The 59369-nt window shown below is 37.6% G+C and overlaps 3 protein-coding genes across 3 annotated transcripts; 2 read left to right on the forward strand and 1 right to left on the reverse strand.

The window, feature by feature from the left end:
• Positions 1-2606: 2606 nt before the first annotated feature.
• Positions 2607-11953, reverse strand: mocs3 (molybdenum cofactor synthesis 3). The gene is made up of 13 exons (XM_032548106.1): positions 11726-11953; positions 10552-10684; positions 10374-10466; positions 10100-10220; positions 9362-9436; positions 7589-7706; positions 7382-7490; positions 7218-7280; positions 6585-6748; positions 4679-4726; positions 3446-3542; positions 3246-3353; positions 2607-2812 (listed from the first exon to the last, which is right to left on the reverse strand). Exons 1-13 carry the CDS (start codon positions 11816-11818, stop codon positions 2655-2657), a joined length of 1380 nt encoding a protein of 459 aa, XP_032403997.1. The 5' UTR covers positions 11819-11953; the 3' UTR covers positions 2607-2654.
• Positions 11954-12334: 381 nt separating this feature from the next.
• qpct (glutaminyl-peptide cyclotransferase) lies at positions 12335-19763 on the forward strand. Its single transcript, XM_032546721.1, has 7 exons — positions 12335-12513; positions 15280-15426; positions 15777-16058; positions 16377-16544; positions 17557-17656; positions 18323-18439; positions 18546-19763. Exons 1-7 carry the CDS (start codon positions 12382-12384, stop codon positions 18725-18727), a joined length of 1128 nt encoding a protein of 375 aa, XP_032402612.1. The 5' UTR covers positions 12335-12381; the 3' UTR covers positions 18728-19763.
• A 2085-nt stretch (positions 19764-21848) lies between these two features.
• cnksr3 (cnksr family member 3) lies at positions 21849-56077 on the forward strand. Its single transcript, XM_032546716.1, has 13 exons — positions 21849-22095; positions 38626-38789; positions 42523-42725; positions 43465-43552; positions 47473-47514; positions 48271-48390; positions 48579-48638; positions 49050-49118; positions 49857-50003; positions 51975-52099; positions 52862-53049; positions 53140-53226; positions 54381-56077. The coding sequence occupies exons 1-13, from the start codon at positions 22044-22046 to the stop codon at positions 54668-54670; spliced, it is 1635 nt and encodes a 544-aa protein (XP_032402607.1). The 5' UTR covers positions 21849-22043; the 3' UTR covers positions 54671-56077.
• The last annotated feature ends 3292 nt before the right edge of the window (positions 56078-59369 follow it).

The following is a 59369-nucleotide window of genomic DNA, read 5'->3' on the forward strand; positions in this document are numbered from 1 at the left end:
ACCGAACTACAACTGCTTCTCAAAAATTGTTTACTCAGAACAAGCCAACCTTTAAATTCTCTTTCACCGTTTTAGGAATTAAAGTTTGAGCTACCTAAATTATCCCGAAACATCTAAGTAGCTGTTTTAACATTTAATAGCACCTGAGTAAGAAAGTTGAAGACAATCATAATTCAGTTTCTTCTAATCACCTTCCACACTCAATATTTCATATGTCAAACATAATTTTTGCTTTAATCCTTCAAGACTACTGGGTATTAGTATTCATTCCTATGAATCCTTTCACATTTTGCCAAGTTGCAAACGGAAGCTTGAATTATATAGTGTATTTTATGTATTTGGATTGAATGTGGAGGGTCAATTGAAAGTAGTAGATAATTGATGTGGAAGGAAAATGATACATGGTTTAAAAATTTTCAAAAATGTGGCATGCATTTGTATTTAGCCTGCTTTAATACCACAGAATAAAATCTAACTCAACAAACTGCTTCATTTGTAAGACAATTTAAAGCCATGAATCATTTCCATTCCACTTCACAGTTATTTACCATTTCTGTTGGCCTATTAATTAAATCCCAGTAAAATACAAATATTATACACTTGACGTAAACACTTATAGAAGGAACATTTTCTTGTGTGGAGTTAATATGTGGATTCTTTAAATATTCCAGAAATTATTTGTTGTGTCATACTAAAGTAAAGTTTTTGCTAAAAAATTGGATAATTGGTAAGATGACTGTGGGCATTTGGCATTTCAGTGACTGTTGTCTAAATATCCCTGACATTTTCTGTACTTAAAATTATTTCATAAGTATGCGGGACATTTTCTTTTTCACTAACTTCAATGAAATTTATGACTACAAACAATAATCCTTTTTAGGCAAGAATATACATATGGATATCTTTGACATCCTTCATCCCAGAGAATAACATTTCAGATAATTGAAAAGTTGACTTTAGATAGCATAAATTGTCTTCTAGATTGCTGAAATGTTCATTTTGATAAAAAATTATAGAAGTCCATATATATACAGTATATATACAGGGGTTGGACAATGAAACTGGAACACCTCTCATTTTAGTGTGGGAGGTTTCATGGCTAAATTGGACCAGCCTGGTGGCCAATCTTCATTAATTGCACATTGAACCAATAAGAGCAGAGTGTGAAGGTCCAATTAGCAGGGTAAGAGCCCAGTTTTGCTCAAAATATTGCAATGCACACAACATTATGGGTGACATACCAGAGTTCAAAAGAGGACAAATTGTTGGTGCACGTCTTGCTGGCACATCTGTGACCAAGACAGCAAGTCTTTGTGATGTATCAAGAGCCACGGTATCCAGGGTAATATCAGCATACCACCAAGAAGGACGAACCACATCCAACAGGATTAACTGTGGACGCAAGAGGAAGCTGTCTGAAAGGGATGTTCAGGTGCTAACCCGGATTGTATCCAAAAAACATAAAACTACGGCTGCCCAAATCACGGCAGAATTAAATGTGCACCTCAACTCCTGTTTCCACCAAAACGGGAGCTCCACAGGGTCAATATACATGGCCGGGCTGCTATAGCCAAACCTTTGGTCACTCGTGCCAATGCCAAACGTCGGTTTCAATGGTGCAAGGAGCGCAAATCTTGGGCTGTGGACAATGTGAAACATGTATTGTTTTCTGATGAGTCCACCTTTACTGTTTTCCCCACATCCGGGAGAGTTACGGCGTGGAGGAGCCCCAAAGAAGCGTACCACCCAGACAGTTGCATGCCCAGAGTGAAGCATGGGGGTGGATCAGTGATGGTTTGGGCTGCCATATCATGGCATTCACTTGGCCCCATACTTGTGCTAGATGGGCGCGTCACTGCCAAGGACTACCGAACCATTCTGGTTCAAACATTGTATCCTGAAGGAGGTGCCGTGTATCAGGATGACAATGCACCAATACACACAGCAAGACTGGTGAAAGATTGGTTTGATGAACATGAAAGTGAAGTTGAACATCTCCCATGGCCTGCACAGTCACCAGATCTAAATATTATTGAGCCACTTTGGGGTGTTTTGGAGGAGCGAGTCAGGAAACATTTTCCTCCACCAGCATCACGTCGTGACCTGGCCACTATCCTGCAAGAAGAATGGCTTAAAATCCCTCTGACCACTGTGCAGGACTTGTATATGTCATTCCCAAGACGAATTGACGCTGTATTGGCCGCAAAAGGAGGCCCTACACCATACTAATAAGTTATTGTGGTCTAAAACCAGGTGTTTCAGTTTCATTGTCCAACCCCTGTATATATATATATACAGATATATATATATATATATATATATATCTGTATATATATATGGCTGAGTTTAATCACATTATATGATAAATTTGCTTCCCACAGTTAAGAATTATGTTAAAACCTGGCTTTAAAATAAAAGGAAGAGAAACTTGATTTTGCAATTACAACGCCTGCGAGTAATCCAGCTGCCTACTCACAGTCTATTACAAAACAAAACAAAATATGGGAACTTGCCTATCATAGCACTCCATGTGAAAGATTGTGAAATAGAGTGATGACATTGGAGACATTTGTAAAACAGACAGCATATGAATAAAAACAGTCAACAGGAGGAAAACATAAAAGTTTATTACAAGCAAATAATATTAGATTGCATCAATACTGTGGAAATCTTGTGTCGATCTTCGTTGCCCAGGCCATAAGTCCTCCACAGATATCTTTAACCGTGATACTGTCCAGTTCTGATCCACTCATTTTCTCCAGTACCTGCACTGCTTTCTGGGAGTCATTACCAAGCTTACAGATGACATAAACTAGAAGAAACCACAGAGCAAAAATCAATGAGCTGGCAGCCTTTGCTTAGGCTCAATATGTTTTCAAGCTGCATTTCCTGAATGTTGACATGCTGCAAGGAAGAAAGACTAAGAGTTTCTATAGACTGAATTTTGTAAAATGATATGAATAGTTCAGCACTAAAACTCACAAAAATCAGAAAGCTAAATTTATCTTCCTTAATAAGAATCGCCCCAAAATAACATTGTGAATATTAATTTCTCTGAAGCTGAGCAACGACTCAGGTTGACTGTACTTGTTTTGGAAAGGTCACCTAGCAACTCCATTACAACCCGACCAACCTAAGCCTCCGTTCCTGCAGCATGAGACCACAGCAGGTCATGAATATGAGAAAGTGGCTCGACGAGCCTGTTTGTTTTTAACCACAGATGCAGATCATAAGCGGTGCTGTACCTGGCGGCTGGCAGTCACCTGCCATCTGCTGCTTCAGTTGGACGATTCTTTGCTGAAGTAACTGGATATCTTCACTCTTTCTCTGCTCTAAGCTGGAGAGGGGGATATCTGGTAGCAATTAAGGAGAAGAATTGTACAGAAACAGTAAGCAGGAAGATTTTTTTCAAATGGTGTGCTTCCACTACAAGACAAAAGGATACTGAGAGAGAAGGGCAAGTGGCATATATCCACTTCCACAAGAGGGCGAACGTCAAGCAAGATATGAAGTCCCAAATTATCCACTACCGATTTATATTCCTGGAATTATAGTCAAACATTTAGAAAGGCACATACAGGAGTGAGGCTGACTTGTAGAGCCAAGTCATCTGCTGGTGTTGGTCCACTGTGTTTGATCAAGTCCAAAGTCAGTGCAGCCCTCTACCAGGAAATTTAAATAGCTTCATGCTTCCTTCTGCTGACAAGTTTTATGGGGAGGCTGAGTTCATTTTCCACCAAGACTAGGCATTTGTCCAAACTGACTAAAGTACAAATACCTGCTTTAATGGCCATGGTATCACTGTGCTGGATCTAAGCAAACCCATCTGACCTAAACCCAATAGAGAGTCTGAGGGGTATTATCAAGTGGAAGACAGAGCAACCTGGGCTTCCTTAACAGATCCACAAGCTGACAGCTTTCATGTCTCACCACCAATTTATGCAAAAAGAGCCTCCACCAAGTACTGAATACATTCACTGTATAGTACACAGGCATACTTTTTCAGAGGGCCAGAATATCTGTATTAGAAAGGCTTTTTTTCAGTCTTATGTAATCTGATTTTCACTTGTTAAAATTAATTACTAAATTAATACACTTTTAAATAATATTCTGATTACTGAGAAGCATCTTAACACTAACAAATGCTTTAATAGAACAGAGTGGTGGCTCTTATATTTCAAAGTAAAATATGTAGATTTGTATCTTAAGTTAAAGAGGGAAACCAAAATGACTCAGTAAATGTTAAAAGTTGCCTGGATTTGCAATTTTGAAGTCAAATGAGCAGCTTAACAGCTTTGGTTTAAATCACAGGAAGCAAAACTGTTTCTAAATAGAGTCCCTTGCATAATTACAGTTGAACCCCAATCAATTATGATCCCCATCTCTGGGCTTAATGACTCAGCGGGTTTCAAAGCACCAAATCTGCTGAAATATAAACAGATGCAATCCGCTACCACTTCTCTCAGTGCCAAGGAGAAAACGTTGTTCTTTCTCGTAGAAAATCTACAGGCACATTTTCACTCATTTCCCATTTGAGGCTGGGTCAGACCTGAGATGTAATCTGCTTATGAATGCACATAAAAACTGAGAAAATTGTGAGTAATCACAGAATAAATGGCACTAAATACAGGGAGTCACGCAATGACCTAACTGTTCCGAAATATGTGCAATACTTTACCTGCACTGTGATCCTCTGATCTTTGGACAGGAGGTTAAGTTTGCGACACTGAAAAGAGAACAAGATATCAACCACATTTAACTCTAGGGGTAATAATGTGAAGAACATGACAAATGTATCTATGGCGTTACTACAATTTTTTCATTTTAAAAATTACATTTTCCAGATTAAAATTTCTTAACCTCTGTATTGCGTTTTAGAATGTTCTGGGCATTTCAGAATAAAATGTTTTAAAAACTGAGTTTATTCTTCATATTTTTCCACAAATCAAGAAACAATATAATGCTGAACTTCTGAGGAGGTTTGATAAAAGGATACATTTTTATGCTTTTCGGCATCAGGACCAACTAGATCATCTCTTTTTCAAAATCTATAGATCATAATTTTTACAACTTTTCCTTTTGAATGAAATAAAAACTAAAAGAAGAAAGAAAGGTGCAAAAGGCAGTTAAGAAAAAAGCACATAGTTACTAAGAATGGCATTATGTTTGCAATGGCAATCGAGTATTACACTGTACCACAATGGCCACCCAAGAGGTAGCAATCGCAAAGTCTCCAACTTCAATATAAGCTATTCAGAGTAACGATGGTGGTTTGTCCAGATAAACATAATTTTCACTCGAGTTTTAAATAGCATTGTTACTTTGATGAGCTTTGGCTTTAGCATCCCTTTTTGTCCAAACAACAGTCAACATAGTAATTAAAAAGCCATGCAGTGAAGTCTCACTTTTCTCCACATATTCAGTTTTGGTTTGAGGGCTGAATTGCTCTGTAGTGATGACAAAACAATCCGACACCATCTGTCACACCATTTCAACTCTATAAGACCAACTACTAAGGAAGTCAACTACAGTTAGCTTTCTCCAAAATCATGTTGTTTAACCCTAAAAAGTCACCTTAAGCTATTATGTGTATCAATGATCAGCCAATACTTACATTTGAAACCGATCTTATCTGCTGATCTTATCTACCTCCACATGTGCGGTTAACAATAGTGACCCCTGTTGCCAACTTAGTGCTTTTGTCGTAACATTTAGCACTATACATAAATAAATGTAGAAAATACACTCAAACATTCGTTCCCAAGAAGCTAGTCATCAGGACTAAGCATGCCGGAAGAATGCTTGGAAAGAGTCGTTTTTAATCTACAGATATGAGTGAATGTTTTATACTTAAAGAGGACATAAAAAATAAAGACTGAAGCTAAAATAAAACATTTTATTAGAAGGTAAACTTTATGCTCACAAACAACACTTTGGGAAGTCTGGCGGTTTACTCCCTGCTTGAGTTATCTTTTGTAGCCAAGGCATAACCTGTGTTTTGTCATCTTCCATCTGGTTTGAATTGGTTCTTCCATTAAATCCTAGATTTCAACAAATTTATAACCCTGGAAATAAAAGTATTTCCAACAGAGAGATTGTTCACACCCACCTTTCCCTCACAGAGGTTCTGTGTAGAAAACATGTCACATGCTTTTGAAGTCTCGTTAACAAGCAATAACATTCATTTGACAACTTCCAATAAAAATGAATATTTTTGTCAATAAATATGCTTTTGTGCATTGGAACAGCTCAGTCAGGTACACCTCAGTATCATCCATATATAAAAGTGTTATGATTTTTAAAGTGAACCTCAAAAGGCTCATTGTGCATATAAATCAATATTTTAAATGAGTAATTAAAAAAACACACACACAACTGTGACTTATCTTTCATCTTTTGGAATTTTATGGCACCTATTTATGATAATATATGTCCTTCAGTCTTTTAGATAAAGGATTATGTAAAATAATTTTGAAACTTCAGTTAATCATCTTTATACCACACTTATGTAGATTTGGAAAATGACAATCCATACTTTTCATGATTGCATAGGAACGCTGTGATAAGCTCCTTTAATGACCAACCTTATCTGTGGCGGCAGACCCACAGAAAGCCTCATAGTCAATCAGCTGCGTCACACTGGGGCTTTCTCCACACACCGCGCAGTCAGCCTGCTTAGGCCGCAGCCTAATGGGCCTGAACCTAAAACCCTGAGCGTCAAACATCAGCAGCTGCTGACCGCAGGAAGCTGGCACACCCAGTCAAGGGAAAGGTTACTTTTTGAAAAAGATTCAGAGAATTGCCTAACACGTCTCCCACTGGTGTTGTAAGAGTATAGCAACATTCAGGCAGTATTGGTGGGAAAAAAGCGCAACACTTTCCTGAATGACGCATCATAGCCAGGTGTCAGCATGCAACTGACAATGCAACACAAAGGGCAGGATAGAGCAAGCCTGCGAGTCGGGATAAATCCCTGCAGTTTAACAAGACAATGGCAAATAAATAGAAAGCAGAGCTCAGAAAATGTAGACATAATATTTCTGTTTTTGTTTGCTTATCAGACAAGCACAAGGCATTATTACAATAGAATCTTTCTGAGAATTTTATTGTTGGCATATCCCAATGACAAGGCAAAATACTTTGAAACAAAGAAACAAAAAGGCAAAGGAGAGTTCTGCAAGTGAAGTGGGACAAAGTAGTGGAAAGATAAAGGATACAAGCTTGCCCAGAGGCAATTTTGAGGACCTCTAAGGCTTGGAAGCAGCCCATTATACCTGGAACTGGAATAAATAAGAAAAAAAAGTTCAAATAAGAGTTATTTACATTCACAAACTTAATTGCTTCAGATAAAAGTAAGAAAGTAAGAGGAAAAAAAACTCACCTACTCCCAACACCCCTCCATCTGAACAGTTGGTTACCGTCTCTGGAGGTGGGGGAAGTGGATATAAACATCTGTAGCAGGGGCCTCCGCAGTAGTTATACACAGTCAACTGCTTACACACACACACACAGAGACACACACAATTATGCAATAGATCTCATTAAACTGGGTGTAGTGAGGGGGAACAAGAATATCCCCACAGCCTACCTGTCCCTCCATTCGCAAAGCACTCGCCGACACCAAAGGTTTGCCGCTGAGCACGCAGGCGTCATTTACCAGATAACGTGTGGGAACGTTGTCTGAACAGTCAGCCACAATGTCATACATGAGGCATGAGGAGTCAAGTATTAACCAAAATCACTTAAGTTTTATTAGGATAACAAAATACTTTTTGTGCAACACAACTAATCATAAACTTGATTAAGACTTTACAGATGAGTTGGATTATATTTCTCATCCCAGGGTTACATACAGTCCTCAAGGCCACATATGCAATTAATTTTAAGGGTCTTCATGATTTAGTTCAACCTTTATTATACACTGTGTATCCAAAAAAGTTGGCAGCTGGATTTAACCAAGCAAACAGATAAGAGCCTCACATTGATTAATTACTGAATAGATTATGTCATAGTTATATAAGCTTGACTGATGCAGTGTGTAGTTTCTCATTTCTTAAACAACCTTGTCAGAAGACACATCCTGTAGTCGTTTATCTGTCAAATAAAAACATCTACAGAGATTGTGGAACCTACACAAATTGATTTAAGAGCTGACCAACGCATTATTAAAACTTTCAGTATAAAGGGCAACCATCAAATTTGAGCGAAAAACGTGGTTGGATAATTTTTTTTTTTTTTTTTGAAAGAATGTAATTGCTAATCACTTAAACCTTTGGTGAAACACAGTTATGTTCAAAGGGTGAACATAACAGCAGCTCCACAAGGGAATTTGAGGATTGGGACTGAACAGCAGCATAGCTTTACAAAAACCTCTGATTAGGGTGATTAATGGCAAAAAATGTTGCAACATGCAAGATCTGCTGAGAGCAGATTTACACTGTTCCAAAGTGGTGGCTTCATCAGGGTAAGAAAAGTGGTACATCAAGTGATGCACCAATCATCCCTAGTGGCTAGGCAGCTGAGTACCTAAATATATTGAATGCCCAGGTAATTCCATCTGTGAATTTTTCTTTCAATATTATAATGACTAAATGTAGGCCTCTGGAGTCACACAAACTTCAACCTAGATGAAAATTTATGCAACTTTGTCAAAACCAGATTAACTCTACTAGTTCGGCCAAGAGGAGTGGTCAAGTGATTTGACATAATTATGGTAGAAGCTTGACATATGCTAAGAGATATGATAAAATATCTAACCAAATATTGGCAGAAGTATCTGAATATGCATGGGTCTGTATGAACAATTTAGATCCATACATTGTCTATACTATTTGTCCTCACTCATCTCCAATAGACATTGAACAGATCGATACACAGAGATAAATTAGACAAACAGTACAAACAACAATAAGAGCTGAGACACACTCATATCCCAGCACAATTTAGAGCAACAGTCATGTTTTTGGACAGTAGGAGGAAGTCAGAGTTCCCAGAGAGGACCCATATATGCATGGCGAGAACATGCAAACTCCATGCAGTTATACCCCAAGCCAGGATTAGAACCCTTTAAATTCTTTTTGGAAAGCAAAAATGCAACCAACTTTTGCAGCCAGTGGTGCAGCCAAAGTTTCGACCCAATATGTAGAAAATACACAATAAATTTAAACTTGTAGATTCCTGTTGTTGCTTGATATAACTCACTGAAGTATGCAGTATAATCATTCCAGTCTGGAAAAACAGCGACTCAGATACAACATGAAAAACCTAATATTATAACAACATTCTTGACAGGAACTGCAAGTAAGATTTATACTGACAGTATCTTAGCTTTTGACAGGTAATAGATGTAGCCTGAGGATACTGTTGAATGAGTTGCAAGGCGTTCTCTGGTGAGAGCTGCAGATGGTAGGGAATACACTCCACGGTAGAGTTCAACCTGTAGAGACACATACAGACAAAGGATTTTAAGATTCTCATCTTTCTTACAGAAATTGGAAATATATTTTAAGCAGCATACATATCCTTCAGCTTACTTAAAGTTCAAGAACAAATCCATGCTGGGAGTTTAGCTTAAACCAATACTGAATCGACAGAACAGCAAAAAACAAACACATCAAAAACATGTTTGTGCTTCTTAATTTAATAAGTAAGATAGTGAATAAACTTTGAAACAAAAACTATACTCCAATATATTCCAATTTTACCTTTTGGTTATCTATCTAACTTCTATAATATGCAGAGCATAAATGTAGAAGTAGCTTTAATGAGTGCACAGGTTAATGTCGCCCTCATGTGGCTGAGTTGATATGACTTCTGCGAAGCCCACAATAAGCCCACTGTTGGGCTAGAAAGGCCCACAAACAAGCTTCTGAAATAACATGTTTACAAAATATTTGTGGAGTGAGGAGAAAAGTAGGGCTAGATATAACTTGTGGTGAGACTATAAAGCGCCAGCATACTTTGCACAGAAACCAGAGGGTGAAAAATGACACAAACAGACACAAATTACTAAATTTTCTTAGCATTTACCAACCATAACACATGAAGACTGATTTAACAAAGAAGAACTTGAAAAAACTTATAGTCATTTAAGTCTTACCTTTTAACTGCCCTAGCAGCAGACAAAGCCTTAGCCTGGCCCTGATTCTCCTCTCCATGAAGAACCTGCCTGTGGAGGTTGCTGAGCTCCACCTCATCATAGTCCAGCAGACCAAGACGCCCTGGGAGGGACAGTTTGTCATTATCGTCTGAAATGTGTTACAAACTAACTTGCAGCACAATATCAATTTTTTTTAAACTTATTGTCAACCCAAGATACAATACTTTCCAAACTTCTACTGTAGCTCCATCATAATCTGCATTGATCTACCCACCAACACCTGCTGCTGCAAGATACTGGGCGAGTGGGCAGCCTAGTCCACCACAGCCCACAATCAGCACAGATGCTCCAGATAAGTTCAGCTGGCCTGAAAAGAATGAAGAATCTCTCAGCTCAAATAATCCTATCATAAATTTTATATGTCCGAACCTCCCTGTTGTCTGTATGGGTACCTTTTACACCAAGCTCGGGCAGGAGAAGCTGTCTGCTGTAGCGCATGATGTCCTCATTGCTGAGTGCTGGTTTGGCTGTTAGGGGATTGAGCGGTGTCACTTTGTCCTGGAGCTCCAGCACTGAGGCGTTGCTCTGTTAGCACACATGCAGGGTTTTATTATATGGTTCTCACTGTCATGTTCTACTATAGAAAGGCCTGCATATCCATCCCAAGGCAATGTGTTGTACATTATAAATGTGTTTTCCTAGAGGAATGGATGAAATCAGCTTCTGGTATGTTCATTTGTATTTTAAGTAACTTTTACACAAGAATTGATCAATGAAATTAGCAGATTAACTATTGGCAAAGGTAAATTTTTTATTCAGTCTACTTAAAATCAACATAGTCAATGAAGACATATTTATTGAAAGTCCATAACCATAACAAACACAAGCTATTTACAGTAAAGGAAATTAAATAAGAAGAAATATATTTTCACATCTGGAAAGAGGTTGGTGCCTATCTCTAGCAGCCACTGGGCGAGAGGAAGGGTACACCATGCATAAGTTGCTAGTCAATCACAAGGCAACACATAGACACACACAGGATAAACAACCATGCACACACACACATTCACACCAAAGGACAATTAATGGAGAGACAAATTAACTTAACAGTCATGTTTTCGGACTGTGGGAGGAAGCCAGAGTACCCGGAGAGAACCCACGCATGGACAGGAAGAACATGCAAAATCCATGCAGAAATACTCCAGCCCAACTTCCAAATATATAACTGTAATTGTGACTTTGCATTAAGAGCAACTTCCAACCTAACTTTTATTGAGTTCCATGGGTTCAATCTTTAGATTAGATAATGACCTGCAAGGGGTCAAGTTACTACTTTCTTGCAAGAAATGTTGGTATCTTTTGAAAGACACATTGATATAAATTAGGCTTAATGCAGAGTAAATCAGCATCAACAGTAAAAAATAGCTGCATTGTTTAAGCTCATTGATCTTTTAATTGTCAGAATGTGGCCAAAGAAATGCACAGAAATGCACTACTACTTAACACTTACACGGAGTATGCATATTGGAATATGTTATGTTAAAACAACACATTAATGTCAATCGATTATAACAGCGTTTCACCAACGTCAAACAAAATCTTATATTTGTTCTAATACTTCAATACCTTTTCAAGCAGAGCCAGTTTATTCTTGAGATGAGCGATCTCTTTTTCTTTCTCCTCAAGCTGCGCCTTCAAGCTGCACACTTCCTGAGCCATTTCTTCAGAGAGGCATAAAAAAGCACGTTTGGATACAATCTAAAACCACGTCGAGTTGTCTGCTAAATGAACGGACCCCCAACAGAGGTTGGCATATGAGGAGCACGATGAAAACTTCCGGGTTTGACCACGTGGAAATGAGACCACGTGGTGAGTGACGTAAATATATATTTTTTTTACCTTTCTATTTTTTTGTTTGTTTTTTCTTTCTTTCTTTTTTCTTTCTATTCTTTTTTTTCTAAAATGCTATTTTAATAGTGATATATAGATTTTTTTAAAAAGCCGTGTATGTAATAGTTTGTACAGAAATAAAAATAAGCAAAAATAAAATGAAAAAGAGATCTAAGATCCGCAGGCATTACTAAAATATCTATTTTGGTATTTTATTTCATACTTTAAGTTTCAAAACCGTATTAAAGGCTCTTTGTGTTGACCACGGTTGCACACAAATGTTTTTGTGTGTGCGTGTGGACCTCGGTGACGCGCCGTGAAGCTGGGAGCCACAGGCACTCCCCTCCCGCCTTTCACATGATCTGAAAGCTCCCTCTGAGATAGAGACAGGAATGTGGAAAGGAGCGACAACATCGATGGCTGAACGAAGCCAAAGGATTTCCATAATGCGTTCGTTTTATGCTGCATTAATCGGGCTGGTATTCATCCTTCATACTCATGGAGTCCCTTGGACAGAGGAAAAGGTAAATCAATTAAAGATGATTAATTCACGTATGCTGTCTTAGGTTACACGGTGTCTGTCTGAGGAATTCTCTTAGTTTTTTACACGATCAGAAATTAATTTCACAATCTAAATCGTGTTTTAATTAGGCTGATTCTCATATTATTTGGTTCCTTTCCACTTAAAAGCCTCTGTTCTCTGTAGAAAAACATCTTTACGACTGTTTATTATGTTTTGTTGTGGCCATGTTTAAAATCAATGCAGTTTATCTGCATTATTTTAGGTGCTATTATTACCAATCACATTTCCTAGAACTAGTGTCAGGATTTCATGAGAAAATGATAAATTTGGTGCTGCTTCGTCAGTGTTCATTCACCTTCCTTTTAAGGTCCACCTGGATACGGCTGGTGTTCATGTTCACAATCTGTGTTCATCTCTTCTCCCCTTTAACTAGTTGCTATGGCAGCACAGTCATCCTCTTTGATCCCCCAAGTGGTCTTTGAATATATAGACCTTAAATAGACCTTACTTTTTAACCCTCTTTGAGCTCACTGGTGTCCAGACTTATATTCAGCCACAGTGGCCACATAATTACATCTTATGTTCAACTGTGTTGCAATTACAGGATGGATGTATGAGTCAGCCAGAGTCGTCCAAATAAAGCTCCAAACTGGTTTTGCAGGTCATTGTTTATGCGGAAGAAAATGTGCCCAAATGCCTCTTTCACTAAGAAATGACTGAATGCTCATTTGACTTACACAGAGTATTTACTCTAACATCTTGAACAATTCTTGGAGAAGTGGATAGTCTGCTCTTATTACAGTTTTTTTGCTATCAAAAAAATCATAGGCAAATCACAGGCTTGTTTTTCAGGCTGTTTGTAATAAGTTATCACTTTTTAATTCTAAGTCAAATTGCATCAGAGTGTGCTATTTTTGATAACTGCACAGTATTATATGTTGCTATTTTGCCTTTACTGAATAGTAATTCAGTAAAGGCAATTAGTAATTCATATTGTTTATATATTGTTAATATTGTTTTTATATATTTGCATACCTATATCTTTGTGTGAACATATGCCTTGATTGCCTGTCACTTTGCTGCTATACCTAAATTTTCATTGTGGGGCAATAATGAATATTTTACTCTATTCTGAATTGTTTACTTATGCATGATGCATGGTCAATTCAATACCACTGAATTAACTGTGTTTTTGTAAATAAATATAACATAGGAATCTAAAATGGTCAAAAGTTTTGAAGTACAGCTTTAGGTTCTGTTTCTAAAGATTTTCTAACCTAAAAAACATCTAGAATATAGGGAAGAAGGCAGCAGTATATTGTAGAGTCAGTGGATTGGGGAGCATGGCCTCAGCTGCCTACTGACGGCTTTTCAATTCTTACTTCAATTGGTGGTTTGTTTCCAGGACAACCATGGTTCTCAGGTGAACTTTGGGACCAAAGAGTCATAGGACTGAAGGATCAATATGTTTATTTTTTCTGTAAAATAAAAAAAAAAAACAATGTAAAGACAGCTGCGGTAACTCCACTGAATTCTTATAAACAGGAAAACATAAATATTTTTCAATATGCCTGGTGTCTGGATTTAACCTTTACTAAATAAAACTTTGTGTGTATGTGTATGTTCAAAGCCAATAATAATCAATATCTCTTAACACAGTTGTAACTTGCTCCATGAGATGTGTTCAACCAATCATTGAGAAAACAATGAGTTTGACAATATGTACAATACAATGAAATGTAGTTTTGCCATGCTTTATCATGTTTATGAAAGGTTTGAAAAGGACCTTGAAGCACAGAAACTGAATGTGTAAAAAGTAGAATAGTATAGTATAAAGTAAGAAACAAGATAAATTTATGGTACACAGGGAAACAAGGAGTAACCAGGACAACAACTGTAGAAGACAGATCATGTTGTGGAAGGGAATACAGAAACATTAAAACCAGAGAGCTGTGTATAGACTGAGGAAGAGTGGAGAAACCATTGGATGCAGGTGAGGAAATCAGATGATGGGGAAAAACTGAGGAAGGGAACAAACTGACAGGGTCAGGGAAGCTGAATAATAAATACAGAGGAGCTAATTGGTTAAATATTAATATTAGAGGGGAATACATATAATGATAAAATGAAAAAATATATCTAAAAAATTAAAATGTACTTACTCAACAATATTAAATAAACATATACCGTTTTTAGAAATAATTTTGATAAGCTTAGTTAAATCAACTATGCAAATTAATCAGTACAATTCCAAATGCTCATAATATCCATCCATCCATCCATACATACATCCATACATACATACATACATACATACATACATACATACATACATACATACATACATACATACATACATACATACATACATACATACATACATACATACATACATACATACATAGTGTATTTTGAATGACAAATATTTATCTTTATCTTTTACTCAGATGATGATTATGTACATGAGAAACCCCGCTCAGTTTTATGAGTTGGTCTAAACAGCAGTTGCTGTTGTGAGACACAGAGATCAGCAGTTGTGTGACTGATGTGTCATTCTTGTTGTTTCCCAACTTATCATCACAAAAAAAAAAATACTTCATGTCATAATAAGTCGTCTGCTATGTATAACAGTGATTATAACAACAGTTCATTTTGATAATGTTTTGAAATTGCACCGTATGATTACAATGGAGCAGGTTGTCCCTAAACTTTTTTTCATGTTTCTTAATATTAATTGAATCCCTCCTTTGTCTGTATTCTTCTGCAGCTCAGGCACAGAGCGCTTAAACTAAGTGAGGAGGAGATCCGTACTGCCCTCTCTCACACCGATCTGGCACAGATGTGGCAGAGGGATCTCAGGCCATTGCTGGTTACCCGGTACCCGGGCTCTGCTGGCAGCCAGGCAGTTCAGGACGTAAGTTTATTAAGCTTATTAACGTCTGCATGATGTTTTTAAGTTTTATTTTAAGTATGTTTATTACCTGTTTAAAGGGTATTATTTTCAATAAGTACTTTTAATCTGACAAACAAGCCTCATTGGAATGCATATTACAGTTTATTAAATATGACTTTATATGTGTTCTATCCATAAAATGCATGAAAATTAAGAACTCTCAATATTTTGAATATATACCAGCAGCACATTAAACAATATGTTTAATGTGAAAAATACAATGAAAAATTAAAACAATTTCAATGTTTTTATGCAGGTTTGGTGTAAATTCAAGTTACCTGAGTTTTTACAAACACTTTGTGTTTTGACAGCATATAAAAACAACCCTCGGTTCCCTCGGAGCAGGCTGGGAAGTTACGGAGGACAGTTTTGAGTCACAAACGCCATACGGACCGCTGCCCTTCACCAACCTGGTTGCCACACTGAACCCATCGGCTAAGCGCCACCTGGTTCTTGCCTGTCACTACGACTCCAAGTACTACCCCCCTGAGGGGCACGGGAGGGAGTTTCAAGGCGCCACAGACTCAGCTGTCCCATGCGCCATGATGTTGGAGCTGGCACGAGCCCTGGATGAAGAACTGAAGACTCAGAAGGTAACAAACCTGAATGTGAATTGCACCTCCACCAAATTAATTTAAAATATTAGATTTTGCATTGTTGGTAATGTTGAGATTTCAGTTGTGTTTGGTGAATAACTAACAAGTAGTAGTGAATGCTCATTTACTGAATACAAATACCTCAATTGCAATGCAACACGCTCATAATCAATGTAGTAGGCAATAAAATGTGTGATTATTTTATTATGCTTAATGGAGAGAGTATTGATGTAATCTTAGAACCTGTAGATGGCAGTAAATCTTTAAAAATAGTAATAATGTAACACGAGTTTCTTTTCTTATACCCCCATGTAGAGCTCCAACTCCAATCTGACCTTGCAGTTGATCTTCTTTGATGGTGAGGAGGCTCTTTTCCAGTGGACCTCCACGGACTCGCTGTACGGCTCTCGCCACCTGGCAGAGAAGATGGAGAGCACCCCGCATCCCGAAGGAGCCAGAGACACCAACCAACTGCATGGCATAGTAAAGAGCAGTTCATTCTCCTCAATTCAGTCTACATGGGATTAGAATAACTATCCTTTCATAAGTCAGTTATGACACCTTGATGGTTTTCAATAGTCGATAGTGGGTTTTTTAAAATTTACTTTTCAAAAAGTTGTTAAATTCTTGAATCAGTTGAACAACTGCTACGACAGACTGGCGACCTGTCCAGGGTGTACCCCGCCTCTCGCCCGAAACGTTCGCTGGAGATAGGCACCAGCATCCCTCCCGACTCCACTAGGGACAAGGGTGTACAGAAAATGGATGGATAGATGGATAGACAGTTGAACAACTGAGTCATGTATTAACTTTGAAATATATTAAAAATATCAATAATATTGTCTGATATTAAAGTTTTCTGAAATATTCAAGTGTGTAAAAGAAAAAAATCATGCATGATTTCATATATAACAATCAATAGACTAGGATATTTGCATTTCTGTCTGTCTGTTTGTCAATTGTTTGGTGACGTTTTTACTTACACTGGCTGGCCAGTAGGTGGCATGTGCTTCACATGCACTTCATCTTCACAACAGAGAGTGAGAGAGTTGACTTCCTGTCCATTTTAGGGATCACAATTATTCTTTCGTTATTAAACTTCTACACGTACAATCTTCTGAGTTCTAAGCAATAATAATCTTAAATAAAAAAAAAACACATTTGTTGTGTTTTAATTTTTCTACGTTTTAGGTATGGAACAATAGCAAAAAATAATATCAAGAAATGAAGACATTCCACAGTACGTTTTACTGAAGCTGTGGTGTCTGTGTGCATAAATGGGAGTTTGGTGTGACTTGTGGTTAATTGTGTCATGTCTGGGAGTTGGACAATGGATCACATGATGTCACACTTGAAAACACACGTATGGGATGCGATTATCGTAAAATCGGCTCTGTGTCAACGAGTTTATCTTTCGAATGTGCGACAAGAGTTTCACGTGAGAAAATCTGACTTGTCTGTATCGTTTACCTCTCCCTTTTCTTCCCCCCTACAGGACCTGTTGGTGCTGCTAGACCTTATTGGGGCCCCTCATCCCATCTTCGGAAACCAGTTCCCCAGCACCACCTCCTGGCTCACCAGACTGCAGGACATTGGTAAATAATCATTATAAATGAGTGTGGATTAAAAAAAAACGCTCTTCCCTTGTTTTACTCATGTCTGAAGACTGTCACCAAGAGTTTGCAAGAGTAAGACAGAATTGAACAAGCTAAAGTTTTGTTTTTTTAGTAAAGTAGAATAACTAGATTATATCTTTGCATTTAACCCTGATGTGTAAGCAGCCTGTTGAACCTGTTCAGGTGCATAGCAAAGATGTCAACACAAATGAACTTTGGTAGATAAAAAACAGTGACTTGCAGAATCATCTGAAAAATCTCAAACAAATGAGGATCTGGGGTTTCTCCTTGAACGCAGTGTATGATGATGATAAAAGATGCACTACGGTGCATATTTTATGCACTCAGTAGCGAGGACGTCTTGTGGCTTCATTTTTTTTCCAACAATGAATTTTTCTCTTCAAAATAAGGCCAGATTTGTGGATTACACAACTATTAGTTAACCTGTAACTGGATTCTCCTGCGTGAGCTGTGGATCTCTGCAGCCCCTCTAAGTTTCTTTGCTCCTCCTGGTTGCCCAGCTTAGGTGGCATTAGACTGTATCCAAACACTCCTGATAAAGTAATTAATTTAAAAGATACATGAATTTTCTTCAACTAAACAGTTGAACATTTTCTGTCGTTTTCTTTCCATTTCTAAACTCAGAAAAACGTCTGCATTCTATGAACCAGCTTGTTGAGCATCCTAACAATGTGCAGTACTTCTGGCCTAATCGTCCAGTCGGCCGTATTCTTGACGATCATATACCGTTCCTAAACAGAGGTCTGTACCAGCCGCATAAGAACAACCTTGCCTTCCAATTAGTTTCTTTCTTTCCTTCTTTTTCTTATTTTTTACCTAATTCTGCCCCCCTTTCTATCTGATTTAGGTGTTCGGATCCTCCACCTCATACCCTATCCCTTCCCGTCTGTGTGGCACACATTTGACGACAACGAAGAAAACCTGGATCGCTCCACAATTCAGAACCTGAACAAGATCTTTCAGGTTTTTGTTTTGGAATACCTCAACACCAGGCCCAGCATTCCTTCGAATCCACAAAATGCCCCATGAGCCTTCCCATCAATGTATTATCGTGATGTCAAGCTCTTCACCTGAAAGTATGCACTATGTTATAAGTTGTAACTCCATGTATGCAGGAGTCACACATAGACGTTTTAATGTTTTCTTACTAAAGCAACCTATTATCTAAATGCTTAATAAAAGAGATTAAAGTTAAAATTATTGTCATTATTTTTTATGTTTTGCAACAATATAACTACAAACCTCAATGTATTTTACTGGGATACTATGTGATTGACCACCAGAGATTAGTGTATAATTCCAAAGTAGAAGGAAAAAGTTATTGTTTTGTTTTTACAAATAAAATGTTAAAAATTGTGACTTGCATTATTGTTATAACTAAATAAAATCTAAACACATGGAGAGTAAATACAAAGGGGTCTGAAAACAAAAGGAAGCAAGACTTTTTTTCTTCTTTTTTTATGAACCGAACAAAATCTGTCCTTTCAGAATTATACACTACCGTGTTTTGGTCTATCACATAAAATCCCAGAAATATATTTTTGGGGGGTTTAATGTGTCATGAATACTCTCATCCTACACATCAGATGAAAAGATTATCAGTCTTTTCTGATTCAGCTTTAAATATATGATTACCCGACAGGTCAAAGCTTGTGATAATTTTGTAATGAACATCTAAAGGCACATCCCAATTTTGATGCCAAATGCCATCCTATATACCTGGATCTGTGGTTTTTTTGGTTTGGTTTTTTTAGGAAATATTACTTGGCCACCCACACTGACATGGCCCAACTGAGTGGAATAAAGTTTTAGCAGCAGGTTATTTAACATTTTCTCACCCCCTGTAAATCTGTTCAGTGTTTAGTCAGCAAACCTGCCAAAGGCAGGAAGTTGGGCTCATTCTCACTGAAGCAACTCTTTCAAGCTCTTTACATCCTGTCGTCTCACACAGAAAAGCAGATTACTTCCTCTGCTGCTCTTTCATGTGTCTGCTTTTGTTTATATGAAATTGTTAGCCTGTTTCTATCATGTAAAGAGAACAACTAATAAATGTTTATGCAGACAACAATTGTGTCTTATGAGAGGAGAGTTAGGAGTCTATTGTAAAATGTGATCTCCTAACTCACAATTGTTCCTTTTTTTTCTATTTCATGCCTTTTCCATCATGTTGTTTTTCATATGAGACAAAGCACCATTTCCACCCATCTGCCTCACCTTAACAGCGATCCCATGATTCCTTTAATCCTATCATGAGGCCCTCCTTGGAATTCCACCCCACCTTAAGCCCCATAACTCCAGACCGCTCCTTTAGAAATTCAATGGCAGGATTTGACCCCGTCCGGTACAATCAGTAACGCCTAGCAACCACTTGAACCAAAATACTGTAAATCTTATCTAAAAGGAGATTAAAAGTGGCTTGTTTTATTTTACACTGCTCATAAAACTGTGTCTTTGCATTTGAGATTGAAGTAAAGTAGGGGTATTAAAACATTGTTGATTAAAAAAGGTCTGAATTATATTTCTTGTGAGCACCAAAAAGACAGACAACTCAAGACTTCTGTGTGTTTTCCTCTGTTCAGCGCTGCTAAGTGTTGCACATTTGACAGCAACAACAGTAGAACTGTCATCTGGAGCTGATTATAGTACAGCTGTGTGATAGTGGAAAGGAGAGGGACTTTCTCCCAGTTTCTAAGGTGTGTTTCAGCCTTTTGGAAGAGGAAGCTGAGAAAGATTTACATCTTTTAAGGAGTTTGTTCCTTTGTGGCTTTGAAAAAGGGAAATTTAAAAAGGAAATATATAAGTGGTCCTGTTTGTAGTTTGAAGCTTTGAAGAGAAGATGGATGAAGTTAAATGCAGTACAATCCCACAAGAATATCTGACAATAACTGCAGAAAATATAACGCTGTTGCAGAGGTTCTGCGTTGAACAGAAAAAAATATGGGTGAGAATGTCTAGAACAAATCTAACTGTCTCCACCTCACACTTCTTGACAGAGTCACGGCATAAACAAATGATCAGATGGACCTGTAATTTATCTTTTTGATTCAGGTACATTGGAGTAGGGCACTCTAGTGACACTCACGGACTGGAGTTGCAGACCACGTCTATAGGTTCCCAGAGCTCTTCATAGCACACCAACAAGAATGTTTTCCATAACTCAAAAGAGGTTTCGCTGCTTGAAAATTTGTATTACTCATAAAGCTTTAAAGATTTTTTTGTCATACGAAAGGAGCAACAATTACAGTCATTATAGATTGGCTTTATTTGGTTTTACCTTATTGATAAGGTTTTATTTCATTGTGGCAAAGCGAAGCGGTGTGCTACAACATCAACGCTTACCAGTAGAGGTCAGTGGTGAGTCATTTGGTCGTCTTTTTTTTCTATTTTATTTTATTTTATTTTATTTTACTATTATTGTTATTTTTTGTGAGGGGAGGAGGGTTGTATCATAACGAGAAAAATTATGATAATTTAGATTTAACTAGCTTCACTTTTGAAAATTTATTATTACTATTATATAAAAAATTGTTTATACAACACTTGTTCTCAAATCTCAGATATACTTTGTATTTTGTTTTCCCCAAAAGTAATAAAATAATCGTTTTAAAGTTTGAATAAATCAGCAACGTCACATTCTACAGAGTGCTTTCTGTAGCATTTGTTTTAGCATAAAGATTTGTTCAAAGATTTGTGCTGGTGTTCTCTGGTCTGGATATATTTTCTTTTATTGAAAGATTAGTGTTGTTTCAGTCTTCCATAGATTTAAAAAGTACTGTGATATCAAATTTTATTATAATTTGTGTCGGTGTAAAATAAAAAAAAATCATATATAAACGAATACATATAAAGGAATCTACCTTTAAATAATGACTGCTCACTACAAAGCATTTTTGTAAACAGATTGCGTATTTTTCCTTCCAGCAGTCCATGAAGGCAGCATCAGTCCCACTCTGGGCAGCGAGGAGCTGAAAAATACTAAATCAGTACAAAATATATTACATTGTGAAAAACGCTACCTCAGAAGTGTTGAACTGGTAAAGTTTTTCCTTTTTTCTTGAAAAGTCTTCTTCACATAAATTGTGTTTTTTCCTGGAGTCCCTGAAGGCACCACAAATCCCAACCCGGGCAGTGAGGCGCTGTAGGGGATGTCGGTCTTAGTCAGTCCAGCCTCCAGTCATGCGTGATTGTTCAGAGTTGTTTAGTGAGTGAACGCAGACTAAAGTCGCCGTGCTTGTGTGAAGAACATGACAGGGGAGAGTTGAAAGTTAATACTTTTTTTTTTATCGGCGCCGTCACCTTTTTGTTTTATTTTTCTTCTGTCTTTGACTTTGTTACTAAAGAAGCCATGGATCCGATAACAAAGTGGACGCCAAAACAAGTTGTCGACTGGATGAAAGGTGAGTGAAACGTTTTTAGTCAATGTTTTGTTTGTGCTTAACAGTCCTAACATCACAATTTCACAACTGTTAAAACTCGATTCTCGTTTTCTGTAGTTAGTTTCATAGAAACTGCTCCAGTGTGACAGCATACCTTCACTCAGCCGCATAACAATAGAACCACATTCCCTTCTTTACTCTCACTTAGCAAACTTAGAAAACCAGTGATGCTTGTATATATATTTTTTTCACTATGAGTGAATTTTTAAGCTGTTAGTCTGACAAAATAATTTTTTTTCCCGATGTTTAAACTGCACTTTCATAGAGAAAGAGAGAGAGCGAGCCTGCACCCTATTGTTTTGCTCAATATTTTTAATTAAGCTATACTGATGCATACTAGTAATCATTGTGCCCTTGTGGCCCTTAGCTTTCAAGTCACAGTCTAGTCCAGCCATGGTAGATTAAATGTAACTCCTTTGACCATGTAGTTTATGTTTTTCAAATATTCAAATATTTACTCTGACGTTATTCATTTACAGTGAATAACTATTAAATAGGTTGATGTGATGATTTTCAAAAGTAATTAATCTCTCTGCTTCTAAATAGAAACATTTACTGGTAGAGCTATGAAGTTGTAACATTTTCTTTTAATTAATTTTTTAAAGCCTCAAGAAAAAAAACAACAACTAAATGATCAAGTTTATTTATATTGCACATTTCAGCAACAAGACCATTCAAAATGTGTTACATGATAACATAACCACAGGATAACATGTGTTGTTGTTTTTTAAAGTTCTTCTTGTATACCATTTAACCCTCTGCTCTCTATAGCTGGATTATTTGGTCAGGCTACCAGCTCAAGTAACTAGCCTGGTTTTAAAGTAGTATCATCTTAAAAAGTGATGGTTGTTGTTCTTTGTTTCCTGGCCATAGTTTCTTCATTGGCTTCTGACTGTTTTAAACACCTCTCTGATAATGAAAATAGCCTACTTTGAGTCTGCTCCACTCAGTAACATAATCCACACTGAAGAGCGATGTCAGCCTGGTAGTGCTTTAAGTGCAGAATATTGCACTGTTTTGCTGTTCTGTTCTTTTTAGAGTAATTAAAGTCTTCAAGGCTGACCTTATCTGTTTACTTAGTTGGGCACTCTGCTCAGGTGGCTTGTCTGCAGTTGGCTCCTTAACGACCATGTAATTTGCTATCTGTAGTTTTTAAATGTTATCTTAACAAAACATGGTGAGTAGTATCTCTTTACCTGCCATGCTGTGGTCATTTTTCAGGCAGTTTACTGGCAGATTACAGCAATAAGTGAGGGAGATGAGGGCTGAGCTTCTCTATGCTCTACACAGCCAAAGGAAAACTGTAAATACTTATCATTAGCTCATTAAAGTGATTTAAACCTTAGAAACAGTATGATAAAAAGTCTTTAAAAGTCTAGTTGTTGATAATCTGCTCGAATACCTGGGACCTAAATAGGACAGACCAGCTGTTGAAATGGAACAAACACCAATGTTCCTGTTAAAATATGACAGAAACATAAAGTGTAACTAGATATTTAGAAAAATATGAACAGTAATCAATTATTTCTGATATGTCCCTTCATTATTTGCGGATAGCTCTCGAGGACCCACAGACTTGTTTAAGGCACTGAAAGGAATGCTTGCTATGTTGGTGACATCATTAATCTTTGAACCCATCTCCAGTCACAGCATAACTATGTCTAAGCGAATGTGAGGATAAGAGGAATGTAAAGCAGTGACAGGCGAACCTGTTCCAAAGACCAAAACTAATATCTTATTAATTTTCCTGATATGTTGCAAGAAAATGAAACATGAACTTAAAAACAATGATCAGTTTGGATACTAGCCTGTTTCTGTATGCGTCACTATAAACAACTTCCCATAACAAAGCTTAGGTGATTTCCCTTTTTTTTAAACTCTCATATTGTGTGACTCAGCCCTGTCTGTTTATCAGACAGAGGTATGTTCTGTCAATGGGAGTGTCAGTAGGGAGCACAGGGATTATCCAGGCATATGTGGAGAAAAAAAGCCCAGCTAGTGCACCCATTGACTGTGGATTATTTATCAATACAAACCTCCATTGCTGTCAGAGTGGTGAAAATTTGACTCAGCAGATTTTTGTGCAGCTCCTAATCGTGGGGTTTGTAGCCCCCCTACAAACACAACAGAGGGGAAGAAGCATGAGCATGAGAAAAATTCACACACCCTTTTCACATTCAAACCAGGTGATGCATAAACGGGGAATATGAGTTTGCATCTTTATCTAATTTGGGGTTTTGAGTTAAATGCTGGGTTGTCATGTTTGGACTACATCAGAAGAGTTTATTGCAGTTTTGTTTTTGCACATTAGTGGATGACAGAAGCTTTCCGAAAAAGCATTGAACTGGTGTGGTTTGAGTTGGCTAAACAACTATTTGCTTTAGTTATAGGTGTTTACTGTGGGTGTAGACTGCAATTATGCTCCAAGCAGGTGGGTCAACTTTTAATCTGCCAGAGCCACAAAACATGGAAAGCTTTTGAGTAACTTTTAATATGCAGCAATGGTTGTTGCAGTCTAAAACATTACCCAGGAACTCAGCTTTTCAGGGTTTCCTATACTTTTTGATTTATGGATGAATATGAAAAAAACAAAATAGTGTGTAAAATTATTTGTAGACTTTACTCAGTAACCCACTGTCTAAATCTTCCTTCCTTCCTTCATTCCTTATTTGTGACTGAAGTCAAATGATCATCTCAGGAAGCAACTATATGAAGACCTTTGTCCTCATTCGCCTCAGGCTGTTCTCCTCAGCAGGACTCAGCCACAGTTCTTTGTCTATTGAAGCCGTTGCTAATCACCTGCATTGTCAGAAGAGATCAAGTGATTGTCGCTTGATGCTTATTGCCAGTGAAAGGGAGTTTGATTCTTTGAATTTAGACACTTGTTTTTTTTGTTTGGTGCCTAGAAATGGCCTGTAGCAGTTGTCCTTCACCACAAGCTCTGATTTTCCAGCTGGTCCTATGGTGTCGTGTGACTGCTAAGCCATATCTCATGTGTTGGGATCACTTCCTCGAAGAGGCAACTTCACTTTTTTTTGCAATGAATACATTTATTGAGAATAGTCTCAATAAATGTATTTTAAAACCGTGCCTGCGATTTGAGTTTGGTTGGACCTGAATAACTTCCACAAATTACATCAAAACAATGACTTACAGTACATGCCCAATTTCATGAGGCAAGAAGTTTAAATCATGTGACGAAAGTACTGCTCCAAATATAGTCCTGATTCCACACAGGCAGCACTTCATCTGTGAAGAGCTGGGACGTTCATGAGAATATTTAGCTCTAACTCAGCTGAATAGTATTTCATTCACCAATCCCTCCCCTCTAGTCCATTGTGGACCTACTGGGTTTTAACAGGGCATTCCAGACATATAAACTGGTGCAACTTCTGTCAGACTGAATGGCTCCTGTCCAATTCTTAGCAAGCTGAGGCACTGAATCCCCTCCAGTGTATCATTTCTTACATGCTGCCAAGTTAAATTACAAAAACCAAGTATCAGAAAGAGTGGACATATAAATGATTGCTACTTTTGTATCAAAGATCTGTCCAAATAGAGCCCAAATAAAAATAATTACATTATATCTCCTTCATTCCTTTTCAGGAAAAATGTTTGTTCACTTGCAACTATAAAAGGAACCTTACGCATTCTTCTGTAGTGAACAATTATTATTTACATTGAGTCATCACTCTGATTGTGAGGACGTAGTCAGAGTTGCACAGCTTAAAAACAAAACAATTGCAAAGTTGACATTCTAAACTGTCCTTAGCATCTTATTTTAGCATTTGTCATGATTAGTGAGGCAAGACTTCTCAACAGTATATCCCTTGTACATGTTAGAAAACGTTTCACTTGGTGAGATTTCCAAAATAGTCATTTCATTATCCAGTGTTTTACAGGTCAGAAGGGGTTTAACTATTATAAAGAAAAATCGTAGCAACTTTATTGTAATAGGTTTGACCTTCTGTTGATTGGTCCCTGAATAAAAGCAGCAGTACAAAAGAACAACAGATATGCCTCTGTGGAAATAATTTCTTTTCTAGAAGCTTTCCACACTATTTTGTTTGTTGTCTGACTTCAATTTAAACATGTAATCAAGTTTTCTTCCCTCAGTAACAACCTCCACACAGAAGAGTGTTCCTGTAACTGTAAACTTTGGGACATTTTTTTAATCAGACAGAAGATGAGATATTGTTTCCTACCAGTCATTCACTGATCAGGGCTTGTGAAGCATAAAATTAGCCATTGCTGCTCACAACCGTTCCGGATCTTTCTGTGCATCCCTGTGTTTAAACAACAGGTGGTTTCAGACCAAATAACCTGGGTCGCCACACATCAGTACAAGGAGTGACAGCTGCACTTGTAAGTCATATTGGTGTGACCCAGCAAAACTGAATGTGATCCTCTATTGGACGGCTGTCAAACTCTTGCAACTTTTATGTGTGTCTGCTTCAACACACCTCAATCAAATCATTAATTTATTTGCAGGACTCTATTGAAGTTGACAGATGCTGAGTTGGCAATAGAGTCATGTGATTCAGATTTTCAGGACTGGGGACCCATGAAGGTTTCAGGGCATACAACCTTTAGGCCTTTAATTTGAAATCCCTGATGTTAATGCCTTCACCTCAGTTTTTCTTTCCCACAAATTTTCTTTCTTTCCTATAACTAAAAGTATTTTTCTTTTGTATAATCTCGTGGCAAATTCATCATTTCTCAAACATTTTTGTTTCCCTCCACAACAATCAATCTTAGACTTTTGTAATAGCTTGTTTCATGAGGTTATTAAATCATGTGTTGTTATTTCTAGTGGTGCACGGGTTGCAGTTTTCTGGCTGGTCACTGATCTTTAAAAAGCCTGACCTGCCGATTCTGATTTTGGCCAGTAGAATTTTTTTTTCAAATAGTTGACTCTTTCAGCCATCGCTCTTACTAAGATAATGTTGTTTTAAATCTTAATTTGAGAATATTTGAACTGGCCAATAAGTTGTTTTAAATATGTTTGTGTGTAAATACACTAATGCTGTTTAATCTTCTTATTATAGAGAACCTTATACCAATCCATGCCTATCTGCAACAATTATTGACATCATTGTTGCTACTCATCTAAATAAAATGCAGTGTCATGTCTTTGGCATTGTTGAACACATTTTAAATCCAGAAATGTTTGTCAGCCAAACTTTTGGTGTCGGGCTTTGAAGTAACGCCAAGGTGCTAAAGAGGCAGCTGGGTGGTTAGAGAAGTGATAAACATGTGCTAAATTCACTTTCCCCTTTGACCATGCATTTGTTTGGGGAAAAATAACAAGACTGTTTGAATCCCAACAAGGTGAGTGACTTCAGTGATGGATGTCGTGAGCAGCAACATCTGCAGGGATGACAGCAAGGTGTGTCGACAGGGATGACACACCTTGATCTTTATCTTGCAGAAACAGAAACTTCCTAGACAGGAGCGTGAGCAGACGTAATGCAGACGTCTCAGTTTCATGGTAGAATTTCCTGTTGCTGCTTTAGCACCTGCTGTATAAGGGAAGTATAATTCTGTGTGAGATATCAACCACGGGCACCATTAATTCATTTTAGTAGCCTGTATTCTGCGTAAACTGTGCATGCGTGGTTCAAGAGGAACAGGTGTCAAATAAATCCAGACGTACTCTTGAAAGACTGCAGAAGTTTGTTTGTCCCTGATGCCAACTTGCCTTTGAAAGGAAGTAGGAAGCTGGTGTAATTTGTTCACCTGAAACCTAGTTTGGCTTCTTTTCTTATTCACTAGTTTCAATTCATCCAGTCAAACAGCCTTTTTTTAAAAAAAAATTTTTATCAGCCATTTGTGTTGCACTGATCAGCAGACTGTAGTGTCATTTTTCCAAGGAACTGGCGTTTGGAGTTTAAAGAGAAGTGCTGTAAGAGGATTCCCTCTGGGGAGAAGTTTTGTCACTGTTGGTTCCTGTGCAGCCTGTTTCTCACATAGTCCAGATGCTCCAGAGCCTCCAGCACAGAGAGTCTTTAAGAGAAATAATCAAATATTAATCTGCATGTTCCAATTTCATATTCACACTTTTTCACATCACCTTTAAAATTGTAAATATGGCTAAATATGTTAAAGGGTAGTTTTTTTTGTTGTTCCTTTTTTCTTTTTTTTAAAAATCAGTTTGCATTTACGTCAGCTTCAAACATGTTTTGTCACAGTGTGGGAACTGGAGGCGGGGTGTCTCCCCGTATCCCTGACATTCCCAGGCTAGACCTGTTTGCTTCTCATTCAAATTTTAAATGTGCATTGCAAATCTCCCAGGTGATCACGGTTTAGTATTACAAGCTGTTTGGCCTTGGTCTGCCCTCAGAGGATTAGCCCAGGAGCTGCCTTGCTTAGGTAATGAAAGAAAAAGCTATGGTGAAATGGGTCTGCTTAAAATATAAACTGTCATTAACTATTGTACATAAACAAAGTATTTTGGTATGACCAAGTTTTAGGTTGTGGCTGTGCTTTATTAGTGGTTGCACAGTGGTTCAAATGAAAACAGAAGAAGGAAAATAGGGAAGTGTATGGATGTGCTGATATCGCTTACACACATTCATGTTCAAACACTGAAACAAAAGAATAGAGATGTAGTTATTATTATTATTTTTTTCAATTAAATCAAATCGTTACCTTCACAGAAAAAGTTTCTAAAGCAGATGCTAACTAGTGTTAAAAGTATAACAGTAAGTTGGTGGTTATTGCACCTTGGTGCTAACAAATTGCTGTCAGGACTTTGACAGACCTGACACTCTGTCAAAGTCTTCTTTTCACCAGGGTATATAATTGAATGTTATAGGCCAGGTCTGTGAGTGAGGCGACTGTGGCTCAAGGGGACGAATAGTCGTCTTGCAACCCAAAAGTTGCAGTACAGTATAAGAACTACCTTCTTTCTTATTTTATAATAATAGCTATAATAATAGCCTGAAATATTACGATATCAAATACAAACCCCTAATGTACATCTATGGTACATTAGGTAACTATACCTTTGTGTACTCTGATTGAATAGATGAAAATGGAACTAAAAATACTTTGAAGGCTAAATGGAAGTCCCAGACTGTGTTTTGTGACTGATAGTCATTATTGTTTTTCTTTAACGCAGGTCTGCGGCCCTTAAAGCTGAATGTTATTCTATTAATCCATAAAGCTAATGAATTGACATTACTGTGCCAAGCTTTGGTTTTCATTTAGTTTGTCTGAAAGACAGTTAGGGAGCCTTCAAAAAATTCCTGAAGCATATAGCAACGAAGAACTGAGGATGGCTTTTCCCTACTGTTCATTTAGCCCTAGAATTCCCATCACTATCATCATCTGCTAGGAAAAACATCCTTTTGTCTTTACTTACTTCCTTATTCCAGCCCAAGTCTAATTAAAGAATGCAATACACAGGTATACTAGAAACACCTTCTGACCACCATCTCTTAACTTGAAATCATCATTCTAGAAAAGACAAAGAATTGTAAAAATCATTGTTTTCTCTTTTCAACCCAGCTTTAAACAGAGTATACAAGCAAATATAGGTTTTGAAAGTTTTTTTCTAGAAGATTGGGTGGCTCCTCTTTGTACAAATTCCATCTTGGAGGAAGCAATCATTGGAGGGTTTGTTGAGCCTCTCTTTTGAAAGCTTTGCTGCAAACACCTGAGTAAACTATCTCACCTGTCTTTTGTCTGTTTGAATGTGCCATCTTGATATTACTTCAGGTCAACAATATACTAATCTCATACAGGTATAAAAAGTTCTCTTTTCTTGATCTGGCATGGCTGGGAGATTCCCACCAGGTGCTACAAATAAACCTCACCTGCGGACCTCACCCAACTCCAGTTGGGTGGAGTGTGTTTTAAGCGTGGTGAGTGAGGTCGGGATAGATACCCGTGTTTGTTTGTTTTCTTTGAGAATCCACTTGTGGTTTTTGAGCATTAAAACTAAATGTTGCAACATCAAAGAAAGACTGTTGAGAGAAAATGTACAGCACAGCATTAAATTGTTTGTGTGCGTCAGAGCCACCCTGTCCTGGCTTGTGGGTGACACACTGTCAGTCACTGATCTCTCTCTAACTGAGGATGACTCACCATCCCTTACCCACATCCCTCGCAGCAGGGAGAACAGGATCAGCTGCCTACAGTCCTGTAGGCAGACTCGTGATGTCTTGAATTGCATAATTCTTTCAACTGCTTCTGTTTTATATGTTGAGAAAAAGTGTGTCCCAAGAAGCTAATAGGTTAACCGAGTCTGATTTCAGGTAATTTCTCTTAAAGAGCTACAGTAAGTTAAGATACGAGAGCAAAAAAAATGTTTTTTAGTGTTCTTGCTCTGAGCGGTAACTAATTATTTATATTGGGAGCAGAGGTACTTCAGACCTAGACACAAGCCTGCTCTACTTTTTAAACGCCCCCATCTCTGTCCCATTTCCTGCTTCAACTTCTGGCTCTTCCCCCTTGGCATTGCTCTAGGCTTAATTTTGTTTGCAGATACAGCCAGTTCATGTTTATAGCCATTGTAGATGAGTGGGTTGGCCACCAGTAACAGTTTTCCACCAAAGAACCTTCCATCTGGATTTATCTGGTAGACAGAAATCTCAGATGTGTGTCTGAACAGGCCAGGGAGACAACAGACATATCCCCTGCAAAGTTAGAAGCTTGCTTCTGCTCTCTCAGTTGGGTTTTTTGAGATGTTCGTGGCCATTTGCCCTCTCGTAGATTCATGACAATTAGTGGTCCTTATTCTTCAATGGGAATCAACACTAGGAATCTAGCAAGTACTGTATTGTACTGAGTCATGTGAGGCACTGGGACAAGTCTAAGTTTAATTAAAAGCTTTTTGTCATGTCTAACATATTTGTCTGTCGGAATGTCAAATAAGGCATTGCTGTGGGAATAAACAACATAACGTTGCAAATTTGACTTTGACTCTGCTTGAAAATATTCCCATATTCAACAGCAAAACAGAGGGTGCTACTCTATTCCCTTGGAAAGGCAAATGAGTGGGGTTCATTTCCTCCCACTAAATCTTATTTGTCTTTATTGTGGTTTCCATAGGCCGCTATTATGGTGCTAGCAAACAGGTCTGTAATCAGCATGCAGGGCCACCCTGATCATACATCCATGCATGTGATGGGAAAGTACCACGCAGAGTTCCATGTTTTTGTTTTGCTTTTCCTTTTTATGTGTTTGTCTCAGTAACTGTGATTCAGAAACTGATATGAATTGTTCCCCTAAAGAAATAGTCTTTTTTTTCTTCTCCTTTCTTCTTTTTGCTTCTGTTTTAGTATAAAAAAAATTATTTTTTTAATATAGATTCTCCTCACAGTATGTTTATATGTAAGTGAAAAGTGATGTTATGTTGTCTGACTTGGCATTTTAAACAAAATGCAATCCTCAGTAATGACTGTAAGGCCACACAGACAGCTAATATTAACTTGTGACAGGGTTTTATAGCTAACAAACAGTCCTTACATTAGACACTCTATTGTAATGCACCCATTCAACACTTGGGGTAAATGTCAACAGGCTGAACCACAACAATATGAACATTAGAGGGGTCAGGAAAAGAAAATTCTGTGGTGGGTCGACGAGTAGACATTGGAACAAGAAGAGAGACGGGAGGGGCGTGTCTGCAACATTTCTGAGGTCTTTGTTGCTTTCTTTACTGTGAATTTATGCTTGTGGTGACGAGATGGAGTGTAGTAGGTAGACTGCCAGAAGAGTGAGGATTTATGTAAAGGAACCAACTGAGACTTAGAAAATCTATTTCTGCAAGCTGCTTGTCTTGTTCAGTAAATAATATATTTCCATGTTCTTTTATTTCTTTGTTTTGTATATATATATATATATATATATATATATATATATATATATATATATATATATATACATACACACACTTTTTTTTTTTACAAAAGTTGTATCTGTAATGGTTATATGTGCTTATATTTAACACTTTGAATGGAGTAGCTTGTTAACAAAAAAGCAATCTCCCTTTGGGGATCAATAAAATATTTCATTCTGATACTGATTCTAAAAACAGATTGGACAGACAAGGCTATTTTCTGACAGCAATGTGGGTTTTTAGCAATATATAATTTAAAATGGACAAGTGGGAAAAGCAGCAGAGAGCAGGAGAAATTATCGATAATTTGAAATGAATTGGTGATTCTGCACCAAAGTATTTTTGTATCTCTTCTTGCTTTAGTTGTATTGCTACATTATGTGCTTATTGCATTGTAAGGATATTCACATGTTACAGATTCAGATCAAGTAGTAGCAGATTTACCTCTTTCATTTGTCATTGTGTTCTGCAGAAGTAGATTAAGAAATCTTTTTTCAGCCAAATGAGTGGCAGTTTGCAGCAACAGGTGGAGAAGGGACAATTCTTCCTTATTGTATTCATTTTGAAAGCATTTCTATTTAAAGCTTTGGCATACCTTGACATAGGCCCAACAAGACTTGACAGGACCTTCCTTTATAATGATCAGTCTAATAGGAGTAGTTTATGATACCAACGTTGAGAACAACCTTTGACATGGCTATGTTTGCATCAGAATTTAAAGGATTTCTATTGTAAATATAGTGAGGATTTTTTTTCCCCTGTGTTTGTGGATAATTGTTTTGGAAGTTATCCACAATTACAGAATCCCTGTAATGGTTTATTTTTGTAAGATGCTGATGGTTTGTTATGTTGTTTTTAACTTGTTTGTTCAGTGTCCTTGAGTGTTTTAAAAGGGCGAAATTTAAATGAAATGTATAATTATTAATAATCTCTAAGTTGTTAGTCATATGCAACAAAGGCATTCATTTCCACTGGGCATTATTAAATCTGATGCTTTATGTGAAAGATGTTTGTAAAACCCAACAAAGACAGAAAAAAACTGGGTCAAATTTCAGCTACAAAGAAACAACCCTCACTAAGACCGTAAGCTCTTATTTTGTTTTCTCCACACCCTTAGCTTAGGGGCCAACTGTTATGGTTGCTCCGGGTTTGCAGAGACATTCATTGAAAAAGCCTGCAGCTGTTCTGCTGCTCTCCTTGTTTTTCTTCTCTGTTTTATAATGTTTGCAACCAAAAGTCAAAGACAGGCTAAGATCTCTCATAACCTAAATTGAGGCTTGCCCTTCTTTATTTTATTAGCAGTTTTTACCAATTAGCAAATGAATTAGTTTTTAGAAACTTAACAATATCCAATTACATGTGTGGCTAAATTATTGGTTGAGCCAAACACAGCTGGATAATGTCAGAGTTTCCCTGTGAAAATTTTGTACCACTGCAAACCAAAGTGGAACTCACACTTGCTGATCCGCTCAAACTGTAACAGCTTCGTAACCTTTAAACCCTCTTCGCTCATCAGTCATCGTCCATCACCATGCTTGAGACAGAGCTGCTTTTGTCCTCCATTGGAGGGGCCAGCCTCAGCTGCTTTTCCACACTCAGGAGACCTGCTCGGGACGACTAGCTACTTCTTGTCTGTAGTTTGAGATTAGGGTACATGAAGTTAGACAGTCTTTATTAACTAAAGGGAGGAATGATAAGACGAAAAATGAGTCCCGCAGGGTCATACAGTTGAGCACTCAGATAGTATCAGGCAAATTTTGTTTTGGATACAAACTACTGTGAATGTTTTGGGAACTGTATGATCGTTGACAGAGATTTCTTTGCACTCACTAACTTATCTCCAGTGTCTGTATGTCAAAGAGTTGATATAAAAAACTTCATAACATGCTACTGCAAGGGTATTTACTTGCTTTGTTGCTTGTTTGTCCTTCTGTGAAGTCATGCATTAGAGAATAGCACTGCAGTACCCGAGAGGAGCACTCTCTTTCCCTTCAATTACAGCATGCCTGGTCTGGCCAGAGACCATTGTGCCAGAGCTGGTGCAAGTTCCCACAATGGAGCTGCTGAGTGGAGAACAATGAGTCAAATTCCTGACCATTCCCCACAGGTTCGGAGGCCGGGCTTACGTAAAAAGACAGTGGAGTTACAGTGGCTTTGCTATTCTACACCCAGCAGCTTTCCCACTAGTTACCTCAGCAGGCATATTGTTTTTGTGCCTGTGTCTGTGTGAGTGCGTTACTTGGTGACTGCACCTCCCACTGGGAGCACAGGGAGGGGTTCATGGGGGAAGGCGCTTGTTTAGTTCTCTCTGTGGGATTCTTCACCCTTTTGTGTAACCAAACCTCTGAGAACGACAAGTTGACCACCAGAAGCAGGACTGAAATTCTTATTGATCTGCACATTTTTTGGGACAGACGGATGAAGTTGGTGAAGGAAGACATCTTGGCTGATTTTGAGCGTGTTTGTCATCTCATAAATACAAATTATAGATCCTGATATTTCTTCTACTGAACCTACAGGTCGCACTGCACAACAGGTGTACCATTTTTTTTAAAAAGCTCCAGGTGTTTATAAAGTGTTGAGAATAGGTCAAAACATATTATTTTGCAAGAGAAGGACAACTGTGTTTATACTGCCAAAGTCAAATGCTTAGAGGCTTACAGGTTTCACTCAATTTCCGTTGCAGAGACTTTCCAACTCTTTGCTTGCTTGAGTCTGTTTATTCATACACACACTAGAAATGCATTTATAACCTGTTCAACATGTAATCAGTGTTTACAGAAGCTGAGTTGGTGGGTGGTAAGAAGACCCCACACTCAACAGCAGGTGCCACTCTAGGAGAGCAACTGTGTGTGCAAAGAATACACTAAGTTGTCTTCAGGACACTGCTTGATTCTTAATTCTCTCCTCTAATAACACCTGTCTTTCTGTAAAATGTAGTTAAATTCAGGAGTCAATAAATAAGATTGTCCCATTTTTAAAATGTGTTTAAGACTATAATATGGGCAATGTTGAACATTTCGAAATTCTCCTGCTTTCTTCAGACCGGGATAAAGTCAATATAAAACTAACATTTTACAGAAAAGCAGATTGAAAGGATTACCTTTCTAATATCTGAGAAGATTTTCTCTTTTATTGGTCCAGAGAACTGACGATGGATAGTGGTAGCTTTGGTAATACAGGTTCTAATTTAAATTCATTGGCAACATATGTTTTTACACCTTCACTGATGGTGAAGTTATAGTTGATGTTGGTGTTGTCTGTTTTTGCTTCTGCTTCACCCACATGGTGCAGTTAGAAGACAGTTGCCAAGTAGTTTTGAGTCGCTATAAAACTCCTCCGAAGTGTTTCATCTTCCACAGACTTTGAAAAGCACTCACACAGCCTTCTCCTCTGCCTCCCATCCCTCACTTCACTATAAAGTGACACTCCATCTCTTTTACTGGTTGCTCTGTCTTAAATGAAAATTGATAGTCCCTCGCACTCCCTGGCAGCCATTGATCGAGGGACAATAAATGTTTTATAAGCCCCACAGTAAGGACACCCACTTTTTTTGTTTTAACCAGAAGGTTTTGAGTTCAGAGGGAAGACTGTGTTGGAGTTTTTCTTTTTGTAGCCTTGGTGTTGGCGCAATTATAATGAACGATGTCTGCACAGCACATTTATCCTACTTTCAGTCTCTGGTAGTGCTGAAGTGTTTGCTGTTGTTCTGAGGTGTACATAAAGGATTAGGAGAGGAAATGTTGTAGATAACTAAATCAGATAACATCTACATGGAAAGCGGAGAGTCTTTACTGTCATCTCATTTGGTCATTTGGTCTCATTTCAGACTTTTTAAAGCCTCAGTCTGGTTGGGTGAAATTACATTGTTTGGAACAATTGACATAAATCAGCAGCGGTCATTACTGTATCTCAACCCACAGCTTTCCCTCTTTGACGTTGGGCACGGTTGCACCATTCAACAGGAAATGCCTTTTTAACGCAGCAGGAAGTAGAAATGTTGCCTCCTTGAAAACTCCACTCTTTGTCTTCCCCTAATCGCATTAGGAGACTGGCCCCAGTGTTTGTACTTGGCTGCGGCCGGCACTCTGCCCCCTTCATTTTCCGTCTGAATTGAATTCCTTCAGAGGATGCCGACCAGTCAGAGGTTAATCTTAACTGTTCTCTGAAGTCTTGCCTGGGAATTAGCATGCTGAGGAATGAGAAAAATGTAATGAGCCTAACTGGACTTGACTTATGTGCTGGTTAATGGTTTATCAAGTCATGAAAAATTTCCCTTGTGACTCAGGGGGAATAACTCCAGCTCTCATATACACAGTAACTTTTCCCAAGGATTCCAGCGGTTATTAAAAGTCAACTTTACTGCCACTCTGGGTTTTTTATTCAAAATACATATTTTGTTTTGTAGGTAACATTCCTCCTGAAGAATTTTAATTAGCATTATAAATCAGCACTTTATAGGAATAAACTTTTGTGATTGTGAACAGTAAAGAAGTACCAAACAACTGGCTTGAGATGGTGGAAATTATGAACATACAATTTTTGGTGTATAAATGATTGAAGTAAACACAAGAATCACAAAAGTTAAGGGTCTATGGCGGCAGTGGCTCTGGAGATAAGAATTCATCCTGTAACTGATAGGTTGCTGGTTCAAGCCCCCACTGTATTTTTATTTTGATCTTCAGCAGGTAAAATACTGCAGAAAAAAAAATCCTGTTCATGAAATTTATCAAAATAAAGAAAACTCACCTTCTAAAATACAAAAAAACAGTAAAAGTCAGGTTTTAGGGATGCAGCATGAATGAGGATAGCCTTGTAATCAATTCTTATTTTGGTGCATTTAAATGGAACCTAATGGAGGTTGTAATAAAAATAAAAAATTTTCTCTGAGAATCAAATTTTATTAAAGTTTACCTATATTAATGGTCTAATCTGTTTCACATTAGATCACAAGGACAGTGACTGACATCTTCCTATGGAAGCTTGGTCAATAGATTTTGTTTCTGTTCACATTCCCAAACAAATCAGATTGAATGCAAAATATTTGACATATATAAAGCATATTATCTAGCCTCGGCTTAATCTGTACCACCAAAAACCTCAGTTTACAGATTATGGATTTGCAACAGGTTGAGTCAGACCTGCTGATGCTGTAATGCAAGCAGTTAGATCTTGTTTGGTCAGCGCTGACTAACACATTTGTTTGTTTTTTTTCTGTATGCAAACTGTCAGCAACAGGTGCACAGGCTGAGCGTCACAGTAGCACAAAGACATCAGGTGCTGCAGTAAAAAACTAAACAACGTCGAGCTCCAAATTCAGCATGGATGCATCTGCTTTATGTCAGGGCTCTTTGGGCCCTGAAACTCTCGCTCTGACTAATGTTATTTGTGCGAGTGTTTGCGTGTGTGTGGCATGAAAGAGTCAGGGTGTCTCGCAGCTGACGGGCCTTTTAGAGAAGCAGGGCACGGGGCCATGAAGCTGCAGCTGCCCCCTCTCTGTGCGCTCTTTGATGGGCAGAGAGACATGGCTTTTACTTCCACACCCACGGCTAAACACACACATGGAAAAACACACACAAAGGCCCGTTTTTTCCTCCTCTGTTGCAAGGGGGTGGCATGTTTTGGAGGTTTGTTTATGTTGTTCAGCAGTGAGCATTAAAGTACTTTCAGCTCTACCTGCATCCTATGCTTCATTCAGTGGCTGCAGAAGTTAACGGTCAAACTTGTTGATCTTTAAATAGCATCAAGGGGCTGTCCCTGATACTGACACGTTTACTGCAGGCACCCACACCCATTAACATCACTTAGCTGTAAATATAGCCTCATTGTTTCAGCAGCTACACAAACTTGGAGGTTTCAACCGTTGTTCCGTTTACAGTTTGTTTAGTTAACAAATATGGCCGTCCCACCTGTTCCTTATCTGCACTGTGCAGACTTGTGCATTTAAGACCCACGCTAATAAAGCCAAACTGTATTGTTTCTGTTCCGCAAGAAAGGGACTGTTCAGGATTTTTGAACTGCGGTTCTGTTAAAAGGTTATAATCAGTTAATATTTTACCTGCAGCTTTTAACTCTTTTCTATTAATTTTATATAAATCCAGAGAAGTTTGTCCTGAAGTCTAAAGCTAAGGTTTAGCTCAAGAGGCCATCTAAAACCAACTCAAATGTGTATTGAACATAATTTTAATGAACTTTTAAACCATTGTCACAATAGCATTGAGTGCTTATTTATGCGTAGGCCGATGATTATTCAAACAGAATATTGAGACAGAAGGAGATGTCCCACTAATGCAATAGAAAATAATTCCTGCATTGTCATTGTACAATAAAACACAATGAAATAAAAAAAAATAGCAGCTATCAAAGGCAATAAAAGAAAATAGAATCAACCAGGATGTTATGTTCAAGATATTAGAAATATTACTTGATATATATTAATATTATGCTAAGAAAATTATGATTTTTCAGGATTTGGATCAATTAGCAATGTCCAGGGCAACAGCAATTGTTACAGAGAAGACCCTCTCTTTCATGCTCTCCTCTTCTACCAACAATTAAGTTGTTTTAAGACAAACAACTTAATTTTATTTTAGAGGGCGTTTTTTCTACAGGAGATTTATGTTTTCCCTTTTGTGTGTTTCCAGGGTTGGATGACAGCTTGCAGCAGTATATTAGTAACTTTGAGAGGGAAAAGATCAGCGGAGAACAGCTATTAAAGATCACTCATCAAGACTTGGAGGAACTGGGCGTTGCAAGGATTGGACACCAGGAACTGGTCCTTGAGGCCGTCGATTTGCTTTGTGCTTTGGTGAGTGAATTTAAATGTGTTCAGTTTGATGTCCATCTTCAGTGATTAAACAGATCATTCATAAAATGTGGCCATAGGACTTTCATTTACTTCCAGGCAATTATTTTTTTATCATTTTCCACACGACAGTATTAGTGAGAAAATGGGCCAGAGGAGTTCTTAGAGATTTAGTGCTTTTATTGGCAGTTTAAGCAGTGGAAGGATTTTTGTCTTCAGCTATTCACCTCTTCTCTCTCATTCCAGCAGTCCAAAAAAAAAAAAAAAAGTCTTCCTTTAGTGTTTCTTCATGAAAAGAAAAATGCAAACCCTCTGTGCTTCGTTTTCCAAGAAACCCAGGTTTTCCAGCAGATGGGATCGATTTAGAGTTTTATCACTTCCTGTGTCTTAAAGGGTCCAGAATGTGGTCTTTGCATTTTTATCAGTGTCAGCAGTTCTGACATGGTGTTCTCCTAAAACACTTTACATTAATCGCTTGCGTATGGTGTGTTCTTTGCCACAAACAAACTTGCATTTTGAAGTCTCCTCAGCATGAAAATGTCTGGGTCTCGCTCCAAAGCAGAGGTTTGGCTCTGAACCTGGTTGGAACCAGCTTCTGTAAAGCATCAAAGAAATATATATTTCTTTACCATGATTAAACATCTTAACCATGGATGATTTATTTTTTGAGTCATGAATCTGGCTGGGAAAAATTTATGTTGAATATCTTCTTCTGTTAGATTTATTATATAGTTCCTTGCAAAAGTATTCCTGCACCTTTGTCACACATTTTGTCACATTGCAAACACAAATAACAGTGCATTTTATTTGGGATAATAAAGTACTTTTTAGATTATAATACAATGTATTGAGATTTAACCATCTTAAATCAGCACTGAACAATAAATCTAAAAAAAAAAGACTATATAGACTGAAATACCTGACATACGTATATGTACAATATGTTTTATTTGGTTTCCTATGCCTTCAAACAACTGAGAGGTGTAATTCATCCTTTATGGGGTTGCTCTTTAAATTCTTTGTGCATAACTACTGTAGTAGACACATGGAAGCACTTGACTCCTGCACAGTTGTCTTTCTGTCTATAGATTTAGCATTCATTCCCTTTGTACCATATGGAGCATCAATACAGCAGGGATGTTTATCATTACTGCAGTACCAACAGCCAGGTTTGTTTACATCCATGCAATATGTTGCATCGTGGTAGCAAGAAGAAAGTAGTTCCAATACATATTTCCTGAATTACCCTGCCGTGTTCTGTCAAATGTAGGCAGTTTTCAAAGTTTTTGACAGACATAAACTTCCCCCATCTGTTTATCTTCTGATGAAGTCAAAACCAGGGATGTTGGACTCTCAACAACCTTTCACCTCTGACTGATGCTGTGCAGGTTTGTGAGTTTTGTTCATTTGAGGTTTCCTTATTAAGAATGGCTTAAGATTTCTACATGCCCCTTGGGAGGAAGTGAAGCCCCCCAGATTTAATTAGCTTTCCCTGAGGCAAGGTCATTGCAACCGACAGGAACTGAAGACATCAACACCACAATGCTCCTCCTAAACTCTTTCCTTTTTCTATTAACTGCTAAGTCAGACATTTCCTGTCATGGTAATCTTTTTGACACTTCACCCTTCTTTTTCATTTTCTCCTTTCCGTTTAAATGTTTATGCACATACACATATAATATCGAAGATTTCACATTTTAATGGTATGACGGTACATTCAAGCCCAAATTACAAGATAGATGTTCCCACATGAACCCTTCAGGAAAATGGTAAATGGACTGAACTTATATAGCGCTTTTCCAGTCATTTTTGACCACTCAAAGCGCTTTACACTCGAGTCACATTCACCCAGTCGCAGCTCACAAACACACATCTATACACCGATACGCAGATCGGTAGGCAATTTGGGGTTAAGTGCCTTGCCCAGAGGCACATCGACATGTGGCAGGAGGAAGTTGGAATCGAACCTACAACCTTCCGATCGCAAGATGACTACTCTACCATAGAGCCACATTCGCCCTATGACTGTGCTTCTCTTACACCCAAAATGTTAAGGGCTTCTAACGGCTGTCTGGGGACGAAGATATACATTAAACACTTTTACTGGACATCTCTCTCACTGATGTCTTCTGCAGAGCTGGTGTTGAAAGCCAACATGCCAGGGTTTGCTCTGAAACTCCACTAGCTCACCTGCAAATCATGATATCCTCTTACATGATGCTTGGCCACTACACATTAGTCATAAACTCTAAAGAAAGTAAGATTCTACTGTTTTGCTTCAAGCATTTTACAAAAGAATTCTAAAGTTTGACTAAACAAGAAGTGGCTTCCATTCTTGAACGATACTTTCTGTTTCTGAAACTTTGAGACTTTAAATGAAGGCAGATTTTCAATGTCTTGCCACATTATAGTGGTAATGCAGTTATTTCTGTTATCTTCTAAAATAAAAACTAAGAAAAAGGTGAAAAACATAAAATAAAAGGGTAAAAAATCCAGACTTTGTAATCAGGAGGCAAGGTTAAAGTTACACTAAAGGAGTTGTTTTGTTTTGGGTTTTTTTGCTCTGCTAGTAATGTAGGACAAAAGCTCTCTAGGCATCTGTGAAAAAGTCAGAGCTCCTGTGTGTGTGATTAAACTGCTAATAAGAAGGGAGGAGAGGCATTTGTCTTGGAAAATGCTCAAATTCTCTTTTTGCTAAAGTTGCACTTTAACTATGTAAATGTGAAGCCAAAGACTCAGATGATTTCCCCTTCTTTTTTTAGGTTCTTCAAATGTGTTTGCATATTTTATTGTTTCTATATTCCAGCTAGCATGGAATATTACACGAACAAAGCCACTAAGAGCTGCTGTTCGAATGCTCAAATTATCCTAGTGTTTTTCTTGGGACTGAAGATTAGTGAATCAGTTTGTATATACTTCTTTTCGGAGCAGATGTTTGAAAGCAGAATAAAAGAAAACAGATTTCTGGCAATGATTGCCAAACACGTGCCGTTTTACTCTTTGGGAAGCACATTATTCAACTGGCATGTCATTATAAAGCAGTGCTGCTGGCACAAATTCAGCACAATGTAAGCTGATGCTAAATGAGTGCCAGACCACTGTTTACTCATAGCAAACATTTTATTCTAATACCATTTGTTTAGTCAAAAACATTAGTTTGCTTATGTCACACATTACATTGAAACAAAAAGTGACTTTTGCTCACTTTGGCACTGATTTGTGCTCGGCTCAGTGATGTTTGGAATTGCCGAGTGTAGCGTCCCTGTGCTTGTGAATTCTCCACAAATAAGAGGAATGCAATGGCAGGAAACAACTTGGGCTCAAGAATGCAAACCTGATAAAAATCAGGTGATTTCTCATGCACGTCAAAAAAACCCAAAAAACTCTGCAGACTCACTGGGAGGGATTTTTTTTATACAATTGCTATTCTCACAGACAAGAGAATAGCATATGTTTTATAAGTTCTAAAAATATATGCTAAGATAATAAAAAAAGGTTCACCAAGACAAAGGGGAAAAAACAGTCAAATCTTTCACCAGTAGATTCTGTCAGGGAAATTATTACATCCATTTACAGTACAGAAAACATGTTTTTCCCGAGACTAAAAAGACTTCTTTGTTTAGGGTAAAAGAGTGGGACTGTCATATTTTCAGACTTTATTATTTAACCTGATTGACATCTTTATAATGCATTTTTCTAATTCAAAGCTTTTAACCTTCTGTTAATCTTATTTCAGAACTATGGAGTGGAAACGGATAACCTGAAGAATCTTGTCGTGAGGATGAGAGCTGCAACCAACAGTCTTCACATTGCTACAAATGATCGCAGAAAAAGCCCCCCATCTGAGGGAAGCATGTCTCGCAAGCCACCAAATGACTTCCTAACCTCTGTGGTGGAGCTGATTGGTGCTGCAAAGAGCCTCCTAGCTTGGCTTGATAGGTGACTGCACTCCATTACCCCTAAGTATTAGATCATATACCAGAGCATCATCATTTTGTTGGTTGAATTTCAGGTACGATAACTTTTTGTCTGGTATTTTATGCCAGCATCTTCCAAATTCTTAGTGGGGGGAAGGGGGGTCATGAGAAAGTCAGACTTTTCCCACAAAGTTCTGTTATATATAGCTGCTAGTCAGCTTTTGATTTAGATGACAGTATCCTCTCCAGTTGACTGGTTCCATAACATATTATGCATTAAAAGCATAACATATTAAGAAGTTTGTCAGTATTATTTGTTTGCTGATTTAGAGTCTCTAGTGACGACTATATCAAGTTTTCAATAGACATGCACCAAGCAGATCTTTGCTGGCGGATACTGATTTCCAGTTTTCCTTCAGTTTTATTCCCCCTTTCCCCTAAGAACTGTAATGCAAAAAACCTTAGCTAGTAGTTTTTAATCTATCTAGGATAAAGACAAAGTTATCTTCTACTTATGTATCAAAGCATTTGTTGCCAACCTTTATTCAGTTTTATTAGTCTTGAAAAAATACATTGACACGTGCTGTTGATTGGTGTTTTGTTGGAGTGGAAATAGATGGAATTCTTGCATTTGTATTTTTTCAATAAATAGGGATTTTATTTTTAGTACTCAACATGCTAATCATAGATAGAGGTCATTTATGGAAAAATTGGCCTGTTCCAATCTTATCTTTCCTTTTTTCTCTCTCTCCTTACTATAGGACACCTCTCACAGGGATCAGTGACTTCACAGCTACCAAGAACAAGATCATACAGCTGTGCCTGGAGTTGACCACCACAGTTCAGCAGGTCTGCATGCTAAAACCATCACGCTTTTACCTAAAACCACAAAAAACATGCACATAATAGCCTTTTTCCACTGTGCACACATTAACCCCCAGGCACAGACGTTCACATTAAAAGAGCGTTGGAGGAAATCTAGTCTGGCAGCCATGACACAAGCCTGAAGCCAGCAGTCTGAGTACATTAATGCAGAAGCCAGTGTTTTTCTTGGGATGTTTATTCCCTCATGCTGGCTAATGAGGTCACACTCCTGGGCCCCTCAGCAAGCGGTTGTTTATTGCTTGGTGTTGGTTTTCTTTTTTGTATTTTTTTTTTTGTTGTTGCTGCATAAAACTCGACTCTTTAGAAGGAAACTGGCAACCATCCTCTGGCTACCGTCTTTTTTTTTGCCATGTGGTTTTTGTTTTGGTCTTTTCTGTAGCTTCCAGACATCTTATTTCTTATTTCTCCTCTCTTAGATTAATACAGAATCTACCAGCTGTTGGCACTATTGTATTGCACACATTTCTATAGACTGAATGCACGGCCTTTCATCGTTTAAGGGTTTGCATTGAGCAGTTTATACTTCTTGTGAACATGACTGCTGAGACTCCAGGTGTCGTTTTAGGGTCTTATTGGTTTGAAATAAATTCCTTTCCCAGAGTGCCTATTTCTTTGCCAGAGTCTGGGATTTCAGCACCTCTGCTGATTTACTGTGGGCAGCTCAGTCATGGTCTTTGGAAGAGAAGTGGGGGGTATACGTTTCCCACACTGCCATGTCGGGTGCAGAGGTTGGTGATGCTGAAAGTCTCAAAATCATTGAGTGAATTGTTTTTTCTCATGGCCTGAGCAGAGAAGCAGTTTGGTCAATGAATCTAGCCCATAGCAAGTAACTAATTTCATCATAAAATACAACTGTATAAAACTGTGTCATAAGTTCTTAGAAGACTTTCTCACTTCATTCACCTTGAAAACCACTGGTTAATAAATTGGGTGCACAGTAGACTGACCAGCTGATTGGTTTTATGATGATGGGGAACTACGGCCTGATGTTGGCTCAGGCTATTCATGAACTTGTGCCTTGAGTTGGACCTTTTTAGATCATGCAATTTATATGTTGCGCTTGAATGAAGCCAGTGTGCAGGGCCATAAAGCTGAGAACACATTACCAATGTTTGGCTGACCGAGCAGAGTGGATGTCATTGTCTTTCAAAGGAGCAACTATTTTAGGCTTCCTGCTTTTAAAGGGAATGCAAATTTTAGTGTTCCAACTTGTTCCTCGATAGTGGAGTACATTTTTGTGTCTTTAGAAATGTGTAAGAAACATGAAAGAAATGAGTAATTCCAAGCCAGCCTGGAACGCAGCTCAAAATATTAAGTTATGTCTGGAATGCAAACCCGAGCAACAGTCCATAACACAGTGTCCACTCAGGACAAAAGTACTGTTGGGAAACTATGCAGCTGCACTGAAAATGAAAGTTTATGATTTACTGTTGTTACTCCAAAATATAAAATATAAACAAAGTAACTCTGGCAACAAAATACGTTATATTAGCAAGGCAGTTTATGCAAAATCAGCCCGAATTTTGCTTGTGAGGGTTTAATTAAAATAACGTATATGTCAAAATATTATTGTGAAGACAGTGTCAGTCACACTAATAAAACTATTAGTCGGTCTTCAGTTAGATTTCTCACAACATCATGGTGTTGTGGGAAATCTAAGTCACTTGAAACTAGGGCTGGATGATATAGCCGAAAACATTATAGTATAAGGGTTTTATATCAGTCGATGAACTGGCAAATAATCCTACAAAATTATTTGTAGGATTACAAATCCTAACAGTATGTTATAAACATACTGTTTTTAACAGTGGGTTAGTGAGTTAGGAAGAGTCCATCCTCTTCACCAATTTACTTTTATAGAGTTCATCCATATTTCCTGAACATATTAAACAAAGAGTGTTCAGTTCATGTGTTATAAGTCTGAAAAGTACATTTAAAAATTACTTACTCATTTTGAAAAACAATAAAAACAAGTGCAATTACCTGTTTCATACCTTTCTGACTCTAAAATATTAGAGTTACAGTTATTAGTGGGCAAATAATTAATCAAGATAACTTAAGATAAAATGTTTTACATGAAAAACAAATATCAGAAATTCAGGCTTGAAGTATCTGGATTTTTTTATTTTTTTTTTACTGTCCCTCGGTCACTTCATGCTAGCAGATCAAAGCTGCACACAGTCATCTGATCCACGCTGGTTATGGGAGTATGTGTAATCTAAGGGATCAGTGCATCCTGGGAATTGGTCCTCAGTGTCTCACAGTACTTAGCTACTATTCTGCACTGCTTTCATTTTGTTTTATATTTGTGATAAGAAGGTTCAGTAAATGTTTGATGGCAGACTGGCCAGATTATGTCTGCAGCCTATAATTAAACTGTTTTGTTTCGAGATCTCTTGAAACATGCCTTTTTAGTCCATTCCTCTTGGCTCAGTCAGTCATGTTTTCATCCAAACACGGGCCTCAGGAAATATGCAGTTGCTTGTTTATGCAAGCATAGATTCTTTCTGAAACCACCATATGGCGTAGGCTGACATTAGAAATTAGATTGCATGGAAACATGTTTTTTGTTTTTTTGTTTTTTTCAAATGGGAGGATTTGTTTTGTTTTTTTCCCTGCATACCATGTTTATAATAGCATTTTAATTTCCCTCAAGAAATGTAAACATTGCAACATTAAATGTATTATAAGAAACAAAGAGTTCTTTTAAATGATGTAAAATTTGAGAATATTTAGGAGTTATAAGATGCTTCTCCCACATACGGCCATGCAGTTCTTGTCACTGCAAACAAATCAGCAGTATGGCAGGCCAAGTGCTTTTGCAAACAGATGCTCCCCTTTAACCCTGTGGAATGTGCAAAGCTATGGAAATACAGAGAAATGTTCTCGACCCCCATTCGCTGTCTGCACAATGGATTTACAAAGACCAACAGAACTGCTTTTGTGTTTGGGACATGCCCCCACACGTCATAACAGTTTTCTTTACTTTGTGTTGACAGTAGCTTGTGGCTTTTGATGACTTTGAAGAAATAAGAGACTATGGTTAAGTAGTTTTTTTTTTAGCTGTCTGGATTCAACAGACAGTTGTCCTGTGTTGTGAACGAAAACTGAAATTGGGGTACTTTATAATAAAATAACTTCCATAACCCCCACAGTCTTACTGCCTCAGCTGTGTCAAATCCAGTCATGTTAAAGCTGTGTCAGGACACAGTGGGTAGTTTCCAAGCTGATTTAGCTGATTTGTTTTTAGCATCTCTCACAGGTGCATCTGAATAAATATCATCTCAAGGTTTCTTTATTTCCTTAATGCAATTAAAAGAGTGAATTTCTTATATCAATGTATTTTGCACATTTATTTCTGTTAATTTTGATGGTTATGGCTTGCAGCTAAGAGCTTTTCTATTATATTGTAATTTATTGAGATGCATTTTTACATCTAATCAATCAGTATCATAACAATATTGCCTGCTTGTGAGAAGGAACTGTGAAAAGCTGCATTACATTTGCTTGGCGAAAAAATGGCTTTGGTCAACAATTTCTCAGACTACAATCACACATTTTGCCTCTGCTGTTATCTTTATGTCATCACTATATCCGCTTAAGAACCATTTAAGCTCCAGAGCTCTAAAATGAACCAAGGAGATCCTTATGCAATTATGGCATCCACAAAATGCAGCCAAAGGGGTAATTTTATACTACAAGCTGTTTATTTGTGGGTCCTCCCCATTTTTCTTATTTCTATATATGGGATTCTGATTATATCGTTTTTAGCTGAACCATATACTTTTTCTGTCTCTTTCCCTCAACTCATAGAAAACCTTCTCTCTCTTTTTATTGTTTACTGCTCACAAGTTTAATCTATTGTCATTTCTCTCCTGTAACAGGACTGCAGCGTCTATGAGATGGAAGAAAAGATTCTGGAAGTTGTAAGTATACCATATCTTTTCCTGTAAGTCCATAAAATGTAAACCAAATCAGAACCAGAAGTTCCATTATACATTCTTATACTGCAGAAAAAAGCTTTTTTTTTTTTTTTTTTTTTTTTTTACCAAAGCAATTGTATGACTTGATTTCAACAGATCAGGTCATTTTCTGAGTGCAAAGAGCAGACAGGTCCATAGGGTTGCCAGCAGAGGGGGCGGCTCTGCTACGCCCCAGCTATCAATCAGGGTTTCCTGTTGCTGACACTCTGTAGACTCTTTTGGCAGAATAATTGGGCTATCTAAAAGTATAATAGTACTGTATAGTATATCTGCTCAGTACATTACTCTTTTTACTTGAAGGAATGCATTATTGCAGCATCTGTGTGCTACTGAACCACTAAGTCCAAACACTGTCCACACCTTCCAAATCTTCTTCAGAATCTTCATCCTAGTGCTTGAATGGGCATTAGGTCAAAATATTTTCAAGGCTACACCTGTCTTGCTTGTACATGCATTTTCCTTCCACTCAACTTTTAATTAATATACTTTAACACAGCACACTGTGAACAGTTTCTTGTGCAGTAAGGCGTGTTGAATAGAATGTTGTCTGGAAAACAGTCAAGTTAACAGTCTTCCCAATGACAATAAAGCCATAGCATATAATTTCTGCATTTAAAATAAACTTGATCACAGTTTACTAAGGTCTTAGACTTCATTGTCCAACTCTCGAGTCATTTTGCTGTACCTGTCCTTCTGCAGTCCAAGACTTTGAACAACATCTGTGACCAGACCGTGAGAACCACATCGGACCCCCTTATGAGCCAATCTGCCTGTCTGGAAGAAGTCCAGCTGACCAACATCAAACCAGGCGAGGGGCTGGTGAGGAATTCATAAGAGTTTGTTAAATCCTGCTTTTTTTTTTTTTTTTTAATAATTCCCCAGGAATGCATGAAATGCACGTCAGATTGTGGCCTTCCACTTTTCCATCACCATGTGTCTCCCTCTGGGAATATTGTGTTTAAACCACAACCACAATTAAGGTTTTGGGTGTTTGTTTTTCAACCTAGGGAATGTACATCAAGTCGACGTACGATGGTTTGCATGTCATCACTGGAACTACAGAGCATGTAAGTATAACTGAACTTAAAAAACACATTCAGCCTTTCTCCTTGAAGGATTTATTTATGTCTGAGACTTTTTCTCATCCTCCTCCTCCTCGTTTAACGTGGGAAAACAAAGTTTCAAAATCTGAAGGAGATAAAGGTTGTGCAAGGGGAATTGTTTGTGATTTCACTGATAAGAAAATGTCACAAACAGCATCTACACAAAAGCCTACCCTTTTTAAAACCCACATTAAAACGATAAGCCAGTGACTAATGTACAAGCATCACATCAACAGTGGGATCTTAACGCCTCCAATCTCGGAATGTGAATCAGAATCTGAATCATCACAAATCATGACAAGTTGATCCTGTCTGGCCTCGATGTGATGAGAAAACCAATTAGAGAAATAATTCCTTTCTACATTTCTTTTTCAGTCTCCTGCAGACCTTTCAAGGAAGATCCATGCAGGGGATGAAGTGATTCAGGTCAACCAACAAACAGTGGTGAGCTTAATATCTATTATTGTAAACTAATTACAAGTTGTAGTAATGGTAATAAGATTAGTAATTGGTTCTATCTTGTTATATCTAGTATGGTTGACACCTTACAAGAAGGAACAGCACTATTTTGGCAATTATATAAATGTGTGGAGTCAAAGGTCACACGTAGGGCTCCCCAAGGCTCTATTCTCAGCCCACTTTTTTTTAAATATCTAGATTATGGATTTTTACAACGTATCTTTCAATAAATATGTTGATGACACAACATCTGTGACACCGCATGACCACGGTCATTTACAATTATTAAGTAAGCATGTCATTCAGTAAGTGGAAGGGTTTGGACAGTTTCTATCACTGTTTTATTATTTATTTTGGTCCCATGTATGCAGAGATAGCAATAACCCCTCAGCTAGACTCAATAAGATTGAAATCCACATAGCACACATGAAACCTAACTGTTGCTTTGTACTCAGAATTAGTTTTATCTCCAAATAACGTCTATTTTTTCAGTCCTGTTACTGTTTACAACAGTGTTTCCAAGGAGATTAAATATTATTTTATCAGTATTTTCTAATAATGTGCATAGTCATTTCTTAAAACTTGTATATTATTTTTGTATGATTAAGTGATTCTATCACTGTTTTATTTTAATAACTTGAATGCAACCTTTGTTTATTTTAGGACTATCTTGTACATTAATGGTGCTATGTAAAATCAGACTTTCTTTGCCTGTTCAATCAGGTTGGCTGGCAGTTGAAAAACCTTGTTTTCAAACTGAGAGAAGACCCCAAAGGTGTGGTTCTACTACTGAAGAAGAGGCCGACAGGAACTACAAGCTTCACCCCCGCCCCACTTAAGAACATGCGCTGGAAGCCCCCCGTACCTCAGGTGAGTACTTGCAGACCCATCTCTTTCTTCATGTCAGGCTAATCGCTGTCAACTAATTATTAGCTTTTTAGGGAGTTGGTTCCAGAATCAGCATGTTCAAACAGAGCCACCTTGAGAATGCTGCTGGCTGAGCTCAATACACTATTGAGCTTTATCTTTAGGTACAACAAAAGAGGAAAAAAAAACTCCCATTAAGTCATTCAGTCTAATAGATAAAGCCGCCTGTTGTAGTGTTTTGGTCCGTTTATCTTATTTCAGTACACAAAAAAGTGACCCAGGTGTTTTATTACAAAGAGATGGGAGCATAACGTAGTAAACGTACTTTATTTTCCTAGATAAAACCATTAAAGGTAACTGGGAAATGTGAAGCAAATAAAGTTCTCCTCCCATCCACTGATTTTTTTTCTTATTTTTATATTATTTGTATGACTTGTTTCAGATTATCAAATTGTTTTAATTATGAACAAAATACATTCTGGATGAATATAAGATACAGTTTTAAACCAATTTTCTGAAGGAGAAAAGGTGCCCAAACCAGCCTGGCTCTATGTGAAAAAGTTATTCCATCCTAAACTTGACCGGTTAACAAAGATTGTAACCAGGCGCTTGTAATGATCAGCAATTAGTCTTTTATTTTGCTGTGGAGGAATTTTAGCCCACTTCTCTGTGTAGAATTGTTTTCGACCATGACCGACATATTTAGCGTTTTACCACAGCATTGATACTTTGACTAAGCCACTTCAAGACGTCCTTTTCTGAGCCATGTAAAGATGGACTTGCTGCTGTGCTTTAGATCATCCTGAGTGACCAAAGTGTACTTGAACTTAAGGTCAGGACCTAATGCTGGACAATCCCTTCGTGGATTTTCTCAGGGCGTACAGGATTATTTTATAAGCTTTCCTTTAATAGATTAAATCATCACTTGAAAATGTTTTTTTTTGTAGTTAGTCAGATCATTATTGTCTGATTTCTAAAATTGGTTTAATCTAGAACATTTTAGTGTTATTAAAAATAACAAACAGAAGCAACCTGCAAAAGATGTACATTTGTTCTACTTCATCTTGTGAGCCCATCAGACCTGACATGAGGCTATCTCTCATCTGACTCCTGTTTTAACATACAGTAGGTCTATTAGCCCGCTGTAATCCTACACTTCCAGTTTTCACACTGTGGAACTGTGCTATCATGCGTGGCCTGCTTGATAACCTGAGAAGCTAAGATGAGAGAATAACTGATTTGATATCTTTAAGCAGCAGACAGAGGTTTGGGGAACAATGGGGAAAATAAACGCCAGCAGCTTGTTTTAACAGGTTCTGGAGGAAATCAGAGTTAGACATCTCAGTTTATCTTTGATAATGAGGCTTCAAAGCCAAAACAGAGCCACGTCTTTCAGCCTGACTTACAAAGATTTAGTTTTACTACATATGTTTGATATATTTTAAACTAAAACCTCAACAGGAACCCCTATGAAATAGGATGTTTTTATTGTTATATAAAAACAGTAAAAATAAAATATGTATTGTTTTATATATATATTTTATTGTTATGTCAATAACAATAAAAATGTAATAAAAACTGTAACAGGAACAGTTTTTCCATTTAAGGCTGAGAACTGCAGCAGATAAAAGCCAAATATTTAGTAGTTGAGTCAGGAAACATAACTGTGGTAAATGAGTGAATGTCTTACAGTCTATTTTAGACTTTACTTACAATCTTCCCATACCTCAAGCAAGAAAATTTATACTTGTAGACACACACAAGCACTTAAACGTCTCACCACATATGGTGAGCTCCTCCCTTTTACCAACAAGTTATATTTAGGCAATATTTGAAGGTGGAAAAAGCACAAGCCAAAAACTTTTAAAAAAATCTTTTTGTTTTTGACCGTGATTGATGTTGAAGCTGGATTTATTGAGGGCTTCACCATGTAATCAGGATGTAACAACTTATGTAAAAATATTTATTTTACAGAATAATTCCTCTCTGATCCGATCCCAGTCCCCCTCCAGTTCAGCTAATGGATCTACTAAAAAGGAGAAGCCAGCTATTATGGACTTGTACATTCCTCCACCGCCTCCAGTGCCGTACACTCCACGGTGAGCCATGTGTTCAAATCTTTCTTGTGGTCTTCTTTCCTTTCTCCTTTGTGCGTTACTTTCTACCCTTCTTTGTATCAAGATAACTTTAATCCTTCCTAATTTACTTCCATTTCTTTGTGTGTCTTATGTCTCTTGTTTCATTGTCTTCTATGTCCTTTAATTTCTTTAGTATTTCTTTTCTGTTTCTTCCATTTTTTTATGTTTCCTTCCTTGTGTGCTACTTTATTTTAATGTATTTATTTTTTCTTTTTTTTTCCATTTTTTGTGTCCTACCTTCTTTCCTTTTTTGTGTGTTTTTGTTGTAGTCTCTGTGTTTTTATTCAAATCCAATGTAGTACAGAAATATATGCCACAAATTCATGGTGACCTGTGGTATCTTATATTTTAAAGTTAATTTAAAAGGCTGAAAATAGGAAATTTAGTGAGGAATTGCTGAAGAAATGTTTCCCAACAATGTCTTATGATGCAACATCAGACATATTTAAACCTGATTCATAAATAGTGGGCTGCAGTCACGTTTTCACATCTCTTTTTCCTCATCACTACACATTCTCATCTGCTCATCTTCAGCCCACTCTGCATCCCACACTGCACACTTTTCTCTTCAGTTCCCTTGGATTAGACTTGTTCATGTAACACTATTTGTTTGTAAGTCATCGTGATCTACTTCTTTTTTTTTAGTTTTGTTTTTTAACTCTGATTCCACAGAAATGTGGGTTGAGCTGTGATTAATAAGCAAACATTTGTTTCTGCGTGCAGAGAGATGAGATCAGAATCCCTCTCCAGCATTAGTAAAAGACCGAAGGGCTCTGAGTCACCCAACTCCTTCCTGGACCAGGAGAGCAGACAACGTACCACCATCACAGATTATGACAAGTTAAACCCCGGATGTCCCATTGAAGCCACCGTAATCCAGCCCAGAATGAGGGAGCATAAGGCTTCACGTGGTTAGTATTTTAAATAAATACTTTTCTGATGCATAAGGACTCAGAATGTTCTGAAAATAGAACTTACAAATGTGACATTCTTGTCTCAAGGTAAGCCAAGGCCACTGTCGATGCCAGCAGATACTTGTGTTGCAGTAGTGGACACATACGCCAAGCCCTGGGCACATGGCAGAAAAGGTATTTATATTTTTAATCACTGGTTTGCTAATTCTACAGCCATTTGATATATATATATACTGTATATATACACACTTCTTTATAGAATGTTTAGTATAAAACTAAATTATAATTTCTCAAAGACCTTATACTTAGAGCTATCTATGCACATCACTGAAAATCTCCAAATAATTTCAAATTCTTCTGGCAAAGAGATTCTTCAGTTAAACATATTTTTTTGTTCTATACCGATTTATTACCTAATTGACATTTTTAACTATTTTAAATCTGATTACTAACTGTGTGTTCTTTCGGGAATAGGCATGCTTCATGAGGGATAGAGTAGGATGGCTCAAAAGGCCAAACAGTGCAGTTTCACTGTAAAATCTTAAAGTCTCTGGTTTTTACTGAAGTTTACCTCTTTGTTGTTAGCAGACTGTGTTGACAGCCACCTTTCCTCAACGCAATTTGAAACTGACTAACAGTTGTTCTCCTTTCAGTAATAACTTCCACTCTAGGGATTGTTGATATTACTGTTTGGGGTGTTCACAGGCAGAGAAAAGGCTTCCAATCACTAATCAGAACCCTTTAATTGTCAAATCAGTCGATTTTGATCACCAGACAGTTTTCTGTGGATCTCTATTATAAACTTCAATCCATTCTCTGGATTAAAGTGTCATTTGAAGTGATTCGTTAAATATTTAAAGAAAGTAGTCCATGGAAATGTTTGTCAGTGTTTTATTATCCGGGACATTGTTAGGTCTGTGGCTAAACTGCAGCAGCTTAAAGAAATTCTACTAAAATTGCATAGGGGCGTGCCGTGGTGGCGTAGTGGTTAGCGCGACCCATATTTGGAGGCCTTGAGTCCTCGACGCGGCTGTCGCGGGTTCGACTCCCGGACCCGACGATATTTGCCGCATGTCTTCCCCCATCTCCTTCCCCGTTTCCTGTCAGCCCACTGTCATATAAGGGACACTAGAGCCCACAAAAGACCCCCTGGAGGGGCAAAAAAAAAAATGCATATGTCAACAAAGGAATGTACTTTGTTGAAAGGAATGTAGAGGATTTTCTTGACTATCTTTTGAGTTCTCAATTTTTATATAAACACGATGCTAGCTTTATATATTTTTCTTTTACCTCTTTGCTAAGAATCTTTTACTGTCTTCCTTCCTTAGGTGAGGACCTACTGTACAGATACCTCAGCAATGAGCGGATTCCCACCATTGCCGAGGAGGTCCCGCCTGCATCCTCACCCTACAGGCCTGCGAGGGAGCGTCAGCTCGTCCGAGTGGACCGCATCCGACACAGCTGCTACTATTCCAACTCAGACCTCCACAACAGTGCCACCATCCCCTACCAGGAGGACACGAAAAAGGCCCCCGTAAGCTCCATCTCAAAGCGCACCCCGGCAGAGCGCTCACTACTGGTCAGTTGGATCACGCGGCTTAAGCTGTTGACTCACTGATGATGTGCTTCCTGTGCCGGGGCTTCCTGTTCCTGTCCTGTGATCTTCCTCAGTGCCTTTGACGTTTAAACGTCCAGCTGTTTTTTGGCAGCTTTGGGCTCTCTCACTCTCCTCTCTGACCCCAAAACTCCATAACTTCATGGTGTTAGGGCTACTACCAACTACTGCTACTACTACTACTACTTCTACTACTACTGCTACTACCCACAATCAACCTTGCTTTGTAGTAGCCTACTCACTACATTAAGTCATTGCCTCTTTAACACTGCCCTCAATCCTAATCTCAGACTACAAAACTCCTGAGAATCTGTTTGCTCAGGTCTAGAAAAACCTTGGCTTTGTTCTCTTTGTAGACTTCTGTGTACATATTAAGTTATGTAATTTTTCCATTGAGATGCTCTCTGAAACAAATATTTAATCACTTGAAGTTCTTTAGTTATATGCTTCTGTAGATTTTCATTTCCAATAAATTATAAAGTGAAAGTAAGTGGAGAAAAATGTTTGATAGAAACTGCTTCAGATTTTGATGTTTTTCTTTCCTGAAATATATATATATATTTTTCACATTATTTATAGTACTGTGAGCAAGCATTTTTTTCACTTGTAGGTTTCTTTTGCTTTTTCGTTGCTTACTTGTTAATGATAATCAAAGAAGCCCCAATATCAGACAAAGATAACATGAATAAATGAAAAAAACACTTGACCCACCCATTCACACAAAGGACATGTGTACTTTACAAAATTATAATTATAATACTGCAATTTGTTTCCCACCTGTTGTTGAATTTCTTTAAATCACTTTGAGATTTTTCAGTGTAATTAATTTTTTAACCCATGATTCAAATAATGTCTAAAAAATGTGGTTAATTAAGGTTAATTTTTTATTTAACATGGGGTTGATTACTTTTTTCTTTCTTTGTTTTCTTTTTTTTTTTTTTTTTTTTACAAATGACTAGATTGGTTTGGGTAGATTTAAGTATGGCAAAGAAAAAGAAAGCAAAAGCAGGAGAAATCTGTAAGATGTTGAAAGTTGTTTTCACATCACTGTACATTTCAGTCTGCCACTAGTTGCCTCTTGTAAGCTATGCATAAGGTTTCTGCGGCCACTAAAGCTCACCAAGTTGCATTGGGTTTTGATGTTTACACTTATTAATAAGCAATTATTTGTGCATATCTAAGACTATGCACATTGACCTTCAGTTTACTCTGCAGTTACCCTCCTAAAGGCCCTTTGGTGTCTTTGAAACATGGGTCCAATAGCCTTCTGATGACTTTTGCTATGGATAAATAAGAAGAGAATGTCAGTGTTATTTAAAAATAATTACAGGAAGTGTCTGTTGTTACTTTATCTGCCTTTTTGTAAGATTTGAAAAGCATTTTATTAAAGACAGCAGTTCATTTCAGTGACTTTTTGTATTGTCTTTATTTTGTCGTCATGCCTTGAATGACAAATGTGTCCTTATATGAATATTAAAGGATTTGCTATCTTTCCCTTTATTTGAACACTGCATTATGAATCTGTAATTGTATCAGTTTATGTGCCTAAAACGGTGCGTTGTAAAGGAAAGGCCAGTCTGTTGTAGCCGTCTGTCATTCTGACCTGTTTTAACCTTCGAGGCAAAAACTGATTCTGCTTTTTAAGCATGTGGTGACACAAGATAGCTAATGTCAGGTTACCTTTATTTCTTCCGTCTCAGATGGTAATGGTTATGTAACTACTCCCTTTGTTGAACTCTAAATTATACTTGGGGGTGGGAGGCTGTAAGGGAGCATATGGTCAAAGCAGGTTTTCCATCAGGAGATCATTTTTCCTGCACATATGTTGTGTTTTAAACATGTAAAGAGCAGGTTAGAGTCACCTTGGCTTTTGTTTATTGAAAATTGGCTCTCCGACAACCACCAGAAAGCTTAAGCGTTGAATTGAAGTTCTAACCATTTTGGAAACTGACACAATGTTCTTTCCCTCTTTCCTTGCTGCTCTCCCACTGCATTGCATGAGTTGGATTTTTGAGAGAAGCCTCTTTTATCTCTCCTTCACCACTTCTTTCCATCTGCCTGTGCTTGCTGAACTGTTGTCGCCTGCGGTTCTCATTTAATTTGCACTTTCTGGAAACCTGTGGTCTGCTTAAACACTACCTGCACTCTGCCTAACCAACTGCATGCATTTGCTAACAACTAATGCTTCATGCCTGCACATCACACAAATGGTTTCACAGGAATGATATGCTCAGTTACTGCTAGTTGGTGCATGTTTTGAAAAATTACCTTTTAAATAATCACATTTTTGTGTTACTCGTTTAAAACAGAACATACTAAGTGAATGTTTTATTCTTTCTTTGTTTTTGCACATTGTTGACTTCCAATGAAGTTCAGAGTACTGCGTAAAAAGTGAATCAAAAACTAAATGTAGTGATTTCAGAACATTTGGAAACCCATACGCAATTAAAAATAAAGCATTTGTGTGAATCTAATGTCAGGGGCACATTTTAATGAGTTTTTCATTCCAGGTGCTCAAACTTCTAGAGCTTTATGTGATCAGGATGAATAGGCTTATGATCTTTTTGTTAAAGAGGGGGATGTGTTTTTTTTTTTTATAGCAGTTGCTTAATCTAAGTGGAAATATAGAAAAAAAATCAGTCTTTGAGATTATTCACCATGTGGGGGAGATAAAACTGCCTTTTAAGAAATGATTGCTTCGAACAAACCCCTGACAATGTTTACTAGCTTTCCTGTCAAAACCTGGCACACTTCCCTCTTGCCAGTAAGCAGTCGCTTTTAGTCTTCTTTGATGGAGTGTAAAGATAGATATTTGACTCCCTGTACAAGTGCTAGATGAGGGGTAAGAAACCTGCAGCTTTGCAGGCACATGTGCCTGAAAAAAGTCTTTAATCCTAAGAATTTTTTTTTTTTTTAAAGTTTCTCATGTTTTTATGCAATATCTTCCATAACCAAAAGGCACTAATGGTGCAAGAAATCCTTTTCTCCATTACATCACAAGCTATAATTATAAATATGGAAGTCAAGTAAGTAAATTTCTTCTTACTTTTGTAAAATTTGTTTTTCTTTGTACTAAAATCTAAAAATATGAGTCAAACTGTTTTATTTGATTCATTTTCCCAGACATACATTATATTTTATAGAGTAAGTAGTCTTAATATTTATCAAGCTGTCCATTTAGAAACATGTCCTGGATCTGACATGCCTCTTAAATCAGTTCCCTTTCAGGATATCAGTCTTTGCTGCAGTTCTCTAACAGTGGGTTGTCAGAATCGGATGCATGCATCATATTGATAAGCCAGGGTAACAGAAAGGCAGGGATTGTTTAGAACAAATAAAAACTTTAATAAACTCAAAATTATGTAAAATGATTTCATCACATTCCTTATAGGGATTACTATAAACTTTTAAACTTGGATTTATTTAATCCCTTAGTAAATCAATGTGCTCAAATTAATTAGATTTTTCTAAAGTTATTCTGTGACTGTTACTTAGGTAAGAGATTAGTTTTTAATGCTTCTTTTATGAATTATGCTAAATTCTAACATCTGTTTGTGTTTTATAAGTACATAAAAACACATCTGTCCTCAAGGCTGCATCAAATGTTGCCTGTGATGAGAAAAATGTTGCCTGTGTGGACCATGGATTCTGATTTTTAACTCAAAACTGGATGTAGAGCCTGTATTTTTAGCCTGCAGGACATGCATGCATGGTATCTAAAACAGCCTTAGGACACTTGAAAGAGCTCAGTAAGAAACAGTAAAGTTATTTCTGTCTCCTGTTTGTTCCAGAGATAAATTGGATTCCCTTGACAGTGGTTTAGAGAAGAATTCCTCCAACCGCGAGTTAACCACAGCACATATGTTTCATAGATTATGAAATGTCCAAAATTCTTACAATACTGCCGCTATTCATGAAGATAACTTGAAAACAATTGAGCTAGTCCAAACACAAGGTAGAGGACTGTCGCAATGTTTTACTGTCAATCTGATAGTTCTCAAAAATATTACCTGTGACCCTTTAACCCATATAACTGAAACATGTTTTACCATTTTCTTGTTTTTATATTAAAGTGTGTTCCATAAGGCATAAGATTTTCTTTTAATCTTATGCCGTTTTTAAATGCAAGTTAGTCTTTCATTCACATTTTACGCGATGTCTATGTTTTGTGAATTTAGAACTGCCGACTTCACCAAAAGTACCAAAACATATTCATTAATATGTTTTTTAAAAAAAGGCTTAAATCATTGTGAAACCTACTTGGGCCTCTCAACTTCTATGCACTAACAATAACTTTATGTATCACAGGAACATGACTGGTTCTCTAGCAGGGACTTCCTGAACCGGTGAGTTTCTCTCTGTCCCACATATAAACTCCCACTGAGTAGGTCACATCAGAAACATAAGAGTAGGGTGGGTCCTGGTTTTTCAAGAGGGAGGGACAGTCAGCAGGCAGTGGAATCTTTTTTAAACAAGCCAGGGGTCAAAGGTGGTCTGCTTTTATGTAAATGGAAAATACACCAAGATGAGAAGCATAATCTTTTTTTAAACCTCTGCAGATGATGCAAAATTGTCCCTTTCCTTTGAATGCTTAAATTTAGAGTTTCATAACATTCTGTCATGTTACAACTCTGTAACAATGTTTTTGTGTGTGGGTGTGTGTGGGCGTGTGGGGGTGTGTGTGTTTGTGTGATAGACCAAC

Source organism: Xiphophorus hellerii, chromosome 19 (genome assembly GCF_003331165.1).
Source record: "Xiphophorus hellerii strain 12219 chromosome 19, Xiphophorus_hellerii-4.1, whole genome shotgun sequence".
NCBI lineage: Eukaryota > Metazoa > Chordata > Actinopteri > Cyprinodontiformes > Poeciliidae > Xiphophorus > Xiphophorus hellerii.

Coding starts and splice junctions, on each gene's coding strand:
- mocs3 (XM_032548106.1), bottom strand. CDS start 11,818: ATGGCTCAGGAAGTGTGCAGCTTGAAGGCGCAGCTTGAGGAGAAAGAA. Junction 9,437..10,099: donor GCTGCTAGGGCAGTTAAAAG/GTAAGACTTAAA, acceptor GTGTCTCTACAG/GTTGAACTCTACCGTGGAGT. Junction 7,491..7,588: donor CTTTGCGAATGGAGGGACAG/GTAGGCTGTGGG, acceptor GTGTGTAAGCAG/TTGACTGTGTATAACTACTG.
- qpct (XM_032546721.1), top strand. CDS start 12,382: ATGTGGAAAGGAGCGACAACATCGATGGCTGAACGAAGCCAAAGGATT. Junction 16,545..17,556: donor CCAACCAACTGCATGGCATA/GTAAAGAGCAGT, acceptor TCCCCCCTACAG/GACCTGTTGGTGCTGCTAGA. Junction 18,440..18,545: donor TATACCGTTCCTAAACAGAG/GTCTGTACCAGC, acceptor TATCTGATTTAG/GTGTTCGGATCCTCCACCTC.
- cnksr3 (XM_032546716.1), top strand. CDS start 22,044: ATGGATCCGATAACAAAGTGGACGCCAAAACAAGTTGTCGACTGGATG. Junction 43,553..47,472: donor TGACCACCACAGTTCAGCAG/GTCTGCATGCTA, acceptor CTCCTGTAACAG/GACTGCAGCGTCTATGAGAT. Junction 48,639..49,049: donor TCACTGGAACTACAGAGCAT/GTAAGTATAACT, acceptor TTTCTTTTTCAG/TCTCCTGCAGACCTTTCAAG.